This window comes from Mus caroli, chromosome 4 (assembly GCF_900094665.2).
Source record: "Mus caroli chromosome 4, CAROLI_EIJ_v1.1, whole genome shotgun sequence".
In the NCBI taxonomy this organism is placed as follows: Eukaryota; Metazoa; Chordata; class Mammalia; order Rodentia; family Muridae; genus Mus; species Mus caroli.
In genome coordinates, this window is record NC_034573.1 from 42068977 (window position 1) to 42132362 (window position 63386).

Genomic DNA, 63386 nt, shown 5'->3' on the forward strand with positions numbered 1-63386 from the left:
GGGGGGGAAGGGCAGCAGGTGAGGGGGAAGGGCAGCAGGTGAGGGGGAAGGGCAGCAGGTGAGGGGGGAAGGGCAGCAGGTGAGAGGGGGGAAGGGCAGCAGGTGAGGGGAAAGAGCATCAGGTGAGAGTCCAGAAAAGGGTACCGGCAGCCTGCCAGTGGCACATACATAAGTGACTTGAAGGCCTTGAAGAGAAGCATAAAGGGCCAGAAAGCACAGTGAGAGGCATGGTTGGAGGTCTACAACTACATGGGAGAAAGTCACTAATGCCAGCACTTATATACCAAGAACAGGGGCAGTGAAGAAAATAAGGGAGAATGAAACCTTGCAAAGGCATCACAAATGGCTCATCAAAACAAAGAGACAAACCAGAGATGAATTCTTGAGGGTGGGGAGTGGGAGTCTCAAAGTAGTGAAGGAGCTGGGAAGATGCTGTAAAGTCTACGCCATGGAAGCACAGGGACTTGAGTTCAGATCCCCCACACCCACGTAGAAAGCCACACTACCAGTAATGGTGCACATCTATAAACCCTGATCTGGGAACCTTGGGTGGAAACACCAGGATTCTCAAAGCTCACGGACCAGCTAAGCTAGTCTGGCCGTCTGTCAACTCTGCCGCCAAAACGACATAAGTTAATAAGTTAAGAGGGACAGACCTCTAGCCACCACCCCAGACATGAACCTACACTCTCACAACCACACAAACACATGCATATATTACTTACTTACTTACTTACTTACTTAATTACACACACACCTGTGTGGACACACAAAGTAGTGCAACAACTCCTTTGAATGGCTAAATTGGTTCTACATTTGAACACAGGTGTCAGTATGAGTGACCCAGAGACATCCTGAAGTCTCTGTAGGGAAGGCCCAATGGTGCACAGGTCATGTAGAATGGACTTTCTCCTCACCTCTTGTGCCTGAACCATGAGTAAAATGACCACAGAAGGCTCAGGAGGCTGCAGGTGGGTAAGAATAAAGAAAAGAAAATATTCTGAATAAACTTCTTACAATCCAGTTTCATAGATTCATCAAATGCTTTCCAGAGCGCTTACTCTGAGAAAGAACTGTTTTGAGGGCTCAGTAAAGTCATCCAAAGAAACAGTCATTGCAAAGAATACAGAGGCCCAAGACACCTGGAACAAAACGACATTTGAAGAGTCTGAGACAAGAGTCTCTCAAAAAATGTTGAAAAATTAAAAAGTCAATTTCACAACTACAAAAAAAGTGTTGGTGCTATGGTTGCACCTTTTAAAAAAAGTTTAAAAAGTTGCACATTGCAACTTTTATCCAGTTTTTTCTATTGTTGCTTTTTAAAATGGTGACTTATCAGGGGAATTTAAAATAATATTTTTTTCAGAAATTAGAAAAAATAAGACAATTTATTCATTTTACTACAGTTAAATAGCAGAAATCTTTAAAATATGGCTGTCTATTCTCCTCACCACAGTTGATAAAACAGGAAAACATAACTGGAATAGGGAACTAATCTAGAACAGATGTCAGGGAAGAATTTTTCCAGTACTGAACTATAAACATGCAGAATAAATACTGGAAAATGTACTATGGTTAAAAAAAAATCAGAATCAGTTACTAATTACACGATCTAAGTAGGAAACCAGATACCTAAATATGTGGAACGGGCTCTTTAAAAATAACCGTAATGGACAAACGGTCTTTACTATCCAAACTTGACTTTGACAACACAGAAACCTGCAATCTGCTAAAATTCGGAGCTTTCCAGTGCCTACAAAGCTGGGTTATTCATCCAGAAGATGAATCCAACCACAGAACCAACACGTTCACAAGTAAGTCTGCTGTGCTTCTCATCGCTATGCCAGCGTTTCTTCCACTCAACATACTCTTGACTCTTCCCAGTGACCTGTCTCTACAGTCCCCTCGATATGCTCTTGGAACTGCTCGGTGACCTGCCTCTATGGTCCACTCGATGTGCTCTTGGATCTTCCCAGTGACCTTTCTCTACAGTCCCCTCGATATGCTCTTGGAACTGCTCAGTGACCTGCCTCTATGGTCCACTCGATGTGCTCTTGGATCTTCCCAGTGACCTATCTCTACAGTCCCCTCGATATGCTCTTGGAACTAACTGCTCAGTGACCTGCCTCTATAGTCCACTTTCTGTACTCAGATTCAACAGGTCAGGCAAAGACTTTACATCACATCTCAGCACCATCCTTCTCTAGGAAAAAAACCAGAGGACAGATCTGGCCCGGCTGCTACTCTTGAGAACCCACTTGTGCCTAGCATGCAGGAAGGATCAGGAAGGAATGAAGAGCAGCAAACAACAGAATCGGCTCCAAGAAAGTTTGCTAATTTGTATGAAGTCAATTTGTGACTCATCCATATTCAGATGAATGTTCAAAGACAAATTCCAAGGCTAAATATAAAATGACTTTTGGACTATCCAGGCTTCTGCTCATTTCTAGCTTGCGGACAGGGACGGGGCTCTGGTGCTGGCAGTACAAACTCTCAGACCACTGAGATCCCACTCACTTGATGGCTGGAGTTCAGAGTTCATTACCATGCAAGCCAAAGCAATTTAATAAAATACTACTACCAATGTAGCAGTACTACCAAAAGCAAAGGTGCCCCACAGAAGACTTAATGAGCCTCCTGACCACCGTGAGAACTCAGGAGACTGGGGCAAGGCTGGCTGGTGATTCACAGAATTTAAGTGGTTCAAGAAAAGCATTCACCTTTAGGACCTATGAGATCAGAAAGGGGACTCAACACTGCCATTTACAGATCCTGGCATTTAGGCCCCTAAAAGATTAATGTACCAAGGTTCAGTGGCTTCACAGTAGCCAAGGCCCGTCCCTGCCTCTGGGCCACACGGCCTCACACTTTTGGAGAAATGGAAGCAAACATGTGTGGCAGTATTTTTTTCACAGCTGGGATAATGGGCACAAATTGAGCAGCCAGGTAAAACCAAAACTGGCTTGTTATACACAAGCAGTAAACCTTCCCTCTTAAATGACTGCAGCCTTCCACCTACCAGGGACGAGGAAGAACAGGACTAAGAATCAAATAATCTTTTAAATGAGATTACAAGCCTATCCTGGCCATTAGCATTGCAGGTGGATAGGAAGCCATTGATGACACTGTAGAATATTATTAGCCCTTATGCCACAAAACAGTCTTTCCATCTCAGGTTTTTACATTTTACAAAATGTTCTATAAAGCCAGAAATCTTCCCTGCGTTGTTGCCTAGCTTTTCTCTTTGTTAAAGTAAAATTTGCCAGTTTGAGTTACATGAGCTTCTAACAAATCCTAATCCCCAAATCTTTGCCCACTTCGTCTCCCCACATAACAGAGTGGCATACAAGTCTATTTCAACGTCTGAAATGATAAGAAACTCAAGAATGTTCTGCATCCAACTGACTGAACATAGATGTCATAGTTCCCAGTTTTCTAAGTATTCAAGTAGTTTTCCCCAGAAAGACAGTAACACTTGCGAGCCTAAAGCATCCACAGTTCAGAGTTGAAAGTGGCCTAAGAGAAACTACCAAACAGGGAGGAAAGAACTCAGAACAGAGGAAGAGTCAAACCAAAAGTCTGCCAGGAAAGAAAAGAAAAGATCACAGCAAAGCTTCCTACGCAACAAGCCAAACTGTCACTTCCTTGTATCACCACGCAGCTGTCTGTGCTTCTGGCGGGCACCTTGACAAGCTCTGTTCAGTCAGGAATATGAAAAGTTCAGGTAAAGCAAACAGCGCTAGTGACCTCAACTTTATCCATCCATGCCAAAAATGCCCTTCCCGTATACCTGTCATACAAATTACTCTGGCAGCCATCTGTCTGCATCCAAGTTAGATAGGGCACATTTTAGGGCTACTTATGATCTGTGAACACTCTTGGGTCCCACAGAATTCTCAGGGATGTGAGGCAGGGGTCTGATGCCTGTGGCCTGGTGGGATTGTAAGCTATGGACAAAAGCTAGTTAGAAAGCAGAAGGAGAGCATCACGAAAGACAAAAAACACAAGCTGGTTCTTCATAAGCTCATCTTAGACAGGAGGTAAGCTTCCAACAAGTGGGGAAGGAGGAGAGGGAGGGAGGGAGGAGGAGGGAGGGAGGGAGGGGGAGGGAGGGAGGGAGGGAGAGGATAACAGTTCAGATAGACAGGAAGAGTCTGGAAATAACAGACCTTTGTCTTTGGGGAGACAAAATCCAGCTGCTGAAGCCTTTTGAGGCCATAGGTAACAAAACAAAAGGTGTATTTTAGGAAGACTAATCTGACAAAGATAAATTGATTTGAAAGTTTACAATGGTCCTTGATTCTGGGGCCAGGTACAACTGAAGGGGTGTGTGTGTGTGTGTGTGTGTGTGTGTGTGTGTGTGTGTATCAGCTGAAGTCAGTAAATTTTATATATACATGTTTGTGTGTGTGCATGCATGTGTTTAGTATAGAACCTCTGCCCTGGTTTTAGAAAATACAGACTTAAAATTCAAAACTTATTTTCATTAGATGACAACTTTTCCTTGCAATTTCTGTGTGTGTGTGTGTGTGTGTGTGTGTGTGTGTGTGTGTGTATGCAATGCATGTAGGTGTGTATATGGTGCATGAACATGCGTGGGTGCACATACATGTGGAAATCAGAAATGGGCATACAACTCCCTCTGTAGCCCTCCACCTTATTCTCCTGACACAGGGTCTCATAGAAGCAGAGTTTCAAGCTGGTTTGGCTAAAGAGGCTAGCTAATAATCTCCCAGGATCAATATGTCTCCTGTCTCCCAAAGCTGAGTTACAGACACAGAGCCATGCATGGCTTTTAACATAGATTCTGGGGATTCAAACCCTGCTCCTCATGCTTGCATACCAAGTGTTCTTACCCACTGAGCCATCTCACCGGCTCTTGGATTATATTTCTTTTTCACCCTTCCTTACTTTTAATAGTAACCATTCTTTACACACTAGTAAAATCAACAAGATTACACGGCATTCTTTTTAGACAGTTGTTTTTAATCCTACTTTGTTAAAAATAATTGTTTTATATTGGACATACAAAATTTCCTCAAATCTCTTCTTATTTTATTTTCGAGAGAAATATATCTTTCTTTTTTTCATGCAGATTAGCATTACAAATCCACATCAAAATAAAATAAATGAAAGTTATCTTACAACCCTATAGTAATTACTGTATAGTTTCTAACAGACTGCTGTTGGAAAAGCAGAAATTACTTTCTTAACATTACAAGCTAGAACATACATGAAAGTCCTTTTTTTCTAGAGAAAGGCCCAAACCTGGGATGTCTTCATTATGCCACCGATTAAGGCACTTATTCAATTTGGTATCTGAAAACAGGAGATATAGCTGTATCCAGTACTGAATTTCACTTAAGAATATTGTAACCAAAAAAGTAATATAGATTTCTAAAAATTAAAATTAAATCATTGCATAGGCCTCACAGAATATTGTTTTCTATTTGTAGTAAGTCTGGCCTTTAAAGTGCAGAAAAGAATAGCTATGAACATATACTTTAAAAAGTCTGTCTGGCTCATGGAAAGAGCTGCCTTCGTTAGGGACCTTTGATGGAGCAGAGGAGGGTGCCCAGACCTGGCTCTGCTTTCATGACTTTTCTTCTGAGTTTCAAAAACTTGTCAGTTATCAATAACCACTGCAAACTCTCCCAGGGTGAATCCAGCTCTCCACTCTGAGCAGCCCCAGCTAGGAACAGCAGACTAGCTCACCCTGACTGAGCATTAAGGAACTAAGGCAGGTGACCTGAGTGACCCTTAGGACTGGAAGGATATAAAATAAAGCACAAGAAGAAAGTAATGTAAAAGTAGCCAGGATCGGTCCCCAAATGCACACCCACCCAAAGACCAAATCTGCTCCTGGAGATTCCCAGCTAGCTAAGGGTGAAATTTATTTTTTAAGGTAAACTAGGATAAGTGTTTCCCCTCCAGTACTACTACCCAGAAATAAAAAGCACTGTTTATATAGAGTCCTAAGTGCTAAGAGTCGGAGAAGATCCTCCTTCAATCCAGGAGTGTCCATGATACCTGGGTTTTTGTTACCACCACACACATAAGTGGCATTATCATAGATCCGGTAAATTACTTCTGTCTCAACTCAGGACACCGGAACCCTCCAATTCACATGAACAAAGTTAGTGACTTTATAATAAACCGAGTGAGCAAGGACCTTTCACATATTAAATTAGAAAATGGAACGTATTCTATAATTCCATGGAAAGATGTCATGTCTCCTAAAAATTGTACCTAATTTTAGGGTTCCTGAATTGAGTGATTCCAGTTCTGCATGAGATTTTAAAGTGAAGGAGAATGGGTGGGGTGCAGAACACAGATGAAATTTTTACAGCATGGAAATAAAATTATTTTTAAACCTTCTTAAGGGTGAAGAGTTAGGCAAGAAGTAATACGTGGAAAACTGTCAAGTGCTTCTCTACACACCCACCCACCAGATACCATCGCAGCCGGCTGGGGGAGTCTCCCTCTTCTTGCCTGACAGCTTCACTTTCTTTGAGGTCTGGAACTGGTGATCACACTGGTCCGTCATGGTATTTTCAGTTAACAAAGCAGTTACTCAATAGGGGGAAAAAGGCACAAAGGATCGTGGCAGCTGCTGCTGCACCCATGATGCAAGTGCAGGCTGAGCCCCGGGCCGCCACCGCCGCCTCGACTCCTCCGTGACGTCCGGGATGGGTATCCCCGGCTCTCAGGAAGTGGTGGCCGCAGGCAGCTCCGCCCCCTCGCGAGTCGGGGCCGGTCGGGCAGGCTCGGTGGCGGGACCTGGCCCAGAGGCTTGCAGAGCCCGGGCGATGGGGGAGGATCGCGCTCGGCCTTCAGGGCGCGCGCACCCCAGGCAGCGCGCCTCGCTCGCGCCCGCGCCTCCCTTCCAGCCCCCGACCCTCGGCCCCACGTTGCCGGGCATCAGACAGGGTCGAGCCGAGTACAAGATGGCGACTCGGCAGTCCGCTCTGCGGGCAGAGTCGGGGCGCCCTTTAGCGCGGCGCGCGCGTGCGCGCGCCCGACGTCCCACTAAAAATAGCTGGGACCCGTCTATATTTGGTTCGCCGGATCCCGGCGCGGACGCGCGCGTCCCACCCCGCCCCGCCCCACGCCGCGCCGCGCTGAATGGAGACGGGAGGGGGTGACCGAGGGGAATCTACTCCGCTATCTGCCGCGCGCGCCGCCGCCTGGGCCCGGCCAACCGCCCAATTTAGAAACATCGCCTGCGTCAATCACGCGCCTCGCGTGCGTCAGCGCCGCGCGGCTCCAGGTCCTGCTCCCCCAACCCCCAGCCTTTGAATGGATTCGATGTAGGAGCGCCCTCCTTCCTTCTGGGCTAGGATGGGAACGCACCCGCAGCAAGGGGGCTCGGTTCCTCTGGACTGGGACAACTTTCGGAGAGTCCTCTCACGGTCTTAAGCACACCAGCCTGCTAAAGTGAAAGTGGAGGCGTAGACAGAGAGGCACACTATGCACGTGTTGTTTTGGTTTTCGAGTTTCTGGTCCTAGTTCGAGCCTTCTTAGATTCTGAAACATGTGCTATGACTAGGGGATCCTATCCCCCCAACTTTGCCACCCACACGCTCAATTGTTGGGGCAGATCAAAAGAAAATGCCACTTGAGATTCTAGCAGACCGCTGGAGACCGCGTCTGTCTGTGTTGTTTCATTCTAACATCTTCGTAAAAAAAAAAAAATTCTGAGAGAGGTTACTTTCAGATAGCAGCAACCTTGGGAACTAAGAGTTCTTAACTCAAACATGTTTTGTTTTGTTTGTTTTGTTTTGTTCTCAGCAAGAAAGTGACACCTTAAATTTATTTCCAGGAAGAAATCGCTGTCCCTTATACAGTCGCCCAGACTTTCTATATACTTGGAAGACAAATGTACCTACCCCCCCCCCGCCCCAGGAGACCATAGTTAAGATCCCCTAGAGACAACCTAATGAATCCTGTTGACTGATTTTGAAATATTTCATTTGAGAGATAGAAAGGGAGGCATCTACAACCCTCAAATGCGAGTTGAGTTCCATGTCTGACCCGGTGCTGGGGAGAAGTAGAGGAACAGTCAGACTCATTCAGCTGTTCAACACGTGTGGTGTGTTTGTTTTATATATAGTTTCTCGTGCAGCGCGCGCGTGGCTGGATGTGCACTTCTTTGGATTATAAAGTGTCCAGTCAAGAACCTCACACCATAAGTGAAAAGAAATAAAATCTTGTCCCTGGAACTGTCTGCATCCTAGGGCGAAACACTAACAGCATGACAGGAGGAAGAGGCAAATTAGCCTAGGCGCAGAGGGCCAGAGGGACGTAAACAGCCTTAGAACCATTGCATGAGGGAAGCACAGCTGCACCTCTGGGAGTCTTCGGGCTGGTGCCAGACTCCTTCGGCTGCGACTGCCAGGTCACTCGGAGAAGCTGGCTGGCGTAGCCTTCCCTTTCGGAAGAGCTGTCCTCTCTCTTACCCCCTGGACCTGGCTAGATGCCTCGGGGCAGCCTCGGAGGCGAGCCAGCAGCACTCCTCCAACTCTGCTCCACCCGGAGCCTGACAGCTGGGCGGTCCCGCCTGACCCGCGGGCGGGCTGCGGCACCCTCTGGTAGACCGGCGCCCTGGCAAGCGGCTCTGGTGCAGAGGGGTTGGCCGCGCGAATCTGAGAAGCCTGGGGGCTGGGGTCCGCAGCTCCCCGTGGTTTCCATTGTGCGGCCGTGAGAATGGCCGGAGAACGCGCACGCGCGCGCACACACACACACACACACACACACACACACACCCTCGCACACGCGGAACCGGCTGGGCCAGGGGAGGGAGGAGGAGGGTGACGTAGCGTCCCATGGCGTCACATTGACGTCTCGCATTCCAGGCACTCTATGGAGAGGCTGCTAGGGCTCCTGTGGCATAAATGACGTGCCGAGAGAGCGAGCGAACGCACAGCCGGGAGAGCCGAGTCTCCTGCCTCCCGCCCCCCACCCCTCCAGCGCCTGCTCCTCCTCCGCTCCCCATACACAGACACGCTCACACCCGCTCCTTCACTTGCACACACAGACACACGCGCGCTCACACGCTCCGCACACACACTCCACTCTCTCCCGCGCGCTCACACCCCTCTCGCCCGGCTCCCTCGCCGGAGTCGCGCCGCGCCGCGCCGCAGCCGGACGCCCCTCCAGGGCTCACTTTGCAACGCTGACAGAGCCCGCAGTGTCCGTGGAGGTGGGAAACGTGGCGACATCCTACCCCCTGGTCGCAGCCGGAGACTGGACGCCTGCGGAACCTCTCGGCGGCGCTCTCCCATGAGTTGGGATCGCAGCATCCCCCGCCAGCCGCTCACCGCCTCTGGGAGCCGCTGGGTTTGTGCACCGCAGCCCTTCCGGGACAGCAGCTGTGACTCTCCCCCAATCCAGATTTCGGGGTCGCTCTCTAGAAACTCGCTCTAAAGACGGAACCGCCACAGCACCCAAGTACGTACGATATGCCCAGTTAATGTGGGGACTTGCTTAAAAGTTGGCGCGCTGGGAAGTGTCGCTCCTGAAATTGACAACTTTTAATATGGGGTGCCCCCCCTCCCGCTGCCTCCCCTTTCATCAGGCTTTGCTCGCCCAGCGACCGGTGGGTTCCAATCTGAAACTTTTCCCTTGTAGCTGGCCCTCAGGGACTCTGGAGCTTGTGAGATTCCTCTCCCCACCCAAAGAGGCTAAAAGCCTCTAACAAAGAGGAGGACCTGGATTTGTGCTGTAGCTGCTCCAGCGTCGTAATTCAGGGTATTTCGGCTCTAGTTGTCATGGTAATGATGCTCTCGGCGGCGGCGGCGGCGGCAGCGGCTGCCGCTGCGGCAGAGAGTTGGAGCCCCGGTGATGAACGGCAGTAATTTTCCTGCCTTTTAAGTGGAATTGGAAATAGGGACTCTGGTGGGTCCGAGTTAATGTGTCTAATGGTGAAACGGAGCTGGTTGTCTGGGAGAAAGCTTAGGAGGGCCAGTGCCTGGGCAGCAGCGGCCGGAGTTTGCAGAGACTCTGGAGGAGCTCAGCAAAGAGGGTGTAATTGTAGGAATGCGGCTTATTGTATTGAAATGAGCCCCGGGCTCCACTAGGCACGTCTGCCTGGCGTCGCCGACTTGCTGGTTTACACTTTTCCCCACGGAGGTAATCGGGTGTAATTGCCGACTCTCGCGCCCCGACACGCGTGGGGACGGCGTCCCTCTTCTCCAGGCCTTGACTGGTGTGGGAAAGGCTTGTGTTACTTTTCAATGAGCTTTCGGAGAAGTTGCTCCGAGTGTTTTCTTCTTAGTAGAAAGGAAAGTTCTCGATGGTGAAAGGGGGAGCCGAGCAGCAGAGCGCAGCCGGCGGTGACTGGCTTTCAAAGGCACCTCTCGAACCTGTTGGAGGCTTCCGGCAGTCATGCGGGAGCTCATGATCATTGGTCCCTTGATTTCCAAGAACGTTCTTGGAGCTGGCCTTTTGTTTATGTGCCCAGGTTCTCCCGAGGGAAGAGCCGCGGGGACTGTGGTCAATAGTGCTCTGGAGCTGCTTATCCTGGGGCCTGGGAGGGCTGGGAGAGAGGTTACAGGGTTCGGTTCAGCCATTCCTCCGCTGTTCCAATTCTGGAGCTCCTTTTCCAACAATCGGGAAATGTTTCTTATAGAACCAAGTTGGAGAAAGAAAAGCTGCCCAACGCGCATACTGAACACAATGAATGAAATTACTTTATTGGAGTTGTTTTAACCCAGCAAGATACACATAACGCGAACGCCAAAGACTGCCGGGGGTTGGGGGGGGGGTGGCATCACTCCCTCCCTCCACAGGCACCCCCACCCACCCCCAAATCCCGGACCCAGCATTCGCTCACAGAAATTCTCCCCCGGGGCTTGCCTCAGCTCCCTCCGCCTTTCTGAGAATCTCTGTCTTTCCCTTTCTGCCGGTCTCTCCTCCACCTCTCGTGCCCCCGCCCAACCTCCGCCCCCGCTCCCCGATTGGAAACTCCGCGGAGGAGCCCGGGTCACAATGGTGTGTTTCACGGTTTCCTCCACACACTTCACCACGGGGAGAGGAACACGGGGGTGTTCCCTTCGTCTGCCCCGGAGAAAGAAAGGGGCTTTGACAGAGGTAGTTATTTCTTCCTAATTTACAACCCCGAGGCTCTGTGCTCCCGGCCCCAGCGGCCACGAGCCCGAGCGACAGAACGTGTTTCCAGGCGCAGAGGCTTTACCTAGGTAACCGGCCGATGGGGATGGGGGGGCGATGGGGTGCTGGGCTGGGCTGGACGATGGGCGGTGTGCCGGCCTCTAAGAGGAACCCCTTCCCTGGGGAGGCGCGACCCCCGCCCAACCGAGTTCAGAGGCCGCCCCTTAGAGAAAGACTACTCTTGAAAGGCTCCCAGAGAGAGTGGGCATAGGAAACCCATAGAATAGGGGGTGGGGTTGCTGGAGAACCCCCCCCCTTTGAAGATGCGAGAGGGGGAGGATGAGAAGCACATGCTACAGCTGTGGAAAGATCCACTCGTGCCAACGCTTCAGCGAGCGCAAGGTTTCCGTCGGGGTACCTTGGTTGGGGATGGCAAGGGAATCCCCCATTTCCTGGCCATCGAGAATTTCCTAGACCTGGGGAACCCGAGTCTCTTTCTCTCTACAAGCAAACTCTGGGCGCCGGAGTGGCAGGAGATGAAACTTACCCCACCCTTGGCCCCAGCGTTCACCAGAGATCTTTTGGTTAGTTTGGGGGTTGGGTTCCCCTCCAAGGGGGAGGGGGCACGTTTCTAACCTTTGAGGTGTGCCCACCCCGAACAAAGGGGGGCGCTATAAGCCGAAGTTAGGGGCAGCTGGAGCCCTCCTCCCTGCCAGTCAAGCTGCGCTTCCAACTACAAAGTTTCACTAGGCTGTGCACCGGGACTTTCGCCTGGGAGCCGCTCTGGGCGCCCTCCGGAATGTACCCCCTCTGAGCCACCGGGTGGCCCTGAGCCTTGAAGCCGCCCACCCTCGGGGACACCGCCCGCTGAGTGCAGGGGACCTCCCTCGGTCCGTCGTAGCGGCAGCCAAACCTGTCTGCCGGAGCGCACGGCTCCCAGCACAGGCCTTTCCTCTGTGCCCTTTTGTTTGCTTGACCCCTGGCCCTCGAAACTCGCGACTAATAGAAGGGAAGCTCCATTAGCATTTAGAATGAAAAGCGCAGACTTTCTTAATTCCTCCGGGCATTCATGCATTCGTTCCGGACCTTGTGCATTTCCTATGCGGCGTGTAAAATTTGTGTTTGAGACTTGGAGGCCGTCGGAGTTGAAAAACGGCTATTTTCTTCAGCATACTCCCTGACGCCACCACCACCCCCTTATTCGGACTTCTCTATTCGTTCCTCAAGTGCCCCCCTTACTTCGGTCTTCCTGACTTCGCAAGCTGGGAACCAACAGTGGGTGTAGAAAAGATCAATTTCTTGGCGACGACCATGGGGGGATTTTAGCATCAGATCGTGTACCACAAAAGAAAGGGCTTACTGGGTGCCAGCAACCTTCCCTTAGCTTCCTACGACGGTGTGATGCTTCTTGCCCAGTGGCTCCGTGAGCCCTAAGCACTTTCACTTAACCTTATGACAATTCTTTGTAATTATCTAGTGTTTCTACAGGTCCCCCACCCCCACCCCATTCACCCAGCCCTGGGAAAGAGGACCTAGCTTAATCTTACCGCAATCTCTGTTCCCTCTCTCGGTGCCTGCAGAGCCCACTGCGGGAGAGCGCAGCCCGACAAGCCCGGGCGCTGAGCCTGGATCCTCAGCAGAGCGGGCCAGCACAGCGGCTGCTGCTTCACCTATCCCGACGTCCCCGCCTCCTACACTCTCAGCCTCCGCTGGAGAGACCCCCAGCCCCACCATTCAGCGCGCAAGATACCCTCCAGGTAGGTCTGAAACCCTTATTCCTCCCGAGCAAGGGAAATGGGTGGAGAAACCAACAACCAGCGGGCAGTCTGGTCAACCTGCCCAGTACCAGCATGTAGGGCTCCTGGCCCTACATTTCACAGCACAGGTGGCTTCTTGGCACGAAGCTCCGCTGTATACCGCACCCTATGCTACTACCAAGCAGAGCAGAGAAATTATACGAAGCATTTCTCAAAAGTATGTTTCCTAAGAAGAAAAGCATATATTCCAAGAGATCAGGATATGCTGTTTTTAATGGCTTTGTTTTTGTCCTTTTATACTCAATATATTCATTTAAGGGATCACTTGGGGAGATAGGGAACAGTTTTATTGATCTAAAACCCAAACAATTTGTGAGGCAGGAGTTTGGATGATGGAGGCTCAGAGGCAAGGGAAACCCATGTGAGCTACAAACAGAAGTAAGTGTAAAGGCCTCAGATTTGGTTTACAGGACCTCTTTACAAATTTGGTAAAGGTAGAAGAAGAGGTGGGCCTGGGTAGGCACCAAAGATACACAGATAGAGTCACTCTCCTGCTGGAGACTTCAGAAAGACAAAGAGCAATAGGGAAGAGGACAGAATGGCAGGTGATTCCGAGGGATTCTTTAGAGATGCAAGGGAGGGAAATGAAAAGGCCAGGCTGTGTGCCCCTTCTTTTAAACAGCTTCTATTCCCTCCTAAGAACTAGACACCAAACTCCATTTAATCCTTTAACTCCAAGCTAGCTCAGGAGGCCTCACTGGAGAAGGCAGGCATGAACTGGCCACTCCTCAATGCTGCTTCTTCCAACAGGCCCTCAGCACCTTTTTTCATGTCAAGATCTCATCCCATACACGCATGACTCAATCAGCTTTGGAAATGTGGGTAAGAGAAAGATGTCAAGGGAAATGTGAAGCACCCACTTTTCTGCTAGTCACACCTTCACACCACACCCTCCAAGAAGAAGTGAAGCACCTGGGTTTGCCTCGGAAAAACCAACCACCAGAAACTCCCCCATGTTACCACTTTGACTTAGCCATAAAAAAGGAAAATTATTAGAAAAGTCATCCACAAGAGACAGTGACTCTCAGGGCCTTCTCACCTTCAGCCTCTGTGGTTATAGCAAGCACCCCTATACCATCTGCTTGGGGGTCCAGCCTAGGCAAACTGGCAGAGAGACTTCATCTTTTTTGAAATTTCTCTCTTCTCTTCTCTTCTCTTCTCTTCTCTTCTCTTCTCTTCTCTTCTCTTCTCTTCTCTTCTCTTCTCTTCTCCCCACCCCCTTCATGAGAAAATACCTAGACTAATGTGCCTGTTAGAAGAGCGGTTAGCTGTTGTTATAAAACGGCTCTAATCTTACTAGGTCAGAATATCCTATAGTCAGAATTGGGAAGTTTATATACATCTATGCATCCGCACACACAGTATATAGGAGAGAGCAGGTTTGGTGGGTGTGCTGTTACAGCTGATCTTTTTCTTTGCAGATGGCATCGACTCCCCCAGTCCATTTCCTGGGCCTACATGCCCACTTCACCACTTAAGCTGGCTGAAGTCATCAGTAGGGGTCCAGTTTGTGCAGGCTGCTAATCCTGTTTGGAGGAGTGGGTGGGGAACAGCGACCACAACTTGTGTGGGCAGCCTTAGCTGGCACTCATCAAATGTTAGCATGTCACTGCCTCCCTTGTACCACACAGGACATCTTTTTTTTTTTTTCACTAACTCATGGGTTTACCAATCAACATATGTATGTCTTGGGGGCACCAATGGCCTCCTCTCCAAATTAATTAACAAGACATTTCCTTCCTTTCCCTATGGCTAGGGAGACCACTCCAATAATTTTTGGGTTGTTGTTGCTGCTTGGGACTTAAACTAATTTTTTAAAATGACCTGGGCTTATGAGGAAAAGCATCTATATCCAGATTTGATGAGCAGAGCAAGGGAGGGAAGATGGGTGTAGCCATCCCCAGGGAGTCCATTTTTATTGCCCCTGGGGCCCCTTCGACAGTCAGGAACTCAGCTGTCTTCCCAGCCAGGAAGAAAGTATGCTAGGAGCATTCAGTCTTTGCCAGCAGGTGGGAGAGGATACCACTTTCTTGTTTCCTGATTCAAGAGCAGTGGATCCAGCTGCAGATGGAGTGTCGACTGGCTTCTGAGCCCTTTTCTCTGTCCCTGCAGATATGCCCTGCGTGCAAGCCCAATATAGCCCTTCACCTCCGGGGTCCACTTATGCCACGCAGACTTATGGCTCGGAATACACCACAGAAATCATGAACCCCGACTACGCCAAGCTGACCATGGACCTCGGTAGCACGGGGATCATGGCCACCGCCACGACATCCCTGCCCAGCTTCAGTACCTTCATGGAGGGCTACCCCAGCAGCTGCGAACTCAAGCCCTCCTGCCTGTACCAAATGCCGCCTTCTGGGCCTCGGCCTTTGATCAAGATGGAAGAGGGTCGCGAGCATGGCTACCACCACCACCATCACCATCACCATCATCACCACCACCACCAGCAGCAGCAGCCATCCATTCCTCCTCCCTCCGGCCCGGAGGACGAGGTACTGCCCAGCACCTCCATGTACTTCAAGCAGTCTCCGCCGTCTACGCCGACCACTCCAGGCTTCCCCCCGCAGGCGGGGGCGCTGTGGGACGACGAGCTGCCCTCTGCGCCTGGCTGCATCGCTCCGGGACCGCTGCTGGACCCGCAGATGAAGGCGGTGCCCCCCATGGCCGCTGCTGCGCGCTTCCCGATCTTCTTCAAGCCCTCACCGCCACACCCTCCCGCGCCCAGTCCAGCCGGCGGCCACCACCTCGGCTATGACCCCACGGCCGCAGCTGCGCTCAGTCTGCCCCTGGGAGCCGCGGCCGCAGCGGGCAGCCAAGCTGCTGCGCTCGAGGGCCACCCATACGGGCTCCCGCTGGCCAAGAGGACGGCCACGCTGACCTTCCCTCCGCTGGGCCTCACAGCCTCCCCTACCGCATCCAGCCTTCTGGGAGAGAGCCCCAGCCTCCCATCGCCACCCAATAGGAGCTCATCATCCGGCGAAGGCACATGTGCTGTGTGCGGCGACAATGCTGCCTGCCAGCACTACGGAGTCCGCACCTGCGAGGGCTGCAAGGGCTTCTTCAAGGTGAGAGAGAGCATGCCTCCTTCAGGTACTTGCTCCACTCAGCAGTCAGACCCCTTGCTGAGGCATCTAAGTGGGTGTAAGCTGGAGTCCTTGCCCTTGCCGATGTGAAAGCTATAATCCCACACACCATGCATTCCTAGGCCTAGAACTTCAGACCCCTCTTTCCCAGGGTTTTTAAACTCGAAGTTCCTGCATAAGCTGTCCATGCTCTTGAAGGGCCTGCATCGACCTCCTAACCTGACATTTCCTTAGGTGGTTGTTCTTGTTGTTGTTGTTGTTTCTGAAAAGAAGTTTCTGCAGATTTTCAAAAGTATCTAAACTTCCACACCACCCAAACATCATCATCCCTTCTCTGTCCACCCAGAGTGTGAGAAAATAGCACCCGCATGCATGGCAGACCTGGGCATTAGTGTCTCAGTCTTCACAGGAAGAGCTTCGAGACTTAAGATTGAATTTTGGTCATTCACTGGCTGTTTTTGATTCAGTGTGCTTTGAAACTAGATCTTAATTATCATTGTGTCTTAGAGGAGAAAATGGAGGTTCAGAGAGGTCAGTCAATTGCCACAGAACTCACACTCAGAGAGTGAGGTGGAGACAGGAGGTCAACTCATAATCTGTGTGCTCCCAAGATGCTCTGTGGTAGCAGAACAGAGGGGGAAGGTAGCTGGCTAAAGGCAGCTTGGGACAGCTTAGTCCATGGAAGGGTAGAAGGTAGAACTCGGGCCTTACCAATCTACCCTGTCCTCTAGGAACGCTTACCTCCCTACATCTGTGCACACAGTGCCCACGATGATCATTCTCTCATAGACACAGTGGAGAAATTAGAGAATCATCGGCCTCCCCATATTAGCAAAGAAACTGAACCCTGGAGAAGTATCCTATAGTCAGGCTTGTGGAACAACGTGGCTTGCATATGGGATAAGGGACAGCTGGCTTCTCTTGACTCTGGAGTTCAATAGTCTTCCCCCCCCGCCCCAATATGTGTGTGGGGGTGCAGCGGGGAGGGGGGTTCAGCCTTCTTACTCTTTTGCTGTTCTTTCCATTGTCACTGAGTCTCAGATGGTTCCAGACATTTCTGTGTCACTCTTTACACCCTAACCTACTGATACTTCAGGCACAAACAGACTCACATGAATAACATAGGTGAAGGGGGATGCTGATTGGGTGACGAGAATTTGGGAAGCAGAAAGAATGTTTATTTATGAGCCGGAATCGGGGCTGGAAGATTCAAATAGGAATCCTAACTTGACACCTATCCATTTATAACATAGGACATAGGCCTTCTTTCTAGATCTTAGCTCCCCAACCAGCAGATCAAACACAAAGAAAAGGCCATACTAAATAAGATATCAACATACAAGAGTGTGCCCTAGTCTTTAAGTCACAAAACAATAGGTATGGAATGAAGACTTGGTATTTATGACCATGCACACATTTGTGGTTAGATATACAAACCGACAGGCATCCGGTTGTCACATGACAATGGCTATCACATCACTCACTGAATTCTCCAGGTTAACGGAAGGATGCTTGGGTAAAGGTGCTGCCATGTGCAAGGCCCCACAGATACACAAGTTTGTGATGCTTTAAGGGCACACCTTCCTTTTAAATAAGCCATTTAGGTTACCTTTGTGTTTTCCCTTCAGTGTTAGGGGCTGAATCTGGACAGGTGCTTTACCTCTGAGCTGGTCTCCAAGCCTGGGTTAGCCTCCCCTTTTTCTTCCTTTCTCCCCCTCCCCGTTACTCGACGGGGTGGGGGGTGTTTCCCATATAACTACATCCCTTTAGCGGGTTTGTTTGGATTTTATAACATTTCAGTGGAAATGCTGAAGGGTGATAAACAGTCAGCAGGAAGGGAGAAAAGAAAGACATTCCAGGAAGAGATGAATGAAGACTCCACAGCAGAACCATCCCCAAACATTGAGAACTTAGCACCCCCATGGGAGTGTTAACATCTAGAAACTCACCGGAACCTTTCTCCAACACTTCCCTTTTCTTCAGCATTCCCCTGAAAACAGATCTATATTTGGAAGGGTGGGGGCAGGCCAGGGTAGGACCACCCCACAGATCTGTCAATTAAAGGAACTAGAACTGGATTTACCCAGTGGCTTTCTACCATTGAATTGAATTCTTTAAAAATGTGACATGAAGTGCAGTTAATGATGGGAATTGGGAGACTGAACTGTACCGATCTCTCTGTCCTTACACTGTGCGCACACACACACACACACACACGTGTGGAGGCCGGCTTCGGACTATTGGGGAAATGTACACCTGCAGCAGAATGCCACAGGCGCTTGCATCCATCGGCACAGTGCCTTGGGGATAATGGCAGGAAAGGATGCTAGAAAGCATGGGCATGTTCTCTGAAAGAGAGCTTCATTCAAAGGCTGCTATCAGTGCAGACTGCTGAGCATGGAGGTGCTGAAAACTCAGCCCTGTGCAGCTGTGCCTTAGACTTGACATAGGTTGGCCTTGTCATGTGTATAACCATTCATTCCGTTAGGTGAAATGAACACATGGCAGGGTAAAACTGAATCCCTGGGAAATAAGAAGAGTAGAGAATAAAAGCCAAAAGTAAAACTAGAATTTTTGAACCCAAAATACATCACTAAGCATAGCTTACCTAAACTTCTTTTAAAACATAGCCCATGGGGGGGGAGGCTATGGGGGACTTTTGGGATAGCATTGGAAATGTAATTGAGGAAAATACATAATAAAAAATATTAAAAAAAAACCCATAGCCCAGACTTCCCAAATACATTCCAGTGTTCTTCTCTGGGTGTAATGCTGTAGATTCTGGTTCTTTTGGAACACTTCATTCTATGTGAAAAAAAATGTAACCATTTGCACAAAGGTTTTTATGACTTTTTAAGCATTATTTTACATGTGGAGCATAGGAGATGTTTAATTATTGCCCCATGTGATATTTCAAAATTCTATGTGATTCAAAAATACGTGATGTTATTTTTATCTCCAGCATCAAGTTTTATGGTGTGCCTTTAATAATGTGGTTCTTTTTGGTGTCTGAAATAATAGTCATTTATGAAATCCTGAGGTGTATATATGGCTTTCCTATTTCTTTCCTTCTCTTATTCTTACTTGGCTTTGGGTTTTTCGTTCCTGGATATGACAGTGATTTTTCTACCCAACTTTAAGAAAGTACTTTTCAAAGTCAGAAATGGACAGTTTATTATATGCATCCTCTAAAGATAAAACAAACTAAGTAGTACAATCACATGCATGATTTCTTATATGTTTTAGAATGAAAACATTATTTCCTATATATTTTAACAAGACAAACTCAGATTTTATTCTGTATGGCTTCACCTCTATTGAGTAACAAAACCAGTTATTGAGATGTCTGGCAATGTCTGGTATAATAGTGATACCATACATAGTACAGCCCAGATAGTTCTGATTTTATTTTAATAAGGTCAGTGATAATCAGGGGAGTAGAACAAGTAGAAAATTGTTCCCAAGGGGATATTAAAAGTGGAGATAATCTAATCCTCCAAGGTACGATATGTTGACCTGGTAATTTCAGATATGATTTTATCATTCAGAGTTGGGTGCCTCCTGAGACCCGCTTCAGAACAACCCAAGATGATTTTCACTGTCAGCCAGGAACACTAATAAAATTGTTTTTCCTGCAGGCTAGCGTGTTAGGAAATTAAATTTATCTAATTATACAAATTGCACTGTCGCTTTTCACGTTGTAATTAAAATACATCTTGTCAGGTCTTGCCTCTTTCCAGAAACTATTAGTTGACTATCTCTGTGTTATATTTTCTCAGAGAACGGTACAGAAAAATGCAAAATATGTTTGCCTGGCAAATAAAAACTGCCCAGTGGACAAGAGACGCCGAAACCGATGTCAGTACTGCAGATTTCAGAAGTGTCTCAGTGTCGGGATGGTTAAGGAAGGTAAGAGCGTGCATTTTTCATCCAGTTTGCTAATACTTACCCTCAGACCATGAAACCTGATAATATTTACATTGAGGCAGCGCATTTCCTAGTGTTTCTTTCTTTCAATCATTTTCTTTTTGAATGGTATTTACATGTACACTAAAGTCACACTGAGGACTGCTTATTCTAATTTCTCAAAAATCAATTTTATAAAAAGCCATTGTTCTATTTGAGAAGGAGATTTTCAGAGCCTCCTCGTCACCCAACGTGAGTATGGAATAGCGTTTCTCTTTCCCGACTATGTCGACTCTCAGTCCATCACTGTTGAGCGCTGTTCCAAACTTAACACTGCTCTGAAATGGGGGCGGGGGTGGGGTGTCCTCATCCATCATTGCCAAACTCTAATGTGTTTGGATTCCTCTTCATGATTTATGCCTATTCCAAGTGTGATCTTTAAACAGTGTTTTTTTTCCCCTCTCTGTGTGTCTCATCAGTTGTGCGTACAGACAGTCTGAAAGGGAGGAGAGGTCGTCTGCCTTCTAAGCCAAAGAGCCCACTACAACAGGAGCCCTCGCAGCCCTCCCCGCCATCTCCTCCAATCTGTATGATGAATGCCCTTGTCCGAGCTTTAACAGATGCAACACCCAGAGATCTTGATTATTCCAGAGTAAGTTCTATGAATGCTTTTGAACCATTATGATTTTCCATTCATGAGAATGGTAGCAAGAGTTAGTTAAATGACTGTGCCTGGCACTGTGCTAGTCAGCTTTCTACTGTTCCTATAGTTCTCATTTCATTTAGCAATAAGTGCATTCACTATACCAAAATAGCTTTTGCCTTATTGAATCTCTAAATGGCTTAATAAGTGATCCTGACAGGGCTACACCTGTCACACCCGAGCTTGCAAGATTCCCGGTGGTGCCAATGAAAAGACACACAGGTGAACTGCAATTCGTAGGGTTTCTCTTCTGTTCTTTCTTGATGCTTTAGAAATTGGAACCTATTGTATTTCTCACATTGTGATTAGACTCTCTCGGTTAGCTCCAAGTCATCCATAAGTAGTCTAGCCAGTTGCATCCTCACTGATTAATTTGCTGCTTATTTGGGGGTTGGGGGCTTGGGGGCTAGACGCTGGGGAGGAACAGGCCCTAGCCTTGGTGCCAGAGGCATCAGGAGGAATGGGATGGTGCACTGCTGTTTCTGTTTCCTGCCTGTGTCACCTGGCTCTTGTTCCTGGTTCTCTCCTCCCTGCAGTGGAGATGATTACCATATTTAACCCCAGAGGAGAGTTTCCAGCATCAGTCACACAAGGATGACAGAACTATTTTTTTTGGAAAACATAAATGATTACCAGTGTTGTTATTTCAGTCAACCAAAACATACCAACATTTTAATTTCACATAGGACATCATTAAAAAATAATAATAATCACCAGTATGAAGTCTGTTAATTTCCCTAAATCTGAATGACACTGGGAAGGGCAATTGAAGGGTTTTTTTTTTTTGAGAAAAGTTACAAACATTATGATAAGGCCGGTTTTTTATAGCGTTTTGAATAGCAGAGTTCTAGTAAACTAGTCTTATTGCAGATGGAAGATGGAGAAAAAGATGATCCTAGCTACTGAATAATTCTTCCTGTTAAACATTGTGCTACACTGTCTCATTGCACCCTTGAACCAGCTATGAGCTCCAAGGGGCATGCATTATATCCACTTGAAAACAAGCATGCTTGGAAACACAATTGAAGAGAGGCTGTGCGGGGGTCTCCCACGGGCTGATCTGATTTCCTTCCCCATGGCTCATTCGGCATTTCCAACATTTGGATGAATGCCTGGCAAAGAACAGTTTACCTTTGCTATGCTGCCTCCTTTTGGGTTGCAGTGTTGACGGAAACGCTGGGTGTCCCCACAGAGATCCTCTTGCCCCCCTCCCTGCCTTCGTTCTAGGCCCTCCCTACACCTGATCACAAGACTCCCTATAAGTGGCATGGTAGATCCTTAGCACCAAAGGTTGAGGACTCTTATTCTGATTGTAAGTAGCATCTCTTGATGAAAGTCAAGTCTCAAATCGTACAACAAAATAGTTTACTGACTAAGGGTTCAGGCTTTGAAAACAGGCAAGTCTAGATGAAAATCCCAATGCCAGCATTTACTAGCTGGGTGACCTTGAGAAACTGTTGTGTCTAATGCCTCAATTTCTTCATCTTTTTTATTTGATAATATTATCTGCTTCCTGGGATTGTTTGTGAAGATTAAATAAGATGGCATTTGTCAAAACTTTAGCATGGGGTCCAGTATATCATTACCTCGATCAATCTTTTCACTCTGGACATTCATCAAATGTGCTACCGAGTATAGGCACTGTGCAGCCAGGTACCATGTAGCAACACCATTAATACGGGTATTATTATCCCTATGGCCCAATAAGAAAATCAAAACAGAGATAAGTGAAAGAATTGAGTAGCCCAAGGTCAGGCATAAAACAACTGTCAGAGGTCAGATTAGGAGTCACGCTTCACTGACTCTCTAGTTGCAGTGAGGGTGGGAGCCATAGATGTTTTGGGGCATGAAGATTCTCCTCCCCAAAGCATCCCACCCCTTCCTCTGCAATCCATCTGCAGTCATGAAGCTTATAGTAACTGTCTTGGCTAAGATTATAGCACACAATCTGTCATCATCTCAGAGCATTTGCCATTACTTCTGATGGTCAGTCGAGCAAACTTGCCTCCCCCCATGATCGTGTGTCCCCAAACTATCTAATTATCAGTGTCTATGGCCTCATTTTCATGCAGTGGCAATGTCTCCCTAGTACTTTGAGCTGTCCCAGCTGGGAAATGTCTCTACATTGAAAAAAATCAATCCAGTGTGTTTGCTTGTCTCCGCACCATTCAGTCTCTTAGTCTGGAGTCATCACCCTCATCAACAAACATTTATCCAGTTTAATTGTTAGCTTTGCCCCAAATAGCAGATTGCCCATGCCAAAGTCTGAGTCGTGACGATGCTACCTTTGAGGCCTAGCTCAATTTTGCAAAGCGTATTTATTTTAATTGCATTGTTTTTGGAATCAGGTTGAACTTCATCGCTTGGGTTCTCCTGCATTTAGATAGCTTTACAAAAATTATCAAAAATTGGACCAGAATCAACTAAATTAAAAAGACTTTTTTAAAAAAACACAGTTAGCTTTCATCAAAAAAAAAAACTTGGAAGAAGACACAGGAGCATGCTGATCACATTTGCAGCTGACAGAAAGCTGGGAGGGATCGCTAATATGATGGATGTCAGTATCAACATTCAGAGTGAGCTCGACAGGTTGGAACAGGAAGGGCTGAAACCATCGCGGAGAAAGTTAGCAAAAATAAATGTGAAGCTCAACATTTAGATTTTTTTTTAAGGGGAGAGCCTTGGCTTGTCAGTGGTTCATTCAGGAGTTTATTCCACAGACAGTCAGTTTGTTCCAACAAAGTGTGTGTATATGGAAGGGGGAGGTGCTAAATCACCTGCTGTGGTAGTGGAAGCACGCGACCAGAATCTAATTCCATATGGTCCCATGGACACTGTCCTTTCAGATATCACGTCAAAGACTGAGTCCAATCCAAGACCAGATTTAAAGAGAATGTAGATACACTCTCTGGAAACTTGTGAGAGATGGGTGGAGGAAGGCAGGGGAGAAGACACTTAGGAAGGGGGTTTGTAGAAATTAGGTCACTCTCTTTCCTCTGTATCAAAAAGAAAAGGAATACTTCTGTTTCCCCTGGCAATCTAGAGAAGGAAGATGGCAGGGAGGAGGAGGATGCTTTCTAGCCTGCCTTAAGGACAAGTTGTCTGGTCCACAGCTACTGCCCTCAGAGTGAGGTCAACAAAGCAAGTATTAGTCAAGGACAGCCCATGACAGGATTCTCCACAGAGGGGAAAGGTTGTCTGCAAGACATGGAGTCTCTTCCAACTCTTAATGAAGAGTTTAGCATGCTGAGGTTGACTTTTTGGTTCCTTAATGTAAGTCCTTAAATGCAGAACTATGCAAGAATAAATATATAAACACACACACACACACACACACACACACGACTATTGACTTTGTTACCTATCAAAATATTAGAATAGCTGCTGACGAGATGTCTAAGTAAGTGCAGGCCACATCAGCGTGAGGACCTGACTTCAAATCCCCAACATCCCTATAAAAACCCAGGCATAGCAGCAAACTCTTGAAATTCCAGAGCTGGTGAGGTGGCAGGATCCCAGGATCCCCTGGGGTATTATGTTCTAACCAATGGTGAGCTCCAGGTTCAGTGTAAGACCCTTTCTTAAAAATAAAGTGGATTAGGGAGAGGAGTTGGGGGCAAATATGATCAAAATATCTTGTATGCACGTGGTGGTTTGAATAAGAATGCCCTGATTAAAAAAAAAAAAAAAAAAAAAAAGAATGCCCTGATAAGCTCATATCGTTTGAATGTTTAGTCACCAGGGAGTGGCCCTGTTTGAGAAGGATTAGAAGGTGTGGCCTTGTTCATGTAACAAGCGGGCCTTATTGGAGGAAGCATGTCATTGCAAACCCCCAATTAAAAGCTTCCTTTGATGAGTTGCCTTAGTAATGGTGTCTCTTCACAGCAACAGAACACTGACTAACACAATGCACTGACAATATGACATTTTCAAAGAATTAATATTTTTCAACTAATTAGAAAGATTTAAAGGTGGAGAACTGACAAAAAAAAAAAGTCACCAGATGTTGACCTCTGGTCTCCACCCACACATGCATACACACATGTGCATGTCAGGGCATCACATGCACATATACAGACACATACTTAGAACACACAATTAATGAAACAGGCAAGATGGCTCAGCGAGCAAATGCTTTTGCTGTCAACAGTGAGGGCCTGAGTTCAATCCCCAGAACCTCCATGATAAATGGAGAGAACCAAACCGTACAGCACCGCACTGGATGCCCTTCCACGCATACACAGATAAATAAATAAGGGAGGGGATCTTCTCTAAATGAACAAAACAAAAGGGCTACTTTGAGCCAGACCCCATCTTAAACATTTTCATGTAAGCCCTCATCTCTGTGCCACAGAAAGTATGGTGTCAGTCTATTTAAAAGATTGTCATTGCCTGAAACTAATCTTGTCTAGTACCGTCCCCCTTAAGATTTTGTAACTATAGAATCATAGCGCGGATGACCTTGAGAGCATCGAAAGCAACCCCTGTGTTTTCAGAGGAATACATGAAGGCTCAGCAGGGGCGATGCTGTGGTCTAAGGCTGGTGGCAGGGCTGAGAGAGGTACGAACCATCACTCAGGGGTTCCATGCCATCATACTATCCCTGCTAGTTAATAACAACCTACATGGAAACATACAATAATAGTAATATGTATTTATACCTCATCATCATGTTTATGGTATAATATTAAATGGTAACACTATATCCTTTTTAATCAATTCCTTTAGAAGTAAATACAAGGAAACACTGTGCATTAGCAGCTGCCCGACCCCACTCTCAATTACTGATATTAACATTTTAGTATGCATTCATAGTTTAATCTATGTTAGACAAGTTGCCCTGTCAAATGTAAGCCTAACAGTTGATTTGGCCAATAAACCTATTAACTGCTTCCCCTAATGACCAGGTCACTAGAGAAAGAAGACAGTGTCGGCCAGGCAGTGCCTTTTAGTCTCTGTGTAGCAGAATATGTGCCTTAAAGGTAGAAACTGAGCGATCCCCTTTCTCCCCGAATGTGGAAAAAGGAAGGGTTTTGTTCCAAGTCACAGAGGGAGTGAATGTTTTAAGAGGCCAGGATGAGCGCTCCTGAACTCCGTGACGCATTCCTGGCTCTGGAACCTTCACTTCTCCTGTGGGCCAAACTTCTCTCCCTCAAAAATGAGCTCAGATCATTGTACATCAGTGCAGTCAAAACATGTCACATTTGATTTGTTTCTACCCGCGGTGCTGCTATTCCCTGCCCCACAGTTGCTTTTAATTTAGCAATACAAGTATATATAGATACCGGGCTTGGCTTCGGTGCCTGCATAATTACTAATGAGGAAATATACTTAATGTCCTCATTAGTTGGTCATTCCAAGTATTTTCAGCACGCTAGGATGTTTTCTGGTAATCTGTGCCACTTAGTGCAGTCACAGACTACAGCTACGAGAACTATGGCTCACATCAAACCAGACCACCAGCAAATGCCACTTCAATGCTAATGAGATAGCCTCTAAGACTCAACATGGCCAGCACATGCTAGACGTACAGAGACCACAGCATGGAGGCTGCGAAGAATGGTTTCAGGAAGCTTTTTTTTTTGGAGGGGGGAGACGTTTCCTAGTTAATTCCCTGGGTGGCAAGACAGTTCCTTCCATCAGGACCCTCAGTTTGACTGGTGAAGAGATTGGAGGAAGCCATTGCTGTGATCCTTTCTGGTGCTCTTATTCCTTAGTCCTCCCATCATTACATCTGCTACATATGGTTCCGCCATTGAGTGTGGTACCCAGATTGCCTCCAGGCCAGCATCTCTCTGAGTGTGGTACCCAGATTGCCTCCAGGCCAGCTTCTCCCTGAGTGTGGCACCCAGGCTGCCTCACCAACAAAAAATGGCAGTGTTTGCTTTAACATGCAGGTCCCCCAGAGTCACACCCAGACCGACTGAATCAGGCTAGAAAAAAAGGAGGCCAGAAAGAATCTTTATTTTAACAAGAGCCTCCGATGATTATTTGTCATTGTAAAGTTAGAGAGCCACCAATACGGTTTAATAATGCCAATTCAACTTTACTTTGAATGCCCCAGTTTATCATAGGGATGAGAAAGGATGAGCTATAGAATTTCCAGGAAGCACTCTGTTCACTTAACAAATATATAGGGCAGGGGGCACATGGATGGCAGATCTGATAAAACTCTGCCCTCATAGAGCTCACATGCCAGTGAATAAGAAAAGGAGGTACTGGAAACATGGCCTGAAGTGACACCAAACATTGTTTTAGTTTTTCTGAGAGAGGGGCAAAGACAAATTAAAAAAAAAAAAGTTGGGAGAAAAATACATTCATCACCAATCTTTTTTCATTACCAACTTTTAAAATGTCATTTAAATCTTATTTTACTTATTGCCATATGTATGTGTGTGTGGTGTGTACTTGTGGTCGAATACATTTGGGTGTGAGGGGGGTGAACATACATGTGTCTGGTGGAGTTGAGAGGTTAATGTCTGCAGTCTTCCTCCATTATTGTCTTCCACACATATTGAGACAGGGTCTTTTCTCTCTCATAAACCTGGAGCCAGCTAGTCCAGCTAGCCTGCCTGCTTCAGGAATCCCTCGTCTCCACCTTTGCAGGTTAGGATTACGGGTGGCCCATCAGGCCTGTGAGAGTTTTATATAAGTTCTTCACGATCGTATGCATAGTCATCTCTCCAGCTCTAAAATGACACTCGTTAAAGTGCAAACCCCCAAGACTATGTGTACACATAATTTGGCTCATATAATGATCACATCTATCATCCATAGTGATTTAAAGGCCAGGAGAAAAATAACATAGTAAGGGAGGTGGGAAGGGATTGCATTTCCTTCGGATGGTTCACATGTTTATTGAGGGCTGAAAGGGTGATGCATATTCAGCTCCATTCTGCTATTAAAACATCATGTGACTAATTTTTCAGAGTGCTTTTCTCTACTTGAATAACTTATAGGCCTGGGCCACTGCTGAAACCTGACCCCCACAGTTGCTGCTGACTGCAGTGTGCAGGCTGTTTGGGTTAAAATCATATCCGTTTGCTGTTGGGTGCAGCTCCCAATCCTCCTTCTAGGGCCTTTGTAGAAATCGCCATCCTGGACTGGCTGTCTAGGAAAATGGTACTCCATCTCTGACTAATGCTAAAGCCAGATTCTGATGGACCAAGTACATGCTGATACACTGGAATTACACATTAGCAGAAACAGGGAGAAAAGCTTGTTTTAGAAATCCTTTCTGTATTTGATCTATGTTTGAATGGAATAATCAATGAAAAAATACCTTGGGGTTTTCTTTAGTGACCCCAAACCTATCTTGTCCAGAGATTGTAGGGCCTGAAAGGAGGCATAGCTGGGGATCCAGCTCTTTGACTTCCAGGTTTAAATAGCTAGGCTGGGCAGACCATGTGGAAGCCTTGGCCTGTTTGTTTAAATTTGACATGTTCAGAGGAACATACATGATTCATTCATAGGAACACACCCATATCATCGGGTGCCAACCCACCAGTTACTGGGCTCAGGTTGTATTCAGTTTGGCTTCAGAATTCTGGGGCTTGGACAAGAATGACTGCAGGTGAATCCCAAAGGGTCTGCAGTCAGGCAAGCTGGGCCTGCTGAGTTTTTTCCTTGCTGAGCTCTGTCAAAGTAAAGAGCATACCCCAGGCAGGCAGGCAGGCAGGCAGGGACTGCTCTTACCAGTGCAGGAAGCATGAACAGTGAGCCCAGCAGGGCTTGTCCCTGCATAGCACCCTGGCCAAAACTGCATGCTCTGCTGCGTTCTGAGCAAATACTAGAAGCAGAACTGATGTTGATTCATGAGCGCTGGTTTGGGGGAAGTGGATGCTGAAAGCAGGTAGCTGCAGCTCCTATTCCCAGGGGGATGTTTGCATCATTCCATTTGGTCTTCTCCTTCATTTCAAACCGCTACTTAAAAACAAAATTGTGCTGGACTGGTGTCAAATTCCAGACCAAGACATCCTAACTGTTGTGACTTCGAAGTATTTAGAACCTTTGAGTGCAAGCCACAGGGGAATCAGCAATTAGCTAATCTACTAGGCGCCCAGAGACTACAACAGGTACAGAACAGCCACTGTGTGATTTGTCTAAAGATGTGCAGCCGATATCTTTGCTCAGCTCTCCTCTGGCTAGGAGAGTGTGTGTTAAAAAGAGAGGTCAGGCTCACTCAGGGTCTCATGGCCTTTTCAAATGTCCTTGGGAAGGGAGCTGCTTTCCTCTCCTGGACTTGTTCTTCTACCCCATGATACCACCCACTGTCTGGGGGACTCATAAGCCCAGGCAAACTGTGACATGGTTGGGAACAAAGAAAGCCTGGCTTTGGCCGGCAGCGATATCACACTCCTTTAAACCCAGCACTCGGGAGGCAGAGGCAGGCAGATTTCTAAGTTTGAGGCCAGCCTGGTCTACAGAGCAAGTTCCAGGACAGCCAGGGCTACACAGGAGAAAACCTGTCTCAGAAAACAAAACAACAACAAAAGGAAGCCTGGCTTTAGACTAGACATGATGTTACAAGATCTTAGAAGGTTGACGTGAAGATTAGAAAGCTTCTGCTTAATGCAATACAGTCCTTACTCGGCAAATGTGGAAGGCGAGGGATGGTGACAGTGTCAGAACTCTTTCAGTAACATCAGTGTCATCTGCTTTTTAGCTCCCTCTACATCTCAGCCCTTCCATAGAAGGGCCATCACAACAGACCTTTAACAATGTTATTATCCCTACCCCATAGAAGAGAATACTGGGCTCACTACAATATGTCACAAATCAGGAGCCCAAATAAAACTATAAATAAAGTCCCTGGGCTCAACATCTGATGTCTGTACCTTTATGTCTTACTGCTTCTTGGGGAAAACAGGAAAAAAAAAAAGACCCACTTACATCTAGTGTCTCATCTCCTCGAATGAGGGAGGTTTCCCAACAGTGCCTTATTGGTCACTGGCTCTCCTCCAATCAGGTCTGGGCTTTCTGGCAAACCTAGGCACCCACCCTGACTATTGTACTGAAAAGAAATAAAGTCAGGTGGGGACGTAGTTCAGTGATAACGCACTTACCTAACGTGTACAGGCTGTGAGTCTGATCCTTTGCATCATCATATCTTTTGGGAATGGTTCAGGGATGCTGAGGATTAAACACCAGAGCCTTCATTGTTTCGTGTAAGTAGTAAGCTGCATCACCAGCCAACATCAAACATACTAACAGTCAGCTTATAGTATCAGCACTCAGGAGGCAGAGACAAGGTATGGCTGCAAGTTTGAGGCAGGCCTGGTATATGTAGTGAGAGTCAGGTGAGTCATGGCCCCATAATAAGACCCTGTCTCAAAATATAAAGTCAAGAGACATAGGACTTAAACTCCCAGACATACTTTAAACTCTAGCTTACCATGGGCAGCTATGTAACCTTAAGCGTCAGTTTCCTTATAAAATAAGGGTTAAAATCCCTGACTGGTGAGGATCGAAGTTTGGGGGTGGGGTGGGACTTGACTCTTTCCTGTGAACAGGAAGGCAATGATGCATCTGTTTGCACCCGTTCACACCCATTCACACAGCATCTCTCATGCCTCTGCTCTTGTCCCTTGATCTTGCTGCCTAGATCATTCTGCTGGAAGCAGAAAAGATGTCGCCTCCATTGTGAGAGGCAAAACTGTGCCTTTACCAGAATAGCCAAAAGCTTGGGAGAGCTGGGCAGTGGTGGTGCACGCCTTTAATCTCAGCACTTGGGAGGCAGAGGCAGGTGGATTTCTAAGTTCGAGGCCAGCCTGGTCTACAGAGTGAGTTCCAGGACAACCAGGACTATACAGAGAACCCCTGTCTCGAAAAAAAAAAAAAAAACAAAGGAAAAAAAAAAAGCTTGGGAGAAACCTCTCCCCACTCCCCTTCCCCCTCCCTCTTCTCTTCCTTTGTCTTCCTCCACTGTCTTCCTCTTCTTCCCCACCTTCTGCCCATCCCACCCGCAGTTCCTAGCTCTGTGCAGTCTAGTATGTCTTTCTTCAATGATGAACATGTACCCTACCCACCTAACTTTTAAATACCTAAAATATGGCTTGTGGGATAAGAAACTGAATTTTTAATTTTATCTAATTTTGATTAATACAAGCAGCCACAAATCACCAAGTCTGGTAGCATATGGCTGTCTGGGCTCTGCCACAGAGGAACTCCCCAACCCAACACGCCTATGAGATTTATCTCATAGAAATCCATCAACAGTGAACAAAACTCAGTCGTTTCTCTTATTGGTTAATTGGTTAATTCCCACACATCAATGGACATTAGAACCATCCTTTTTGATAAAAAAAAGCAGGCTGTTGGACCTATACCCCCCAGAGTGACCTGGGATTGCCATTTCTAGCACACTGCTAGCTGTTGCTGATTGATGTTACCAATCTAGAGACTATACTTTGAAACTCTCTGGCTCCTAATTGAAAGCATCTTATTGGGAGATTACTATGCTATGGCAGAACCCACTAAGCCAGAAGGCCTACTCAGACCCAAGGTCCTAAGACAGTGGTTTCCCTGTGGACAGGGTTTGTCCCGTGGGATGCTCTGTGGAATCATCTATGAAGCTTTTAAAGTTTCCAGTGAGCAGATCTCACTCCGGACCACTTACCCTAACGTTTCTGAAGGCAGAACCGAGACACAGATGCTGTATAAAGCTCCCTAGATACTTCAACAAACCCCCACACTGATGGGTCTTAAAGGGATTTCTATCTGTTGGATAATAACAATAAATTCATTTTATTGTATCCCAGGGCCATTGGAGGACCAGATGAGGCTGTGAATGTTAGTGGTTTGTTAAGTGGGGGGTAGGATTTAGGCATTGGCATCTAGGCAGAGCCAGTCTTCAATGGTGGCGCCATCCCCGTGCAATCAGGGTAAGGCTGCTCTCTGTGCATTACTTTCCAGTACTGTCCCACCGACCAGGCCACTGCAGGCACAGATGCTGAGCACGTGCAGCAGTTCTACAACCTTCTGACGGCCTCCATTGACGTGTCCAGAAGCTGGGCAGAAAAGATCCCGGGATTCACTGATCTCCCCAAAGAAGATCAGACGTTACTTATAGAATCAGCCTTTTTGGAGCTGTTTGTTCTTAGACTTTCCATCAGGTAGGTCCTATTGTTCTATCTTCTCTCAGCCTCCTCATTTGTAACAGTGAGGAGTTTGTTCAAGACGCAAAGATGAATTTCATTCAAACATGCAAACACTGAGAAGTGGGGAACAGAAAGCATAAGGAGGAGGGGGGAGGGGAGGGGGCAGGACGCCGCTGGGACCCTGGGTTCCAGTCTGAGGTCTAAGAAGAGTAGATACCTTAGGCCTCCAAGCAGAGCTTTGCCTCGCTAGAAACCCAGCTCTGTTCCATGCAAAACAGAGAGGATGGATTTGGTGGTCGCTCAAGCCCTTGGCCCCAGGACTGATCTCATGGTATCGGAAGTGTTTGTGGAAATACTGGGTTTGCCTTATGAGTTTCTGTTTCACACATGACTGTTGCACATGGGTCTCTGAAAACTCCACAGCTGAGCTCTCGGGTCGAAAGATTTGGCTCACTCCTTACTGCTGAGTGGCAGCAAGCATGAGAGGGAAGTGGATTCTTTTTATTTTTAATTTATGTGCATTGGTGTTTATATACATGTATGTGTATGTGACACTGTCATATCCCATAGAACTGGAGTTACAGACAGTTGTGAACTGCCATGTGGGTGCTGGGAATTGAACCAGGGTCCTTTGGAAGAACAACCAGTGCTCTCAATCATTGAGCCATCTCTCCAGCCCCAAGGAAGTGAATTCTATCTATCTGCCTATCTGTCTGTCTATCTATCATCTATCTATCTATCTATCTATCTATCTATCTATCTATCTATCTACCTACCTACCTACCTATACTTGTGGATCAATAGGTTTCACTAGGTAGTTTAGTCTCAGACTCACAATGAGCCTTGAGCTTGGAATCTTCCCTGTCCAGTCCTGAATGCCGGGACCCAGATGTGTACTGCTTTGCCTAACAGTGAGTGAGTCTTCAAATAGCTTGAATCCAGACCTAAGCTCTTCTCCACACAGGTCTCTTTTTTAAGATAAAAAAAAATATATTAGTTTTTATTCACCCAGGGCATATTTAATTCGATCTTCCTTGCTTCATTTCAACTACATACATCAGAGATAGACCCGTATTTCACCGGGTGTTATAAGAAAAACCAGCATTTCCCTCTTTCTCTTTTCTCCCATATGGTCCCATTCCATATCGTGACACCAGAAACTCCTGCACAAAATGTAGCTCCAGGGCTTTGCCCCCGTCCACTTTGACCTAGAAGTCTACAGAGCACTGGAAACTGCACTGTAACTCATGCTCCCTTGATCCTGAAAACAGTGGTTAGAAATCCATGTTCAAACTCAGTGAGACCACTCTGTCCATCTGCTCCCTGTGTGGAAGGACCTGACGGAGAGATGGGGCTCGTGGCTGAAGTGCCTGGGTTTAGGTTAATTCAGAGCCAGTGCAGGGCACACAAGAGTGGACTAAGCAGAGGAGGTGCCTCTATGCCGATGGAGCGCACCACAGCTCACCAAGCTCTCTGCAGTGCCCAGAACCAGCACCTTCTCATCTTTGGCGCTCAGTAACTGCCAGCTGAGTGAAGGAACGAATAGAGCTATTCATCTGGAAGTGCAGACACTAGCTTGTGCATGCAATTGACCTAGAGAGAGAAACAAGGACAAGAAAGTTAAGGAAAAGCCGAGATTAAAGTAAAGATCCCACAAAATGGAGAATGAGTTACACCTAGCGCTCTCTGAATCATTCTGTGTGCTAGACACTGAGCACAGGCTTTCAAAAGCCTTCACTTTATTTAAATCCCTTTGCAACCTTAAGAAATGATGATTAAATTCCTGTTCCATAGATAAGAGAAAGGAAGTGCAGAGAGATGAAAGGAGTGGCCAAGGTTACACTGCTAAGCCATCATGTCGGATGGAGGTTTCAGGGCTCCTTTTGTAAGAAAGGGGATGGTTATGAACACATTGGCAAATTTAGAAACAGCCCTCTATAGCTCCCTTATTTAAGTTCAAGGAGCTAATACATTCTGCTGCCTTTGCCTCTGTGATTGGCACACGGAGAAACTTGTTGCTTTGAGTTTACATAATGGAATTATAGTGTCTAGCCTCGGGCCTTATCAGCTCCTGGCATTTAAGGAAATAAGGGAGCAGCCTTGACTGCAAGCCCCAAGGGGAGATCTCCCATTCTCGGCAGAGAGAGGCCATTGTATAACTTTACTTCAGGAGACCGCCTAACAAAGATCCATTCACCCCAGACAGGGGACCAACAACAATAGGCCAAAGAAATGATTTTTCCCAAGCTCAGGATGATGCACCCGTATGTTTACCGGGTTAGCTAACGGGAGCATATATGAGGGTTTGCTTACAGTGATGTAGGTGCCCCTCCCAAAGATGTATCACCAAAAAGTCACACCTAATATGAATAATAACCTCCCAAAAGTTGCACAGACAGATCCCCTGCTCAGTCTCCTACCTCCTGTACACGACAGCACCGCCCTTGGCTGCATGCAACTGGGTGGGGCAGAGCTGTTCTCGTCTGAGCATGGAAAGGCAGGGGAGAGTCAATGGCTGTAATGTCTGCTGAGGGTCTTATGACCTGCTCCTCACTCCTGTGGGGGAACCTAGTAGGCCTGCTGTTCCCCAGCTATCAAGAATCACAGCTACGAGGGATTTCAACATAGTAACCGAAGTCATGGGCTGGGCTTCCCCTACTTCAGTGATTCTCAACCTTCCTAATTCTGTGACACACACACCCCCAATACAGTTCCTCCTAGTATGGTGAACCCAACCATAAAATTATTTTCGTAACTGTAATTTTGCTACTGTTATGAATTAATATGCAAATATTTGATATGTAGATGATCTTAGGAGACCCCTGTGGACACCCACCCCCAAAGGAGTCACAACCTACAGGTTGAGAATCACTGAACTAGATATTCTCTGAGAATTTGCTTCTCCACATTCCATCCCAGACAAGCCATTAGCCTATGCTAGCCCTAGGGAACAGGTGCGTTGGTCCATGTTCCTTAAGGACGTTAGCTCAGACAGATGATGCTGGAGGTTTGGTCCCAGAAGCACATCTTTGTTCATGACAGTACTGCGCACAGCTTCCAGAACTGTCCATGTGATGTTGCTACCCATGTATTATGATGAGACCATGTTAGCCAGACAGAGAAGACCTGTCTAATGTGTGCCTCCCTCCTCTGCCCACCCCTAGGTCAAACACTGCTGAAGATAAGTTTGTGTTCTGCAATGGACTTGTCCTGCATCGACTTCAGTGCCTTCGAGGATTTGGGGAGTGGCTCGACTCCATTAAAGACTTTTCTTTAAACTTGCAGAGCCTGAACCTTGATATCCAAGCCTTAGCCTGCCTGTCAGCACTGAGTATGATCACAGGTAAGCGTCAGCTGCCGAAAGCTGGTGACTGTGGCCCCCTTTCTCTTACCTGTGACCAGGTAGCTTCCGTGTTTCTGTATAGCTTACCACCAAGTTTGTCTACTTTAAGCAAAGAAAGCATGTATCCACAACTTACTCTTATGAGCTTCTAGGAGAAAGGATCCATGCTATTGAGTTGATATCAGAGCCCAGTTCCTCTGGAGCCTGTTAGCAGTTGACTTGGCTACTTCGGGGCTGTTTTTAGAAAGGATCTCCAGAAAGATCATCTTAACCAGCCTGCCATTCCTGTGGGCTTCTTCCCAGGTCTTGTATAGAGACCTAAAGTGCATCAAAGAGCTACAGCCTATGGAAGACAGCATCATTTACTAATCCTGGCTGGGAAAGAATGGAGAAAAATGGGTATTTGTCAAAAAGTGAAAACGACTCAACTCCACAGCCTTTTGAAAAGTTCAAAAACAGAAGTATAAAGTTTGTTCCGTTTCTAGAGTTAAGGACCTAGCTCAGATAGTAAAATACTTGCCTTGCAAGCCTGGAGGCCCAAATTCAGTCACCAGAACCCACATTTAAAAATGCTAGGTGTGATGGCATGATGTGAACTCACGATGCCAACACTGAGGAGGTAGAACAGGATGATCCCTGAGGGCTTACTGGCCAGCCAGCCTCACCTAACTGCCAAGCTCCAGACCGGTGAGAGACTTCATCTCAAGAAGGGTAGGTGGTATTCCTAAAGAAGATAGCCAAGGATGTCCTCTAGCATACACACACACACACACACACACACACACACACACACACACACGCTCAGTTGCTACATTACTCTACTCTCTTGCTATATGTCCCACCACCCTGTGCCCTGGGGGTGCTGCTCTAGGCTCCCCTTCACCCTTCATCCTTGAAGTTTCTTGTTAAGTTGCATCTTCATCAGTGGACCTGGTGAGAAAGTGTCTTGAGGTGCCAGCTCCAGAAGGGGTTAACTGGATCTGAAGGTTCCTCCTCCCTTGGGTCAGACTCAAGCCCAACTTGGCTGATGGGCTGAGAGCCAAATTCAGACAGGCTGCGCCCTTGGCTAGAGGAAATATTCCCCAGATAGGTGATCCTGATCATGTTCGTCAGCAACGCTGGCCTCTCCTTTCTAAAACAGCCTTGCTTTGCAGAAGCCAGTGCTTCTCAACCTATAGATCACAAACCCTTTGGGGGTCAAGTGACCCTTTCACAGGGGTCACCCAAGACCATCTTTACATTATATATTTACATTGCAATTCATAGCAGTGGCAAAATGACAGTTATGAAGGAGCAGTGAAAATAATTTTATGGCTGGAGGTCACCACAACATGAACTGTATTAAAGGGTCACCGTGTTTGGAAGGTTGAGAACCACTGGCCTCAGCACCTGCATCTGCTTATGTCAGCTGTGAGCCCAAGTTTGATGTGTCTGTGTGCCCCCAGAGGCCAGGCTAGGCCTGGGCCTGACTCTCCCCTCCTGGTCTTTGGTCCTAGGTGAGAAGCTTGGTTCTCACTAGGGCTTTCGTAGTATTCCAAGGCCGTGAAACAAAAGCAAAGACAGCCTCAGAGGGTGTGGATTCCACTGACAGGGCCTTCTGATGTCATAGCAGAACACATAAGACAACTGGCTGTTTAAGACCCAAGCACTTCACTCTAAAGACTCTAAGGAGACTAGCCCCCAAGGTCACTTTGTCATCTAGCTCTTCAGCTCCACTTCAGACCCATTCAGCATTTCTGGGACAGGTAGACATTCCAAAACTGGAAAGTATAAAGTAGGACTGAGTTTATTGGGGGGGGGGCCTTTAGCTTTCTTCAACAGTTCCTTGATACAGTTCCTTGCTGTATCACTAGGGGAATAGGAGTTGAATATATAGCCACTGGTCTAGGTGCTGACTCACGCGTCACTGGGTTTTCAAAGATGATGACGTGCATGTCTGGAGGACACAGGATGTGTAAATTCATCCACAGGATGCTGAGGGTTGGACAGAATGTGGAGATGCTAGAGAGGGATCAAGTGTCGAGAGACCACAGACTGGGGAGCAGAGAATGTTCACAGGCCAGTGTGGAAAGAATAATAGCTCTAAGCATAAATAAAAATTTCCCAAATTGGAAATATGACTGACCTAAGTGTCAAAAAGGAAATGGCTAAAACATCTAGTGTTGGGAGAAGCCACTAGACCTACAGAGTGTCGCGGGTTACAGAACCTTTCCTTAGCCTTCCGCACCCAGTGAGACCCAGGCAAGTGGGGTCTGTCTTGAGATCAGTGGAGAGTCACAGAAAGCTTTGAACAGAGGATCGAGATGGCCAGACTTGCATTCTAGGATGATCTACAGTGGCAGCTGGCTCTGAGTACAAAGTAGGTCAGGGAGAAGCAGAGGAAACAGGGAGTCGTATAGCATAGGGGCTGAGGCTCACAAGGAGAGCCTGGCTTATGAAGCCAGTTCTTGCTTTGTTTTGTGCTATGGAAGTTAATGGACACCAGGGTACCAGGTGTTCCCAACCCAAAGAGTCCACATAGCATCCAGAATAGAAATTAAGCTGAAGGTGGTGGTAGTCTCTGCAACCCATTTGTGCTGTGCTGTGGTCAGAGTTGACCAACCCACTGCCCACTTGGGTAGAGATTGCTGGAGGAAGAGGCAGTTTGGCACGGCAATTAAAACATGGGTTTCTGGTTCTGGTAACCCCCTTATTAAACTGGAGTCTGGTGTTTCTTTAGCAAGAACTATTGAGTAGCACATCTGTCTTCTCTGCACTTCTGTTTTCTCATCCACAACGTGGGAATAATAACATCCATTCCATGGGGTGGCAGTGTAGGTTACGAAAGACTGGGTTGATGACACAGCCAAACTGGACTTGTGGCAGACATTAGATCTCCTTATGCCTTGGATCATATCTCCTTGGAGTGGGATTGACAGAAGCTCCTTCAAGTTGGGGTCTGACCTGTCCTTCTCTTTGGAAACCTTGAGCAGTATAAAATCAAACTCAGTGTCTTGAAGAAAAGGTGGTAGCTTTATATGGCAGTAAGAACTCACACCTATAATTCCAGCACACAAGAGACTAAGGCAAGAGGATTGTGGGTTCAAGGCTAGCTTGTCCTACATGGTGAGTTTAAGACCAGCCCATCTCAAACAAAACAAGGCAGTATAGTATGTTTGGCAACTATTTCCTTAGCCACTTGGGCGACTCAAAGGACAGTGATCACAAAAGAGTGAGGGAGACTGGATGGACCGAATGATTTGTATGTAGGTCTTTCTCAAGGGCAACTCCAGTTGCTACCTTCATTCCTGACAGCCTTTCTAGAGCAAGCTGTCAGAGGTGCTGCAGATACCACACAAGCAGAATTAGGCCTCTAATCTCACAAAACTCTTGGGATTTGGTGACTGGGAAGGATCTGGGATGCATAGGAGCAGTGGGCAATAGAGGAAGAGCAGTGCCCAGGAAGCACCCCCACTGTTGTGAGTAGCCACTGTCCGTTGAGTGGGCAGTCCCAAGGTCTTGATGTCTCAGGATGCCTCATCGTCAGAAAGTGGAGCATCAGATGAACCCTAGGAAAATTCATTCAAAAACCTGTCTTATCTGAAACCAGACAGGCATCTGGGAAAGGGAGGAGGGATTTTAGCCCATTAGCCAGTCTCGCTTTCACAAAAAGCCTTCAGAAATTGGATAGTGGTGGTAGTTTACCCAAACATGATGTCTCTCCCCCCCCCCCAATATATTTTCTTCTTCCTCCCCTGAAGTACTGGGTGGTGAGATGGGACAGGAAGTAGTCTCTTTTTGATCAATCTCCCATCCTACAGTAATGGGGAGTTCCCCCACAGTTTGTGGTTTTCACATGTTTTCTGGGTCCCCAGTTCATCTGCCCTAACCATTGCCTCCTGTCAAAGCCACATCCCTGGAGCAATGTGAAGGCTTTGCTTCTTTGACATTGATGGGGTGCAGTGTGTTGTTATCGGCTTGCCACCCTCCAAACAGAAAGTTAGTGTGGAGTTACCTCTTTACAAAGTTTGGGCGTTGGGGCCTCTCCAGGCCAGGCTGTCGGTGTGCAGGAATAGGAGGATTAACTGGACATGCATCCTGATAACAGGAATTTTGTCATCTACCAAGATATGGTATAAGGAGCTCTATGCATGGTGGTTAGCATTTAAATTCTTTGGTTTAGTTTGGTTTGGTTTTTGGTTTTCTGAAACAGTGTCTCATTATCTAGCCCTGGCTGTGCCTGAACTCTGTAGATCAGGCTGGCCTGGAACTCACAGATCTGTCTGCCTCTGCCTCCAGAGTTCTGGGTTTAAAGGCAGAAGCCACTATGTCTGGCAATGTTTAGGTTTTTGAAGGGATAGATTCAGTGAAGAGGAAGTCTGGGTAAACGCTACGTTATGGGGAATTAAGAACACTCAATGTACTGGTCATGAGTAACTTCCCAAAGCAGTAGCATTTCAATGAAAAGGTCACTCTAAACCAGGGAAACCAGAGATCCAGGGCATGACCATAAAACAGCCCAGCGCAGTTGTGGGGAAATCATGGACAGTCAAATTGCTTTCTTCATGGATTTAATCATATACATGACGAGAGCGGAAAGAGGAGAGCATTTCAAGGAGTCCAAGCTATGATTCTGAATGGCTTCCTGTTCTGAAGCAAACTTGAGAGCAGAGGCAGGAGTCTACGCTGGAAGATAGCGTTGCCACCTCCCGGGGCACCAGCTTGCACACAGTCTCTGGGCTCTGGGAAAATGTACAGGCTTTTCAGTGAAACAATTGACTCATTGGGATATTTGCCTTGTTACTATGAACTATAACCTTGGACTATAAGCATGAATTTCCTATCTAGTGATTGATAGGGGAATATGATCTAAAGGGTCCTTTGGAGCCAATAGCAGAAGAAATTTTGATGCCCAAATGGAGTTTTTTTTTTTTTTAATTTCCCAAGGTGTTGTTTTATAGATTCAAGGTAGAACAATGAGTTCTTTCTTTTCTATCTATTTTTCCTGGTCTTCTTGGAACATGACCTCTAAGATGGAGGTGGAAGAAAGGCAGATCTAGGGGCAGTGGTGAGATGAGCACTTAGCTGATCCCCCACCCTGTTGTTCCAGAGCATGTCTGCTCCCTTTGAATATCTGGCCATTCTGATTTTTCCATCAAACAGAGCTATCAGCCATGTGGCAAGGGCAAGTATGGATGTGGAGATTAAAGGTCTGAGTTCAGGTCTTCACCTGGCCACACTTGGGATATACTTTGGGGGCCCAAACAAAAGGGCAAAGGGAATCCTACTAGTCTTTAAATCCTACTGTCTGGTGCATGACCAGTATTCATTGAACAGGTGTGTTGTAAATATCAGCAAGTCTCTCAAATTAGGAAAATCTAAATAATTTTTAGCCCACCATTGTTATTAGAAAATAGCCTGACTCCCTGAGAGATGCCTAATTTCACTTAGATTAATTCAGTCGGTGTCTGTGGCACTCTGCCACATGCCAGGCACAGAGTCCCTTCCCTTTAAGGAGTCCATAGTCTTAGAGAGACAGACAGAAAAGATAGCTTTGTGCACCTCGACCTAACTTGTGGCTCCCTGACCAGCGTGGGTTCTGGGGCTGGCCAGCAGTTGGCAGAGGACACATGGTTCAATAAGTGGCAGCAGTGTGACTTCCTAGAGACAGAGGAGGGGCTCAGAGCAGGAAGTCCTGTTACATGTTTGCTGTCTCCGGTACAGCCCCATTTTTTTCTTCCTCCTTGGCTAGAACTGTGTCATCATCTCAAAATTGGCCAGTGGCCCAAGACCTGCTCAAGAAAGCTGGCTTGAGGTGATGGGCTACTGCTGAATGCTATCCATCCCTGTCTCTAGGCACTGCTTTCTGCTCTGAGGAGGAGATCCTGGGGCTTCTCTTATCGACCAAGAGGCAGAAGTGTGAACTGTGAAATAGCAAACGTTAGCTCAATGTAAGAAACCAACATAAAACACTGACGTGGGAACAAGCTTCTTTGGGAGAAAGCTCTCATAGGCAGTAAAATAAGATGCCTTGGGAAATGGGGTTTACGGAGATGAGGTGAACATAGGATAGAGATGCTGCCCAGCAGCTTTGAGGGCAAGGACTCACCAGGGCTGAGCTTCTCCACCCGGCATACAGAGCATTGGACATAGGGTTAAGTTACATATGCTGTTGTGTGGGTCTGGAGCAGGGCCTAAGGTTGTGCGTTTCTCAGAGGTTCCTGGGCTTTGTTGACTCTTCTGGGATGCGAGCCACTCTTTGAGGAACAAGGGAGCCTATTGTCAATTAGGACTCTTTAACATTAATGATAGCTAATATTTTTTAGACCGTACCTGGCACTATGCCAAGAGTTTCACATATGTGGTTTTAGTGTTGCTTAATAAATCTGGAAGTACCTGGGATGGATCACAGCAAGGAAGCCAGTCAAAAGCAATTAAAACAACGCAGGCAGCAGATATTAGAGACCTTGTCCAGAGGAAATTCTCATTGAGAAAACACGGATGCAAGGAACACCACACAGAGAGTAACTAAAGTGTCTGGAATAGGACCCCAGGGAAGGAATCCCCAGAGGTTATTATGAGTTTGGGAGAAGGAAGAGTTCTGTGCCATTAGCAGATGAACTCAGAGCCATGGCTAGCACGAAAGGTAATGAATGGAGTTTTTAAAACAGAGTATTTGCAAGTTTTTATTAATATACTACTATATTCCAAGTACTTGCTATGTAAAGATCATTTAATTCTCAGAGCAAGACCAAAAGCAACTGGCATTTTTAGCCCTCTTTCACAAGTGTGAAAACGCCCCAAAGTCACCCAGCTCACAACTGACAGGGCTGAGAGGCACGAAGAGGGGGGCTTCTGCCTGGGAAGTCTGGGAGTTTGTAAAGTTCTTTAGTACTGTGAGCTTCTTAACAGCTCCCAGCTCATTCTTTTCATCTGAGCAACTTTCACGCTTAGTATTCACTTAGTCATTTCCTAAATGACTTGGATCTTCCAACTTACAGATTCATCTAACCTGATGTGTATGAAGCACCGTTGGTGTGCTAGGTTTGGGGCAGGACATGGGAGCACAGAAAGCAAATACAGGACAGTTCTCCTTAGGAGCTTAAACCTAAGGAGAGAGGCAGGCAATTGTCACGTGAGGATCAGATTTCAAACTTGCTTGTCCTGCAAAGGGAGATCCTGTCCTAGAAGAGAATCTGACCTAGACAAGGAGCCAAGAAGGAAGTTTCCTTGACAGAATATTGGATCTGAGAGGAGTAGATCTTAACTGGCTGAGGGGGAAGTACATGAGCAGTGCTTTGAGTGTCTCATTATTCCACTCCGTCAATCCCATCCACTCCCTCTACTCCCCTCTTCTCTACACTGCTCCTCTTCCTCCTTCCTCTCCTCCTGCCTCCTCCTCTTTCCCTCTGACTCCCTCCTGCCCTCTTCACACTCAGCACAGCCTTCTGTGACATGGATATCTAATATGTTAATATGCTAATAGGAATCCAAACATGTCTTTAGATGCGAACTGCCCCACACAGTAGAGTGAGCTGTTTCCTTCACTGCTCTGACCCCACTGGCTACAGTACTGTTTGCCCCAGAGTAGGTACTTAATGAACATCTATTGGAAGAAGTAATTAACCACTAGTTAATTAGGTCCACAGAAAATAGGAGGTTGCTGAAGGAAACCTTATCTCAGGATAAGGAGAAACTTTCTAACAGTTAGAGGCAGTTGAAGGCAGGTAGTCAGCTGGTGGTGAGAGAAATTCTCAGATTTGGTTTGAAAGAAACTGGTCGCTTGCTAAGCTCAGCCCTAGGCAAGTCACTTAACTCTGAGTCTTCTTACATATTAATTAGAGAAAACATTTGCCTTGCCTCATTCTGAGCTAAGGTAATCTAAGTAAAAGAGTATAACCTAAAGGCTGTTAAAGGAGTTCTATTCGCAAGTTAAAATGTCTGACCTGCCAGGGTAGGTGGAACCTGATTCTGGGGTTTGTAGTGCCGTAAGTGCAGATTCTTCTCTTAGGTGGGAGTTTAAACAAAGCAGATCAATCTCTTCCAGTGTACATGCACAGTGTTTCTGATGTATGTCTAGTACTTAGCCACGACTATAAGACATCCGTCTTGACATCTTGGAAACATAACACTGAAATGCAGGATTGTATAAACCCAGTGTATAAAGCTCGTTTGGTTAAATCATTGGAGGGGGTGACAACAATTTCTGGGTTGTTGTTGCTGACGAGGATTCAACCCAGGGCGTGTGTGATAATCGAGCACTCCACCACTAAGCTACACCCCTCCTGCCCAGAGAAATGTTTATCTTCCATGTATAAATCTCTGTGAAATGAGAAAATATCTGACTCCCTCTTTCCTTCTGTATTATGGACTCCACACTTCAGCTCTGTAGCTGTTTGCTAATCTGCAAGGGGTGGGGGAAGGTCCCTTTAACTAAATGTCAGTGATTAGAATTTTAAGGAATTTTAAATTGCTGAGAAGGTCCCAGACAGTTGGTGACTCCCTGGTGAACTGAAAACCTTGCTGGCTGCTGGCAGGAGTATACACAGAGACTGAATTTTATCTTAGCTCCTATGGAAAACTAAAGAAGCCACAGATCCTGTGAGTGTTCGCAACAACAAAGACAGGATGAGGTGCCTTTGGCTCCTAACAGGAGTGTCTATGAATTCCTCAAGGAATTCCAGGCCTGGCTGATCCAGCTGGCAGGAGGTATCGATCTCCACTTCAATTCACTGAATAAATAATGGTTGCCATAGTTATTGAGCAGCCGCCACTGGCTGGAGAGCAGAGAAAACTCCATGCTCCCTTCTGTGAGTTTGGCCAAGAGAAAGTCTAGCTCTAAGGTTCCACAATCAATTGACAGCCCCGCCCCCAACCACCACAACACACCCGACAAATTGCTCAGTTTCTTCATCCTGATAATGAGCATGGAATCTTGGATGTTCTGTGAGACAGGAGGCCCTGGAAGGATGGAAGGACCTCGGTTAATGGACTGGCATTTGATTGTGAGAGACACCTCCTCTTCCCAGCTTGTAAATCAGATTTAATGTGTCTCAATGCTAATAGAATTAAATATCAGCAAGTTGGTGTTTGGTTGTGCTGTCCATATGACAGGATTTCATGAAGGGCCATCTCTTATCTTGTACTGTTTTAACAGTATTCTCCAAATAGCACTAACCCAGACATTTTAAGAGAAAGGTAAAAGAGCCATTCAGTTATCTCACAAATATTTTCATCCTTTTTGTGAAGAAAATAAAATACACTTCTTTATAGTATGTGTATGTGTGCGTTTGTACACATTCCACAGTGCAATTCTGGAGGTCAAAGAGGACAGACAGCATGGGGGAATCCATTTTTCTTCTTCTACCGTGTGGAGACCAGGGACTAAACTCAGATCATCAGGCCAGGCAGCAAATACCCTTACCTGATCAGTCATCTCAGCAGCCATAGATTTGTATGATTATTTTTGCATAGATGAGATAATAGCCTGGGAGCTGTTTAAAACTCTCTTCTTTATTTAATGTTACCGGTATCTTTCCATATTGTTTAATATTCTTTATACTTATCTCTGATAGCTTCAGGATCTTCCACTGTCTGGGTTTGCTGTTATTCATTGAACAGTACCCCATTTTCTCATCTTTGCCCCTCTTCCCAGTGCTTGCTTTGTTTGAGTTCTTGTGTGTGGGGTGGTAACAGATAAATGTTGTGCCCAATGTTTCCATACATACGGAGTTGCTGTTTTTGTTTTCTTGACTTTCTTCTTTGGATAAATTCCCAGGAATTGTGGTAGCTTGGTCAGAGGCTATGGGCATTTTTATACCTCTTGAGTTTACTGCCAAACTTGCCACCTGGTTCTGTGCTTTGGGGAGAACAATATAAACTTTCGGCAGCTCACCACTGCAAGCAGGATTCCCTCTCAGCCTTCAGCACGGGGGCTCTGCATTTAGCAAACCAAGTGGGGAGGTTTGAACCTGGCTAACCAGCTTATAGTTTCCTAGTGCAAGCAAAGGGAAGAGCTGCAAAGCTTGGGCACACTGAGGCTCTGTCTCGGTTTAGTCTTACAGCTGCCTCCCGGTCACCAGCAAGTGTCAGCCACTGTCTCAGGTGCTGGCTATCCTGGTGGGTGGTGCTCTACAGTTGGTATAGGTAATATCATCTTAGTTTGAGGACATTTACCTAACAATCACACTTTCCTGTCAAGTCACTGTCCGATGTTTAAGTTGAACAAGAAGAACAGGACTAGGACTTGTGTGTTTTCCTCCCTCGTAGGAAGACATTCAGTATTGTAGAGACTGGGTCCCAGGCAAAGAGCAGAGCCAGAATTGGATTCAATTCCAAACCCAGGGTTTCTTTCTCTATAAAACACTTCATTACACCAGAAACCTGCAAGCCATAATTCACTGAGATACTGGGGGCAGTGATGTACTTAAAGACATCTTAACCCAACAGCTCTGGAAGGGGCGTTAGGAGCCTTAGATCCAGCCTCCTCTCTTAGGGCCCTAGTGAAGAAAGCACTTACCCCAAGTCATATCCACTAACCACACTGTGAGATTGCATATTTCCTGCTTTTCAGGCCTCTTTTATTTGGGACAAGAAAGAAAATTGTCTTGGTAGTTGTTTTCTTTAGCTTTTGCTTCAGAGAAATGACTTTTCTAACAAGACCTATGACTAAAACAACTAAATCTAAGAGAGGTTAGAAGCTAAGGCTAGATCGCTGTTTAGAAAGATACCTTCTACCCCTCAAAAAGTGGAGTTTTATATAAGGACCAGATTGAGGAAGACACCAAGATCAATGCTCACACACACACAGAGCACACATGAGCATACACGAGCACACACACACAAATGAATAAACATGGGTTTTAGATATAAATATAACAATAGAAGAAAATTAGGAATAAAGGATACCCCAGTCTTCCCTTAGAAAAGAGGTTCTACTTTACAGCAGCTGTAAAAGTCTCTTGTATGGGATGTCGGGCTCTTGTGTCATAGCGAGACCCAACAGTGTTTTCTAGCCAGAGAACAACTCTTCCTGGAAGATGGGCTCAAATGCCAGCTTTCTGCAACTGTGTGACTGAAAATATCACCAGCTTTACCAAAAAAAAAAAAAAAAGACTACCATGGGAACCCTTTTCTGTATAATTTTGTGGAATTAAGAGATATTCCCCATGTCTTAATAAATGCCTGCCCCATGTCCTCCCAGGCCTCCCTCTCTCTGCTGTGATTTTTCCTTCTCTGCCTGAGAGGACTTGTGTGTTTTGTAGAGTTCAAGGCATAGGTCAAAACACAGGAAGGAGAGGTGGCCTTTCTTGGCAGTGGCTAGCATGGAACCATAGGAACACACTTGGAATCAGGAGCTAAGAGGCTCACATCAGTGATTTCCTCCCCAGTTTGGGACAGAAACATTAATTCACTTTCCTGTATCAAGCCAAGTGGGCAAGGCTAGCTATCCAGCACTGGATCCTCCTGCTTCTGCCTCTCCATGGCTAGAATTACAAGTATGTGCCACCATATCTGGTGGGTTCTGGGGAATTAAAAGCAGGCCCTGACTGAGTTTCTAACTGAGCTATCACTCCAGTCCACAAAGGCCCATCCGGCTGTAAAATGCCTAACCCTGGCTGACGGAAAAGGAGAGAGACCTTAATTAGGACGTCTAGTGCCATTGACCTGCCCCCAAACTTACCAACTTCTCTCTGTCCTACAGAGCGACATGGGTTAAAAGAACCAAAGAGAGTGGAGGAGCTATGCACCAAGATCACAAGCAGCTTAAAGGACCACCAGAGGAAGGGACAGGCTCTGGAGCCCTCGGAGCCCAAGGTCCTGCGCGCACTGGTAGAACTGAGGAAGATCTGTACCCAGGGCCTCCAGCGCATCTTCTACCTGAAGCTAGAGGACTTGGTGCCTCCACCTTCTGTCATCGACAAGCTCTTCCTTGACACCCTGCCTTTCTGAGCAGGGGAAGCCTGAGCAGAGAGCTACTTGCTCTGCTGGCACCTGATCATTAAGTGAGCAAAAGAATGGGTTTGAACACCTTCCACACTCACTGTCCTTCCTTCAGGGGAAAAGCAGCTCTCGTAGAAAGCAAAGACTTTTTTTCTTTTCCTGGCACCTTTCCTTACAACCTAAAGCCAGAAACCTTGCAGAGTATTGTGTTGGGGTTGTGTTTTATATTTAGGCTTTGGTGGGTGGGTTGGGAGGGGGTAAATAGTTCATGAGGCTTTTCTAAGAAATTGCTGACAAAGCACTTTTGGATGATGCTATCCCAGCAGTGGGGTGGGGAGAAAGGATAATATAACTGTTTTGTTTTGTTTTGTTTTGTTTTTTTAAAAAAAAAAACTCTTTCTGGGGAATATGATTATGATTGCTTTGTATTTAAAAAAAAGAACAGCCAAGGGCTGTTCACCAGGGTAGGGCTGTGTCCTACGACGGATCCCTTTAGGATATACTTCCTGTGTCAAGGGTAGATACGTGGTGCAAATGAGGCAGAAAATTCCATTTTCTTCATTTCTTTCTTCTTAAAAAAATGGCAAAAGATGGAAGATTATCTACAAATCAGACTTAGCAAAAATGATAATGGCTATTTGCTTCCATATACAAGTGCAATTTTTTAGAGTGCTGTCTTACTAAGTCTTGTTTGTGAACTCCCCCTTATTTTACATGAAAATAAGAAGGAGGCAGTCATGCTATCAAATGGCACGCTCATTTTCCTAGCTAAGACTTGATCTACCTGCCCTGTAGAACCCTTCGGAGGTGTGGCCCTTCTAAGACTTTCAGGCCATTCTTGATGGAATTCGACCCCTGATGACTATCCAGCCATCCTGAAGGGGGATCAGGTTATAAAACGGATGGCATACAACTATCTTCGCTGTGTTTTTGTCAACCTGGACAGAGTTCTCTAAACCTACTTCAGTTGTAGCAAGTTCCTGATTCATCCATTCAGAAGCCCAAGGAGCACTGGTTGACTCAATCAAGTGTTAACCCTAGGAGAACAAGCAAATAAGTAGGAACTGGGTCATACAGGGTAAACACCAGAGATGATAAGGATTTATATATATATATATATATATAATTTAATTTTTGTTATTGGTTAGAGACAATTTTGGAAAGCAAGAGAATCATCTTTTTAAAGAGAGAGAGAGAGAGAAGAAGAAGAAAAGATAGTATTAACGTGAGTTCTAGAGGAGATTAGTAGGTTGCCGTTCAAAATTCCGTGTTTGTGCCCCCTTTTATATGTTTCTACTGTTGATGCCATGTTATTATGAAATGATTTGTTGCATAGTGTCCTTATTTGTACGAACATTTGTATGCACGTTATATTGTAATAGCTTTGCCTGTATTTATTGCAAGACCACCAGCTCCTGGAGGCTGAGATACAGAGTAATCAAATGGGGTGTTCGTGGTGACTTGGATACACCAATTAGAAATTAAATAAGCATATATATATATATATATATAAGCATAGCAGGTTACATATATATTTATAATGTGTCTTTTTATTAACCATTTGTACAAGAAATGTCACTTCCCACGCAGTTACTTTACCCTTCATTTGCAGTGACCTTTAAGGCAGCACTGTTTAGCACTTTGATATGAAATTTTTGCTTATGTTTTGCTAAATTCTAATAATGTTTGAAGATTTTAAGGTCTAAAAGTCTTTATATTGTATACTCTGTATCAAGTCAAGATACCTTCGGCCGTTTTGCTAAGACTCAAAAACTTTGAATGTCAAACTGATGTCACAGTAGCTTTTGTTAGCTTTTGATCATTTTTGCTTTAGTCTTTTTTAAAAAAAAAAAACAAACTATACTGTTTATATTGTCATTAAATTATACAATCAAACAAATGCCAAATGAATTGCCTAATTGCTGCAAAGTGTAACCCAGATAACAAATCATATTCTCTCCTTTTTTTGCAACTCATTCAGATGTTTGATCTTGTGTTTTGTTTGTATAAAGATTTGATGAACTATATCACCTTCCTATCAAGATGACAGAGCTTGAGATGTTAAGATTTTTGAACCTCAGACTTGGAAGGGGCCTGGCTCATCATCTGATCAGATCTATTAAAATTCACAAAGGAGAAAACTGGGGGCCCATTGCAGGGCAAACAGCAACAGGATAAAGGCTCAGACTTAATTCATCTTCCCTTAGTCTCCCCCACATCTTACTGAATCTATAGGAAACTAAACTTTTAAACATAGTCACGCATACTAACATTTCACCTGCAGACAGCCTTGAATAAAGCAGTACTTTGGCATTAATGTGTTGAGCTTATATGCAAACATAATAAACATTATTAAATATCAGGAAAGCTAACATTTCACACGAGATCGCTTCAGACCAAATTCAATTTGAATTTGAATAAATTAGAAGTACTGAGCGTACGTAACCTTCTTGTGCACCTTGAGTATTGCAAAGTTACTCCTTGGTTGTTGGTTTTTTTGTTGTTTCTTTTCGTCCTGTCTGAAAGGCAAAGCAAAACAGCAGCACGGTGCTCTGGGAAATGCTGTTGCCCCTTCTGTCCTCACACCCACAGATCGAAGGGAAAGGACTGTCTAAGCATCTATCTGTTGGTCTGAAGAATGATGAAGCTGTTTTAGTTAAGAGCCAGACACTAGTGCTGAAAGAAAAGACTATACAGCCAGTGTTCTTCTGTCTTCCATAGTTATCACAACTATGAGAGCCTCTTAGGTCATCATTTTTAAATGTTGACACCCAAGTGTACCCAGAGTGGAAGGCACACTAGCTCTGCAGAGGACAAGCATTAATGCAGGTGATTTCTCCCCCTGACTGGAGTGCTGTCTCAGTGTGAACCCGCCCTCAGCAGGAAATGGGAATCCACTTGCTGTTCCTGGAGAGTGCCTTGCTTTTGTTTCAAATGGCCGAGTCTCCCAAGCCCTTCTCCTCTAACAGCATTGCTTTTTAGTAAGTGTGTGTTAACCTGTGGTTTGAAAGAAATGCTCTTGTACATTAACAATGTAAATTTAAATGATTAAATTAAATTACATTTTACCAATGGCTACTGGTGTGTTGAATGAGCATGCTTCCTTTAACAGCTTTCTCTTAATCGGTATAGTGAGATTTACTGTGAAGTCTTTAAACGCAGCCACAAATGGATTTTTTTTTTAAGGCTTAGTGATGCTGCGAAGTTAATAGATATTCTGAATCGGGAATAGATTAAACCTCAGCGATTGGGAAGAAGGACGCTCTAAATTCAATAACCATTTATTGACTTTTTCCTGGGGGCAAGGCATGCTGGGTGGGCCTAGAAAACACACACACACACACACACAGTGATAACTGCAGATAACGTGGATGGAGCTAACCATTTGTTGGCTAGTCTCAGAGGCTAGGAGGGATCATTTCTGCATCAGAATGATACTGTTTATGAACCCAAAATTATGAGACTTGAGGCTGTGGTTCTCCAAGACTGAGCAGTGAGCACGACACCACCCCCACCCACTCCTCCTGGTCCTTTCCGTTCCTTCTGCCTGGATCAGAAACCCCTTCTTTGCAAAGGCTGCAGACACAGTTTTGATTCAAACTCATCTCAAAACCTCACAGAGTCTCAGCACAATATGTCTTTTTGTGTGTTGAAACCTTGAAAGGAGAAGTGATTGGATTGTCCGAAGGCAGTGCCTCATTTTCTAAGGAAGATCAGCAGTGGGCATTTTCTGCGACATCTAAATGTGACGAGCGGGTGTGGCAGCAGTCCCAAGAAGGCGCCAGGGACTGCAGCTAAGTCTTATGACTTGCACCTGACTTCCTCACCTGAATATAAGCCACAACCATCATGAGAGCTGCGCAGGTGTACCAGGATACTGGCGAATCCATTTTGGTGGAGACATGCCCCTGNTGCCCTGATTAGCTGAAGCTGTGTGCCTGGTGAGGTGACGTGGCCTGCTGTGAGTGGATGGGAACTGAGAGTATATAAGAGTGAGAGGCCCGGGGTTCGGGGTCTTCCTCATGATGAAGCAATAAAGCTTGCTGCAGAAGAATCCGGTTGTCCGAGTGTGTTCTTGCTGGCGAGGCACTAGCTCGGGACATCTAAATCCATGTGAAACTTAGGAGCCAGCAGATTTGTTAGCTCAAGTAAAAATATTCTCAGTAAGAAGTGAAGGAAAGACCCAGCAGCCTTCCATCTGTGTGTGTATTAAAGTAAATGGTAAGGCAAAAGCAATGCCAACAGCAGCAGTAAGTAAATAAAGCCCTCTTTTGGGAGACCATGGGGACAAAGGCCTGGTTTGAAGAGAAAGGGGCAGGAAACCATAAGTAAAGCAGATTTACCCGTAGCTGGAATTTTATACATGTGCAAGGGTGAACACAAGAAAACTCACTGGTGACTTTTTTCCATTGTGGAAAAGACACATTACACAAAAGTATCACCACTGTACCTACACTGTTCAAGAGCGTTAAGTACATTTACACTGAGCGAGCCGTCTCGGGGATTTTCTCATCTTGCAATGCTGAAAACGACACCCTCTAAGGACCTGCGCGCCTTTTCTGCTTCTGTAAATTTGACCACAGGGTTTGTCCCTTTCTGTCTTGCTGATCTCACTTAACACGATGCAGCACGTGCCAGAATGTATTTCTTTTCTAAGGCTGAACACTCCATTGTAAGGTCTAGTCTACATTTTGCTCATCCACGCCTCTATCGGTGCATCCTGGAACCACACCCACCTTCTGGCTATGGTGAATAACTGTGCTGTGAACAGAGCAGTCCGAACGTCCCCACTCCCTGCTTTCTCCTCTCTGGCTAATGCAGGCTTCTGGGTTTAAGTAGGATTTCAATGCTTTCCAAGGATAGTGTTGGCCATATGTGCATTTTGTTATTGTTTTGATTTTAGTGGTTTGGGGTTTTTGTGTTTTTGTTTTGTTTTCATTTTGTCTTAGCTACTGATATCAGGGGGATCCTCTCCCAGTTCCTTCTTTCAGGAGAGATCTGAAATGTTCTTCTCAATCGTGGATGTTGACAAACCTTTGTTCTAGAGCCAGAATAACAACTGAAAGAAACCTAAAATCCGAGAGGCTCTCTGAAGTGGTTCAGATGCATGTCAGTGAAAGCACTCAGCCCATTGAAAGATCCCAAGTGGCAAAGGATGGGTCTGCAGTTCTGCTGTTCAACACCCTCACGGTGGATAGAGTTCTTCAGGAAATGTTTCTAGAACCTTCCTCGGGATTGTCCCCAAATTGCTCGGTGACACTAGTGGGGAAGCCATGGCTTCTGTTGCTGCAGGATACCCTCCCAACCTTATTTATTGCCCCCACCTCAGTATCAGGCCCAATCTGAGTTTCATCAGAGTCAAGGAAATCATGAGCTCCTTCTGTCGCCTGTTATGATGTGCTCACCCCTCATAGCTCGAGAGGTATTTGATTTTCAGGGAAGAAAGGAGAGATCTAACATTGATTAGTCTCCTACTGTTTACACCAGATACTCTAGCAAGCCTGTTTACCCAGGCTGTCATCTAATGCTTAGTATTTCTCAGACAGTGTGGTTTCCCTCAGTCTGAAAGGGAGGAAGGAGGCTGGGAGATCTCATAGAGAGCACATGGGATTTGAATGCAGGCTGGTACCTCCCTAGCATTCCTCACTGCCTTCTAGAATTCAGTAATCACCTGATCCTGCCCTGAACTGAAGCCACCTAATCCCAGTTCCTTGCTCACCAACAAAAGGTAATTCCATCCCAGAGGCACAGGCCCAATCCAATACACCAGTGGTTCTCCACCTTCCCAATGCTGCGATGCTTTAACACAATTCCTCCTGTTGTGGTGACCCCAAACATAAAATTACTTTGGTTGCTACTTCATAGCTATAAATTCTGTTATGGATCGTAATGTAAATATTTTTGGAGATAGAGGTTTGCCAAAGGGTTCACGACTCACAGGTTGAAAACCATGGCAATACACATTTGTCCTTCCTTCTTTACTAATTCCTCAAACTGCTGGGTTCTCTCCAGGCCCTGGCCATGCTGCCTCCACCCCCAGCTCTCAAGCCTTGTCCCTGGTTAATTCCAGGCCCACTGGACTGCATAAGAACCTTGAGCTGCCTTCTTGAATTCCCTTTGGGTGCTTCTCTTGAAATACCAGTGTTCTCTCTCCTCAGCGCAGACTCCCACTCTGGGATCCTATGGGAAATTAAAATAATATAAAACTGAAAATGCATAACTGATTAAAAAGTCAAGTATTTCACATATACAGAATTTATTTAAAAGTCCCCAAGTAACTAAAATACATTATACACACAGAGAGAATGCCGTAATAAACATTGCTGAACCACCAACACAAGAACATTTGGGATTTCCTGGTGTCCAGTTAAATCTCCCTTCCTCCCTCATATTCTGAATATTGGATTACCATTGGCTATGATTTGTATGGCTTAAATATTGTGGGAATATAACCAGTCTTCTGAAACTAGTTTTCACTTGGGTCAAAACTCTACTTGAGACCTCTGTATGTCGATGTCGTACAGAGCTCCAGCTAGTTAACTTTGATTATTCCTTACTACCTCTCGTAATTTGCTGTAGTTTCTCTAATCATCTTGCTTTAGCCAACGCGTTGTTTTCGGCTCTTGCTCTAAGTTCATGTTGTGAGCATTTTTATGTACTCTCCTCGTGAGCACAGGCAGGGATTCCTCCAGGTTTTGAAAGTGCAATCTGGGCACCAGCAGCGTCAGCCTTCCCAGAGGCAGTTAACATTCTAGAAATGTGACTTTTGTCCCTCATCCCAGACCAGATCAGCAACTTTGGCAAGAGAGGACCTACTAGGTTCCATTTTCCATGACACCTGAATCTATGGCAATATCTTATAATGGTGGTTACAAAATAACATCTTATGATATTTTATGTCTATTCTTTTTAATAAATAAACTTAATCTGTTAAAAACAATGTATGCCCCTTACTTTTCAGAACCAGCTAACCAGTCCCCATTTCCCAGTTTTTTCTATTGCCATCTTGAAGACTAGAAACGTCAGTACTATATTCACATGCCATAGCATCTTCTAGATAGCATTTGAGACGATACAACTGTCGCCTGGCCCAGAGACGGCTCTATGTGTGGAAATATCAACTTGGAGGAGAGTCAAGGACACTATCACCATAGGCGGTATCTTAGGACAGTTTATAAATAAACGAAAGGCTGGTGTTGGAGCCTGTCTGATTTGTATTGTAACCCATATGTTAGCTAAGGTCTTTTTCTCCATGGGATCTAGTAGAGATTATTTTAAACTCTGTTCTACAAATAGGAAGGTCCAAAGACCTCCTTGAGATGGGTACAAAATCTGCCCGTTTTGTTCCAGCTCTGGCTTCAGGCTCCTGCTTCTGTTTCATCAGCTCTGCTCATGGCTCTTCTTGCTCTTTTGCTGGCTCTGCATCTGTTTCTTGCACTGCTCTAGAAGAGCTGAGATCTCTCACATCATTTCCACTCACAAATTATTGGTAAGATTTTATCAAATTCTAGAAACCCATCTAAAGTGACAGTTGGTGTACTTTTTTTTTTTTTCCTTTTCTTCTCCATCCTTATATCAGGACTGTGGGTGCCACCTTAGACGGGAGAGACAAAGGTCCCACCTACAGACCATAGGGAAGCGAGCTGGAAGGGATTGAGTCCCTGGGGATTCTGTGAGCTAGCCTGTTGGCTGTGGATACCTGATCAGTAGACTTTCTGGGAGAGGAAAGTGCCTCTGAGGTAAACCAGAGTATTGGAGCAGAACTGTATCCCAAACAACACACAAGGTGCAACAAAAATGCTTGTGTGGAAGACAGGTGGGAAAGATTTAGGAGTGATAAAGACAGTGGCTCTGTATGAGTCACTCATGTTTGGCAGATACCAAAAATAAGCCACCAGGATTTCTATTCTTAGTTTGCTTTCTGATGCTGTGATAAAACACTGACCAAAACCACCTTGGGGAGGAAAGCATTTATCTGGCCTATACTTGCAGGTCACAGTCTATTACTGAAGGAAGTCAGGGGCAGGAGAATGGGGGCAAGAACCACGGGGAAATGCTGCTTGCTGGCTCACTCTCTGGCTCGCAGTTAACTAGACTTCTTCCATGCCACTCACTGGCATATAAGACCCTCCTACAGTAGTTAAAAATCAAGGCAATCTGCCACATGCAAGAGCCTTGACCAGCTTGATCTAGGTGATGCTTTAAGGATGGAGTCTCTCTCAGATGATTCTGGGCTGTGTCAAGTTGAGAGCTGAAGCCAATGAGGAAGCGTCTAAGACCACACAGGTTTGTTCTTTATCCATTCAGTATTGAGCAAGACCTTGTGCTATCTTCCTCTTCATAGCTTGTAGACCTGCTGGTATCCTCTCAACATTTCCTTCTGTTTTATGATTTCTCTCTTATTATGTTCTTATTTATCCCTAAGATAGCCTATTTGGCATTTCCCAATTCCTGAGAGAGAAAACCTGATTAGTCTGACTTAACTTTTTGTGCTCGGCCACACTGAAGTTGCTGGACACTAAGAAGTAGTAGGTAGTAGGTTTCCTTAGGTTTCTTCAGATGCGGTTGAAAAAGACATGCATTGACCCTTTAGAAAATGTGTGTGTGTGCACGTGTGTGTGCCCACTCACATGTTCATGTATATGTACACATATGCATGTGGATGGAGGTCAGAGGTCAACGTCAGGTATCTTACCCACTTTCTTTCCATCTTTTTTTTTTTTTTTTTGAGGCAGGGTCTCTCTCTGAACCCAGAGCTTACCAAACCATCTAGGCTGACTGACCAGCAAGTTCCAGGGATCTGCTGCCTTTCTCTGTGTCTCTAGCCCTGGAAATCACACCACCATGCCCAGTTTCAAATCCAGGTTCTCATGTTTGCACAGCGAGCACCCTACCTACTGATCCATCTTCCCAATCCAAAATGTCTTGACTTGGATGGTTATACTCGGGAGAACCTGGAAACACGCGGGTGATGAGTATCATGTATAATGTAAATGGAAGCTTAGCTTGGCTTATGGGCAGTCGTGGGGTTTAGTAGAGCCATTTTTATTCTCTCCAGTACCAAACACAACACCTGGTTTAGGGAAAGGAAAAAAAAAAAAAAACACTTAGAAAATTCTCCTTGAGTGAATTCAGACTAGACATTCACTGATGAGGGTTGGAAGTGGAAAAATGTGGGCATTCCCCAAGGAAGAGAGCGTGCCATGATTTTTGAGTTAGTGTCCAGAGCCAAAGTGTCTAGTTTCATCTTTTTCTGAACTTCGATGCAAAAGAGTGAGCGAGAGAGCAAGAGAAAATCAACACAACCCCAAGGAAGGCTTGTTTTTGCCTTCCCTCCAGAAAGCAGCTGTCAGTTTAACTTATTGCAAAATACCTTCAGTGATGAGCATGGCTGGAAATGCGTTTTATCTGTAATTAGAGAGATTACATTAAACACTATTATTTGCAGACACACATTGAATTAACCCTAATCGAGGCTAGCAAATAGTAGAGCCTGCCTATTTTTCGCCTCAAAATTTTTAGAAAATTGTGACAGTTGACACAAGGGGACAATGCTGACAAGATTTCTTTCTGTCAAATGGCAGACAGTAATTGTAATTGCCTTTAAAAAATGTTTTAAGCGGTTTCGTTAGTAAATCAGAAGTTGCCACAAATCAGGCTGATAGTTTTGAAACATGGGGGCCTGTTGACTGTGCATTCCAATATGAGTTTAATGAATTGATTTTTCTAAGGAATGTAACTTTGCATCTGTTTTCAGGTGTAATTAATTCGCTCTGATTAATGTGATTAGCATGGATATCGGTGGATTACACGGGGTGCCCCTTATCTGTTCACTTGTTTTTAATCTGCCGTGGTGTCCTTTGGGAAATTACATAAGTGATTTGGCGGGGTGGTAGTCTTACTGGTGGCTCTGATCACATTGAATTTCTGCAAAAGAACCCTGGTGGGAATTCACTGATTATTCACAGACAGTGCCGCGATGGACTTTTGTTTGAGGGACTTATTGAAGTTTACACAGTCCCTGCCTTTAAGGAGCTTATAGTCCAGAGGGGAAGATGAGGCAAACATTCCAATGCAAGTCACTCACAGGAAGGAATGTCCTCGAGCTATTTCCCAGTACAGTCTTCCCCAGCTCTCTTGAATCAACACTGCCACCAAGGAGACACCAATGGCCCACCTCTCTGTTGGTGGTCCCCACTCTCCTGAGCCATCTTCTCTGTGGTGTCAGCTACCACTCTGAAGCCTACATCTCCAATTATGTCTTTTCCCAGAAACTCCAGGCCTGGGAAGGAGATAACTCACGCTCCCAGATAGCTTCCTCTGCCTATTGCAAAGGTAGTCTAAAACCCTAGAGCCAAATGTTACTCTCTGTCTCCAAACTCACTTCTGCTAGTGTCTTCCCACTCATTGCAAATGGCTCTTCCATCCACCCAAGCACATTATATGCTGTGAGCCTCGGGACAAAAATGCATTCATCTATAGCATGAGGCTCTTAAACACCAATGCTCAGGTTTACAGTCACAGGGAACCACCTAGAAAGCTGGTTGAAAGGTAGTTGCTTGGTACGCGTGTCCAGAGATTCTGATTTGGTGGACTGAAGAGGGGTTCACGAACTTACATTTCTAACGAGTTCACAGGGAATGATGCCAATGCTATTTGAGTCAGCAGCCACATTCTGAGAAAGATCTGCCTTAGAAAACAAAAAGAATGCAGAGGACACTAAGTCACCACCATGGAAGTGGTCATTGCTAGAGAACAAAGGTCCAGTCATGAAATCAGGCAAAAGAAGCATGCCAGAACATGTGAGCAAGGTGGCCCTTCATCTATCGCATGTTGAAAGAAGCCCTGCCTTAGCTAGGTACAGTGCAAAGCACTGAACTAGGCTCCTGATCACCACACTGGGTAAAGCTATGGTACAGTGTGTTTGCAACCTCGCTTTCCTTGGGCCTGTCTGTCTCACCTATAGAGGGAATAATAATGGCACTGTGTACCAACTTTATGAAGCATAGCAGAAAACTATATTAAATGCCTAATTCAGTGCCGGGCATATTGATTTTCAATGGGGATAGTTAATAATTATATTAGTTCATATTTAACTTTGGAATTATCCACTCTAAGTGATCTGTACATGGCAATTATTCCATGTTTGTTTGTTTGGGTACTGGAAATTGAACATGTGCTCTGCCTTCAGCTCCAGTCGCCATCATTGCTGACATCACACCATTGCCTCCCTTGGTGAGCTTACCCAAGTTATGGAGAAATTTCAAGTGAGAAGAAACTTTGAGTAACTGAAGACATGGTGAAATGCTGAGGATTGTAGAACCCAGAGTTCTGTTTGCTCTTTAAAACTACTAGGTTTGTGGTATTAATAAACTTTACACTTCCCACTCAAGGTCTTTTCCTAAATTATGATACTGTTTCACTACCTGTGATTCTCCTGGCTAGAGTAAAATGACTTCCCGGTAAGGTGGCAACTTAGAAGTCACTTTCGAATGAATAGCTGATTATAGCTATTAAAAAAAGCTAAAGGAAATTCATTCAGTCGCTGGGAGCCCCCAAGGGTCCAAGTCAGTTGACTCTGTTGGTCTTCCTTTGAAGTCTCTGTCGTCTTTTGGTCCCTCACTCCTTCCCCCAACTCTCCCTCTAGGGCCTCTCCACATCCCAGGTCTCTGGCATGTCCTAGAGATTGCCCCCCTTCGATAGCAACCTCCCTTCTCTCTCCCCTGATCTCTCTACCTATGATCTCACCCACTCTTCCCTTCCTCCCCTCCCCATGCCTTCTTCCACCCAGTTCCCTTCTTCCATTGACCTCTGATATCTATTTTGGTTTCCCTTCTGAGAAAGATTCAGCCATCCTCCCTTGGACCCTCCCTATTACTTGGCTTATTTGGGTCTGTTGATTATCACATGGTTATCCTGTATTTTATGTCTAATATCCACTTATTAGTGAGTCCATTCCATGCATGTCCTTTTGGGTGTGAGTTTCCTCACTCGGGATGATAGTTTCTAGTTCCATCCATTTGCCTGCAAAACTCATGATGTCACCAACCAAAGAGGGAGCCCAGGTTGGACCTCGGCCACCTGCAGATATGTAGCAGATGAGCAGCTTGACCTTCATGTGGGTGGTGGGATGGGAGTAGGTGGAATGGGGGGAGGACATGCATGAGGGGGTATTGGAAGGAGAGGAAGGGATGACACTGGGTTGTAAAGTGGATAAATAGCAATATTAAGTTAAAAGAGAAAAGAAAAGCAAAAGGAGTGGAAATATTTTATCACAGCAGCAGCAGCAGCTTCTCCAGTCCCCAAATCAACACTCCAATAAACCTCTTCTACTGTCAGACCCATGAAGTTTCTCTTCCCTGAGTTGGACTTTGTGAAAACTGATTTAAAGGCTCCCACAAAAAAGTCTACAGGCTTCTGGTAGGGATTTATAGAGAGGTTTCCAGTGGCTGCTGCCAGGACCATCATCAGTGCTCAGAAAGCTAAGCATAGGCTGCAAGCAGTGCCTTCCAGGATCGCATAGCCACACCACTGCTCACTGTCAGCTGGAGATCACCGCAATGGCAGCTTGGGTGGGGGGGGAGTGTGCCTAGGCTATTCTAGCTCTAAAAATCAAGAAAATGCCACACACAACGGGGAAAGCTGGGAGGCCATCAGACAAAAACAAGCCTGGTAAAATCAGCACCAAGGATAGCCCAGTCTAGGACAGTGGAGACAAAGTAGCAGATACATCAAGGAGCCCAGAGGACATTCACATTCATGCAGCCTGCAGTCCTCATCAGAAAAGCTTTGTGCAATGGACAGTGGTTACTACAGAGGCTCGCCTAGTCAAACTCTGAAAACAGGCATTCTGTGGGATGCTCAGACATAAACGAAGCATCTCTGTGACACCCAAAGCTCAGGGAATGTTGTGGAAGAGTGGGTGGAAAGATTCTATGAGCCAGAGTACAGAGAAACAGTATCTTCTGGGCATGAATAGTACTGAATTCACAGCAGCTGCGGTTACCTGCACAAGTGTGGTACAAGAGCAAGCCAATCAAAATTTCAGCCTTGCTGGGGGAGGGACTTATGAGTCTCTGGGTAGGTTTTCATTAGGGGTGTGCCCCCTAGGGGGTGTTGACCAGACCCTTCACACATGAGTATATGAGCAGCACAAATTGGATTCAGTAAGTTGAGAGACAGAGAGAGAGAGAGGGAGAGAGAGAGAGAGAGAGAGAGAGAGAGAGAGAGAGGAGAGAGGAGTTTGAGTAGGGACTTAACATGAGTAAAAAACATTGTATGTATATATGAAAGTCTCAAAAAATGAAGGAAAATATTATATTAAAATTTTTTAGCTCAGATAGTGTGGAGATGGACCAAATCTGATCCTCTTTACTAGATTCTATTAATAATGCTTCAAGTATCTCAACAGGAAGTGAAAATAGCAAGGCATGCTGGTACACACCTGTAATCCCAGCACTTGAGAAACAGAGGCAGGAGGATTGAGAATTCAAGGTTATTCACTGGGTTACATAAGCCATTTTCCATTCTCATACATAAAACCCACAAGAGGGGGAAGAGAGAGAGAGAGAGAGAGAGAGAGAGAGAGAGAGAGAGAGAGAGAGAGAGAGAGAGAGAGAGAGAGAGATGTTTAGTGGATGTAGGTAGGAAGACTCCTGCTATTGAAGACTAAATGGATTGAAGACACCCATGGATTACTATGAAGCCTTTGCCAATTGTTTGTTTGTTTGTTTGTTTGTTTGTTTGTTTGTTTGTGTATGCATAGAATAATATATACACTAGACAGTGGTGGTGCATGCCTTTAATCCCAGCACTCTAGAGGTGGAGGCAGGCAGATTTCTGAGTTCAAGGCCAGCCTGGTCTACAGAGTAAGTTCCAGGACAGCCAGGGCTACACAGAGAAATCCTGTCTCAGGGGGAAAAAAAAAGAATAACATATATAATTGTTGGCATAATTTTTTCTGTGGAGTAATTATGAACACTAGCTTTGAGTAATCTATACTTTTTAGATTTTATTCTGTGATTCTTTATGATCGGTATCATGGGCATTTAGGAAAGACAAAGGCAGAATGGGTCCACAGGTCCTACAAGGTACAGGCAAGTGGTGGGAGCTCTTAAGTAACATTTCTCAAGCTCTGGGCATATTAGTGTGATCTTGGGAGCTTAAATATCTAAGTTGACTAACATCATTATCTCTGAGGCTATAAGCCAAGATTCAGTGGGGTTGTTTGTTTGTTTGTTTGTTTGTCTGTCTGTTTGTTTGTTTAAGGCTCGCAGGTATTATCGGTATGAGAACCACTGGGTTATGGGGCTCTCCTTCAACTCCTTGCTCTTGTAAGGCTCCCTGGCTCAACTTGCACGAGGACTCCACTTGCTCCCACAACTAAGCTAGATACTAAGAGAGTCAGCACCGTTCCTTGGCCTCAAATGTCAATCAGTTTAATTTAGATTTCAGAGCCATTCAAAACGGATGGTGGCTAGAAATGACTTTGGTCACTGGATGAATATAGTGAGAAAAAGTGGGAAGAGGAGTTGGAATACCCAGGTCCTTGGCGAGATCTGCCATCTTCTAGCTCTGCAGTCTTAAATAGATGACTTTTTCTTCAGAGCCTTCATTTCTCTAGCTCTGACACTCTGGGTTCCTGTTAGGACGAAGTGAACTAAAATATTTGAGAGGGACTTTGCAGAATGTGGGGTACTGGAGAAGTATGGTTTTATGTTTCAACCAATAATGTAAACACGTACTCGGGAAAAGACAAAGCTTGATGTAGTCTTGATAGGGGACCGAGCTACGGACATGGAGACCTAAGGTCAAAGAGAATTAAATAAAGGGTGAGTCCACAAGCTGAGACTAAAAGCAACTTGACAGGCCAAACATGAAACACTCCTTTCTCAGAAATCCAGAGAAGAGACTCGGAGAAAGATCTTCCCTATGCTTTTCTGATGGCTTCCAGGAATTTATCCCAAAGTAGTGATGTCCCAGAATAAATAGGTTTTCTTCTCATAATTAAGCCAGAGGTTCTGGGAATGGGCTGAACACAAGGCTGAATTCATTACCGAGATTGCCTGCAATTTAATTCAGGTCTTAAGGAGGTGGATCCTATGTGTCACTGGGAAAGAATCCTTGCATCTAGACAGCAGCCTAGATATGTCTCTAGATTGGGTTTGAAATGGGACCTTTCTCCTCCTCTTGCTCTAATTTATTCTCTGAAATAACGGGCCTTGGAAGGAGCTTCACTGCCACGCTGCCTAGGGGAGGAGCTTACCCTACGTGGGACCATCTGAGATGGCGTACAACACAAGCAACCACTGGAGGATGTCAAGCTCGCTTCAGGAATAGACTAGGGATTTTTCATCTTTGCTATCTCTGTGTATCACACAGCGCTGTGTTCAGAGCACAGTGAAGCATTGTGTTGGATGTTTCCCCTAAAGGCGCGTAGTTCCTCTGCATGAGAGGAAGTTGAGAAACATTTAAGGAACACACAGCAGGGCACTGCCACCAGGTCTACTGCCATATGGAGGCATTTTCCTTCTGTGCACCTTAGCTCATGAATGGTTACTAAACTGATATCCTCCCCACGTTCTTAGAGTCAAGGTACATCTACCCTGAAGACATTCCAAATGCACCATATAATTACAGCTTCATACAGTCAGAAGAATGCCTGTTCGTTTTTTTTCCAGACAAGTGATAAAGGCATTCTAAACAAGGAAAGTGAGACGTGGAGCCCTCAGGCTTGGTTCCTCCTGGTTTGGACACAAAAGTGGATGATGGTGACAAATGAAGGCCTTGTGTCTTAGAAGGGAGAGATGATGAAGCAAGTTAAAAAGTGGACCACACTGAGCCTACCTCACCCAAGTGGAGACATTGAGTATTCAGTCAAATATGCAGATATGAAACTCGGAGGAAACCTCTGGATAGACAAACTGCTGAGAGCCACATAATAGAATAGAAATTCAAAACAAAGGCATATATGGAGAATGGTAAAGGGAGCTTTAGCAAGAAGGTGGTGGCCAAGGCAGTAACAGAAAGTCAGGGGAAAGGTGAAAATGAGCACAGACGGCACGAGAGGAGGAAAGGTGGAGTTCAGGAGAGCACGGAGTTCAGGGCAGGCTTTAAAAACAAGAAAGGTGTGGTAAATGCTAACATGTGACACTGGCACCCCTGAACACCTCCATAGCTAGGAACCTCCACCTCTGAACCCAGCAACCATCAAGAAGCAGGGAAAACTGATTCATGTTTGCCTTTCAAATATAGCCCAGGTTCTTCTCTTGAAAAACTCTAAAGTTCCCATTAAGAATTGACATTTCAGCCGGGCGTGGTGGCGCACGCCTTTAATCCCAGCACTCGGGAGGCAGAGGCAGGTGGATTTCTGAGTTCGAGGCCAGCCTGGTCTACAAAGTG

General features: G+C 45.7%; 1 protein-coding gene across 2 annotated transcripts; it reads left to right on the forward strand.

The window, feature by feature from the left end:
- Positions 1–8920: 8920 nt before the first annotated feature.
- Nr4a3 (nuclear receptor subfamily 4 group A member 3) lies at positions 8921–47216 on the forward strand. Of its 2 annotated transcripts, none has more exons than XM_021160733.2 (8): positions 8921–9450; positions 12690–12866; positions 15039–15994; positions 19792–19921; positions 20398–20570; positions 31536–31735; positions 34885–35063; positions 46747–47216. In XM_021160733.2, exons 3-8 carry the CDS (start codon positions 15041–15043, stop codon positions 46992–46994), a joined length of 1884 nt encoding a protein of 627 aa, XP_021016392.1. In that variant the 5' UTR covers positions 8921–9450; positions 12690–12866; positions 15039–15040; the 3' UTR covers positions 46995–47216. The 2 variants fall into 2 exon arrangements, with proteins under 2 accessions (XP_021016392.1, XP_029332318.1); XM_029476458.1 differs by lacking the exon at positions 8921–9450 and adding an exon at positions 11140–11198 and having other exon boundaries at positions 46747–47194.
- The last annotated feature ends 16170 nt before the right edge of the window (positions 47217–63386 follow it).

Excerpts from the sequence above, each read along its gene's own strand:
- Nr4a3 (XM_021160733.2), top strand. The coding sequence starts at position 15,041 with ATGCCCTGCGTGCAAGCCCAATATAGCCCTTCACCTCCGGGGTCCACT. Across the intron at positions 19,922-20,397 it reads TGTCGGGATGGTTAAGGAAG|TTGTGCGTACAGACAGTCTG; the intron begins GTAAGAGCGTGC and ends GTGTCTCATCAG. Across the intron at positions 35,064-46,746 it reads AGCACTGAGTATGATCACAG|AGCGACATGGGTTAAAAGAA; the intron begins GTAAGCGTCAGC and ends TCTGTCCTACAG.